The sequence below is a fragment of the Cynocephalus volans genome, chromosome 2 (genome assembly GCF_027409185.1).
Source record: "Cynocephalus volans isolate mCynVol1 chromosome 2, mCynVol1.pri, whole genome shotgun sequence".
Lineage (NCBI taxonomy): Eukaryota > Metazoa > Chordata > Mammalia > Dermoptera > Cynocephalidae > Cynocephalus > Cynocephalus volans.
In genome coordinates, this window is record NC_084461.1 from 206,911,462 (window position 1) to 206,983,550 (window position 72,089).

Consider the following 72,089-nt stretch of genomic DNA (forward strand, 5'->3'; position numbering starts at 1 on the left):
GTGAGACCCTGAGCCAGAACAACCCAGCTGAGCTACACCTGGGTTCTTGATGCTCAGAAAATGTGTGAGATAATAAATGTTTAAACTGTTTTTTTGTGTGTGTGGTAATTTGTTATACAGCAATAGATATCTAATACACCCCCTCTCTTTCCTGTTGTATTCAAGAAGCACACAATCACACTCATCAAAAAACATGGAAAATGGCATACCGGCCAGCAGCCAAAAAACCCCAACACAGAAAATGGTATTGAGACTTTTTTTGACATGTGTGTTCACACACACACATATACACATCCTTCGGGTATTTCCTGTTTTGTCATTTTCTGGACATTTGTCTCTTTCTACTGCTTTGGACTCTTTATCACTGGATAGGATGAAGGAATTATAGCCCTATCAAATTCACATCCAAAGCTCTTGCAAGTCACTAGTACCCACATGCAGAAATACAAGAGAGGGTTCAGATGAGTCTAAGTCATAACTCATAACCTAGAACAGAGGTCAGAAGACTTTTTTCTGTAAAGTGCCAAGTAGTAAATACTTTAGGATATGCAGGGCACATATGAGACTCTGGCTGTCTTTTTTTTTTTTTTTTTTTAATAATGCTTTAGAACTTTAAATTCTTAGCCTATAGGCCATAGTTTGCCAATACTTCTCCTAAAGCTAAGAAAGATTCTTCTGTCCTGGTAGCAGTCTTGACACATTTTGACAATTGTTCTCATTTCAATCTCATAACCAGGAAGGAAAAAATCTAAGAGAGCTACCCACTGAAATGGAATCTACTTTTGTTCTTTTATTTATATGATGAATACTTTTTAAAGGTAAAATAAATCAATTATATAAAATATATAGAAAAAAATAAGCACTTAAGTAAACTCAATTGCATTTAGTATTTTTCATAGTTATTTACCATGCGTAACTGTTATTGCAAAGTACAACTTTGTATGTTGCTTTCTCATTCTGTATTATAGCCAAATAAAATTTTATGCTGCCATAGTTCCTAAAGTCATTACTTGCGATAACTAATATGTTTATAGTGGGTATACATTTTATTGTTTCTTTTATCTTTAGTTTGGTTTCCAAGTATTGTAACTAGGAACTACTCTCAAGTGAATATTTTCATATCTTTACCTTTTATACCATATTCATTTTGGAGGGATAAACTTCTATAATTAAAACGTACAGGATTGTTAACTACAGGAAAGAAAAGAACAAAATAATTGAAAAAAATTTTTCATATTTTTACTGAACAAAATAATTGAAAAAAATTTTTCATATTTTTACCAACCAAAACTAACTCTTTTTAATAATCCATGCAATAATTTGAAAAGGATGTTTATGTTAATAGACATGACAGTATACACACACACATACCCTCAAAGCTTCAAGGAAAACTCAATGTTCAGCCTGCAATATTCTGAATCTTTGCAATTAACTTACCCCTCCAAAATAATGAGAATAAAAACTTTAATAAAAATTAAAATATGCATCAAAATATTTGCAATTCAGACAAAGCTATAAACAGAGGTAGTCTTAAATCCTTTACTAGAAAAGAAACAAAGCTTTGAAAATAAAAGGTCATAAAAAAAGACAATGCTTAAAGAAAGCAGAAGGGACATAATGAATAAAGATAAAAATAGGGAACAACAAAAACAAAACTAGTTGGGATAATAAATCAAATCAGAGATTGCTTCTTAGAAAAAGTAAATCAGAAACATTAATAAAACTGTGACAAATCTAATAAAAGAGAAAATATACCTTAATATTAGAAATAAGAAAGAGAATTGGTTCTGAGTAGTGAAAATAATATTCTACCCCAAGTGGAGCTATGTTTACTTCAGGAAAGGGAGGTTTCTACCAGGAAAATTGTGAATGCAGCCAAATAAAACTTTGGGTTAGTAGAGAAAAAGTACATGATTGTCTCAACAGATGTTGTAAACTAGCCAATAAAACCAAACAATAATTCTCTTTAAAGATTCTAAAAATGAAAATAGAAATTCTTCAAGTAACATACTCATTACTTTTAATGGTAAATCATTTCTCATTTAAAACCAAGAACAAGAAAGCCCATTAACTCCATCATACATATCATTGTTTAGAAGTTCTGGCCAATGCAATAAAACTAAAAATAAATCCTTTGCAAGAAGGCAAAGAGTTTACATAATAGTACTAAATAAAAATTAAATAAAACTAAAAACATCGTGTTATTGATATAAAGACAACATAGCAAAAATATTTTTTCACAAAACATTTTATTACTATAATTGCTATTTTACTTACAATTTTTGGCAACATTAACAAAAAAATAAATTTCATCTGAATGAATAAGCAAGCAAAATAGACAAGGAAATTCACAAAGGGCAATAACAAAATAGTAATCTTGACAGATATTCAATATATTTGTAAACAAAACAAAGTGACATTGCCATAAAAAAAATAGAAGTATCGATAGAAAAAGCAGAGAAAGCTCCTGAAAGAACTCTACTCACTATACTAATTTTCTTTTGGTTACAGGCACATAAATTGACTCAAGCTAGCTCAATGCTAAAAGAGAAGCAAAGCCCTTGATGATGATCTCTTCCCAGTTTTTTAATGAAAACCTAGGAAATTTTACTAGATTGGAGAGGGAAGAAAGGGGTAGGGAGAAGTAAAGTGCCTTTCAAGAGGAGAAGAAAGTAAGTTTTTTTAAAAAAAAAAAAAGGTGGGGGGAAAGGGAGAGTTCAGTGTCATTCTAAGAACCTTGATGAAATTCAATGAACCAAAGGAAAGTGTAAATTAGTGAGGTAGCAAGCTATGAAAGCCTAGGGTAAGAGCATTCTAAGAAAGCGAATAGCATGTGCAAAGTCTTTGGATTAGGAAAAAATGTGATTTGCTTAAGGAAAAGCAAGGCCAGTGTGTCAAAAATAGTGCATCAGTGGGGAACATGGTAGAGAATGGAAGAGAGAAGGTAGGCAGAGGCCAGATTACTGGAACCTGTGGTTGGCAATAAATGACAATCTGTATTTCTTAGGAGCATGCTTTAGTGAAATGGCAAACATTAACAGTGTTGATAATATTAAGCAATCACAAAAACATAGAACTAAAACATTTCATATTTTTACCATAAAAACAGAATAAAGGAGGTAAGTATGCAAAAGACTACAGATCTGTACACAGCAGGATTTTCCACCTGAGATCAGAACAAGTGGGATACAAACACACACACACACACACACACACACTCTTTCTATGCCTAAAGAAAAAGTTCAGACTGAAATTTTAGTAAAGTACCTTGGCCCAAGAAAACTAATTGAAAAGGCCTAGTAAAATGTTCAAGGTGCAAATCAATCAAGCATCAAGCAAATAAATACAACAGAATCAATGAATCTACAGTCAGGAAATTATCTAAAATGTGCACAATATACTCACAACTTCTGTGTTATCTGCAGTCCCCCCCCCTTTTTTTTTGGATGGCTGGCCAGTACAGGAATATCAAACCCTGGACCTTGATGTTATCAGCACCATGCTGTAACTGAGCTAACCAGCCAGCCCCATCCTCCCCAAGCCTTTGATGATAATCTCTTTTCAGCTTTTTGTGAAAGCTTAGGAAATTTAACTAGATTGAGGAAGGGAGAAAGAAGTGGGGAAAGATAAGTACCTTTACGAAAAAAGCAAGGAAAAAAGTAGAGATTTCTCCAGACCTATGTCATCTATAGCCAGGATGTCAGACTCCTTGACTGGTGAACAGAGGCTGCTGGGCACCTGGGTCAGGGTGGAGAAACAAGAGATGGCACTATAACATGCCCAGGAAGACAACCCTGGGAACCCACAGAAGCAGTCAAAGCTGCTGATGTTCAGGAACCAATACTTAAAAGGGTATTCCACAGTTCTGTGAAATTATCCCTGGGGAGGGCAAGGAAAAAAGATACCCCCATACTACAGGTTAGAAAATAGGATAGATTAGATAAAGGATATTAACTCTAAGACTTAACACTTATTAAAATAAATGGGACATTTCTGGCACACTAATGTGTCAAGTAAGACCCGAACAGTATTGGTGTGATAAATTAGGAAATGATACATACAAGAAAAGAGTAACTGTTAACCATAATACACTCATGCCCAAGGCAAGACAGAAAACTGAAAGCTTCACATTTTCAATTAGGGTAAGACACATGTGCACAGAAAAATATAAGAAAAAGCCCCGTATGGGTTTAATACTAGTCAGTCACCCTGGGCTATTTTTGTCCACTGTACCTAATGTTCTCAGACAAGCCCTCATTCCAGCTTAATAGTGGGAGAACTAAATTTAGTTCAGTCCATGAACTGAACAGATACCATTTGTTTGGCCCTTTTCAGTTAAAACTATGGGTCCAGTACAGTTCAAATTATGGATGTCAGGGTTCCTTTCCCTTGAGACATTTAACTTGCTTTACTGCTGTGACTGAGAGGAATACAGCAAGTTCATTCTCCACTAGCAGCTTGTCAGAAGGGAGAGGGGAGCGAATCTAATTTCCCTTCAAATCACTCAACAGAAGTCTCCTAGCACCAGGCCCCAATCATCTGAAGCCAATGATACACAGCAGCTGTTTGATGTCTGCAGGGGTCCCTCACCAAACTCAGGCATTTTACTTTTAATGGTTTTGCTTCCTTGAATGTTCATGGATTAGGTAAAGGCACTCCAAGACAGTGTTCCTTCTGCTTTGGCTCCAAGACCGCAGTGAATAAATGTGTGCCTATCCCTCAACTGGGACAAGGAGCCGCTGCTCTCCCTTGACTCACCTCCATCTTCCTGATATCAATTCCTGGTATAGCTTCTCCCTCAACTACACACCCAGGCTTTCAAAACCAGGTTATTTTATACCAGCACAACAGAGGCACTTCTGGGACTTCAGCAGCAAATGGGCCAGGCCATAACAAAGCCATTCCAGTCTGACTAGAGTTAATAGCAAAATCTTTAAAACATGGAAAAAATTGAAAATAAAATTAAGTACTTCAAAAACTACAAATTCTATATAGAAAAGAGCTTTCACACTTAAGAGTAACATAAAACACCAAAAAAAATAAATAGGTTTCCTTTCTTTCTCTCCCTCTCTCTCTCTCTCTCTCTCTCTCTCTCTCTCTCTCTCTCTCTCTCTCATACAAACACCTTTCATGTGTTAAGTTAGATAGTTAACATGAAAACCAGGTAATTTAAAATAACACCTCAAAGTTCAGATCAAACAATATTGCATATTATGAGGTTTTAAAAACTTATAATTCATTCATTTTGCTATTTTTGGTACTATTAAATAATGTATGGTATGTATTTTTTATACTTATGGGGATTTTGATTTAAATTGATTGGTTTTGACTTGCTTCAGATTTACTGAAACTAAAATTAATGAGGGTTTTCTAAAGTCCCACTTTTAGTCCTGGGGGGTGATGGTTCCGAGTCAGATGTGCTCACAGTAATGGATGCTACTTCCACTGATCCTGGTTGAAGAGGTCCCACTGATACTTGAATAACAACTTTTGTTTCAGGAGGCAATCCTTCTAGTTGTGTAGGCTTCTTAAACATTTGATGACACAGGGTCTTGTGCTCCATTTTCTCCTTGAAAGTTAAAAACTGTAGCCGGCATTTAGAACACTGGTGAACACTCTTTTCCCAGTGCCTCCTATAATGACTCATGTACGGTGTTGCAGTTTTGAAAATTTTGAGACAAAATGGACAAAGCAAATTCTTAGTGTTTTCATGGCACGTTCTAAAATGTGTTTCCACATCAGAAAAGGCTGACGATCTGTAACTGCAAGCCTGGCACACATAGGGCATTTCCCCAGGTTTATGATTGTCCTTCATGTGTTGTAAGAGAACCTGATCTGTTTCAAATGACAATTCACAGATTTTACAGACTGCAGAGGGCTCCTGGGTAGTGTGTACACTTTCAATGTGACATTGCAGCTGGAAAGGATTTGGAAACTGTCGGTGGCAGTGCTGGCAAGTGGTGTGGTTTTCCCAGCTGTCATTCTTCTGCTTCTCAAGTTCCAAGTGGTGCTTCATATGATTCATAAACTTAACATTTTTTAGAACTTTCAAGCAGCTGAGGCATTTAAAGGTTGTGTGAGTCTTCTGTTCTGGGTGCCCATCTCCTTTATGCTGTCCATAGTAGAAGTCACTAAGTGACACAATAAGATTTCCTTTCTTGGGAGCAAAGGTCTTGCTCTGACTTGCTACACTCAAAAAATCTGTTTTTGCCACTCCATTTTCCCTATTAAGATTTACAGGCTTAAAATGGACACTGTCCTTTGGAAAAGCTGTTGGAAAAGAGGCTCCATTCTGAACATGGCTTAATGAGGTATGAACATCACTTGAGGGTGTATTTTGCTGAGTATTCACTATATGAAAGGTATCTGAGGGGGACAAAGCTGGAGAATATCCCCCTATGATTCCATCACTGAGTTTAGGCTTTTTGGAATTTATGCTATTCACTTCAGAAGTGGAAAGTTGCTTTGATAAACAAGGACTTTCATTCATACCTCCTACTGAAAGTGCTGCTCTTACTGGATGATGCAATGAACTTTTGAATGTAACCAAAGGAGAACATAACTCAGAAGAGCTGTTAGGCACGACTTGTGGTGAATTGCTTTTATAATCAGGTTTAGACAAAGGCTCAATAATAATAGGACTATCTCTTGACCTCAATTCAGATTGAGAAGCTGGCAAGACGGTCACTGCTTCTGATGTATGACTTGCAGGCTGCGATTTGGGAGCATTATCTTTTCTACGGTGACGATACTTATTTCTCCTTGAACATGAACCTGGGGTGACTCTGTTCAAAATGTTTGAAACAACTGGTTTTGAATTTGAGGTCACCCCAACAAAAATAAGCTCAGCATCTTCATTTACATGTTCCACTCCAACAAAGATCAGTTCAGCATCTTCATCATCTACTTGTTTGGCTTCTTTTACATTCTTCTGTGGTTCTGGCTCTCTTTCTTCCTCACGTAACATTTGTGGTTGTTCCATTTTCTAACTTTTTTATTCTTGAAGGGTGTGACCACAAGTTCCAGTGCTTACTTGATATAAACTGCCACCTAAATACAAACACACTATTAGTAAGTACAAAAAAATGCACTATTTTATGTAATTCTCCTCCAAAACTCTAAGATAGTTATAAATATCCTTCTTTTACAGATAAAGACACTGGGACTCAAAGAGGATAAATGACATCTTAAAACCTATGACACAAGATCAGGTCTCTGTGACCCCATAATTATTACTTTGCCCTATATTGATTATGATGTCTTCCATTTAAAAAAACAAAAACAAAACCAAAAAACCCTTCAGCAACTAATCACTAGGTAAAATCATATGGAAGGAAAGGAATTTTTACAAAGGCACCACTGTACAGTGTTTAGAAGCGTGGGCTTTGGAATTGGAGAAAATTAAGCTGGAATCCTCAGTCTGCCACACACCAGCTGCATCTTATTTAGTAAATATTTTATTTTAAATGACTTTTGGTTCCTTGAAGGCAAAAATTCTTATTTCTTAGACTTAAGGTAACAGCTATTTTTTAAAAGCATCAACTACTTAATGGCATCTTACTTTGTAGTAGAACTAAAATAAATTTATATTAAATGCACATGTCAATTGATTCATACATGCTAATTTCATAAATATTAATATAGAAAAGAGGTGTCAAATTTATAGAGTAAGAGCATCTAGCCAACAAATAGCATAGGCCGATGTCAAGTTCTTAACACATACCAGGCAGACAAACTAGGAATGAACACTCTTGATAAACTTTCTAACTCATGGCCTTAATTAAAATCCATTCACTGATCTCTCCTAAATTTCTCCCTCCAGTCCTGACTTCCCCACTGCACTTAAATACAACAGTGCTTCCTCCCTCAGCCCACCTCAATCTCTTCTCCACATGGCAGGCAGAGTGATTCTGTTAACAAGTCAAATCATATCACTAGTCAGTTCAAAATCCTCCAATGCTTTTTGATTCACTCAGAGTAAAAGGCTAAGTCCTTCCAATGCCTGTAAGACCAAGCTTCCAACGTTGCATGCTGCCTACCAGATATCTCTTACTCTTCTCCCCAACCCACTTCACTCTAGCCACATAACCTCCTTGCTATTTTTTTTTTTTTTTTTTTTTTGGCAGCTGGCCAGTACAGAGATCAAACCCTGGACCTTGGTGTTACCAGCATCATACTCTAACAAACGGAGATCCCTCTTTGCTATTTCTTGAATGCATTAGACTCTTTACCTTGCTCAGGGCCCTTGTATATGATACTCCCTCTAATATGATTGCTCTTCATCCAGATACCTGTATGGCTGACTCCTCACCACCTTCAGGGCTCTGTTCCAAGTACCCTTCTCAGTGAGGTTCTCAAACATTCCGACCAACCTCTAACTCATACTCCCAATCTCTCTTCTCTTTTCTTTTCACTTTCAAGCCCTATTATAACTTTACTTATTTATCTTGATTATTTTCTACTGTCTATCCACTGGAACATAAACTCCAAAGGGCAAGGATTGCATCTTTTGTTGACTATTTTATCCCCATCACTAAGAACAGTGCCTGGCACAGCACAGGTACTCAACAAGTACAGAATTTGTTAAATGAAGCAATAAAAAGTAATATCTCAATAAGATCCTTTATTTGTAGAGCAGATTGTGCTCCACTGATTCCACGTTTTCTACAAATTTACTCTGAGAACCTTGTCCAAGTTGGAAATTCTGTAGGCTAATAAAGGATTTAAAGCTGCTAGCTTTTTACAAACATTTTTGACCACACCCAATAGTAAAAAAAAAAAAAAAAAAGGTTATATGGAGTCCCGCTATATAAGCACAAACACATATAATAATTGTCTTTACTACACAGAATGCATTCTAATATTTTCTATTTCATTTCTATGACCCATAAAATCAATTAAGACAAATCAATCGGTAACTACTAGTGGTTTGAAAAACATTGGTCTAAAGCTAGCAAAATGTAGGTGCTTTAAACCATGGTTCATAACTCACCAATTTCTGAACATGTCAGGATTGACTGTAGCCAGATGTGGACCCCTCAAACCAACATAGTCCAATGTATAAAAATTAAATTGGCATCCAATATGTGCCATGCTTGTTGCATTAACTTTAATTAGGATATCAGCATCAATTTTGGAACTATTCATAATATTTATTCCTGCAAATATGTGCATCAACTTGGAAGTGAATTTTAAAAGAAATACAATATTGGGCCGGCCCGTGGCTCACTCGGGAGAGTGCGGTGCTGAGAACACCAAGGCCCCGGGTTCGGATCCCATATACGGATGGCCGGTTCACTCACTGGCTGAGCGTGGTGCTCACAACACCAAGTCAAGGGTTAAGATCCCCTTACCGGTCAAAAAAAAAAAAAAAAATACAATATTAACCATAATAAAAATTATGTATCCTTTTCCTCACTTATTCCAAAACTGTATTTTGTTTGCCCAATGCCAGTTAGATACTGTGCTAAGCACTGAGTAAATAGACAGTAATGAATCGATGAAGCTTACACCTGGTGTGTCATGAATAGTGATTTACAAGTTCAAAACTAAGATCAAGTAGGTAATTAAATAAACCAAATAGATAGGAAATGCCAGAAAAAATATGAGGCAGATTCGAAAACATCTCTTTGGAGTTAACTGAAACTGGTTTGGTCTGTCTGTGTAAGGCTTCAAGACCTTAAGTCCAGGATGATGCCACCTAGCCCAGTGTTTCTCAACCTAACACTATTGACATTTTTTACCAGATAATTCTTTGTTGTGGGGTGCTGCTGGGTGCACTGCAGGATGTTTAGCAGCATCCCTAGCCTCTACCCTCTAGATGCCAGTTGCAATCCCCCAGTTGTGACAAACAAAAATGGCTCCAGGCATTACCAAATGTTCTGTGGGAGAAATGCCCAAATCTAACCTTCTTATTAGGATCACTTCTACATTTCCAGTAACTACCTTCTGGGTAATTCTACGCATATGCCCTAACATCCTTTATAAAGAAAAAATTCTAAATCAGAATTATTAATATTTTCCCTGATATCATAAAAATCAGAAGATAATTTGACAACTAATATGGACATCAGATTTATATGAGGATGGATTTTTAAAGCCCCCAAAAGTTTATGATTTACCTAGTTATATGGAGGGTTTGTAGACAGAATTAGCACCAAAATGCATGACTTCTAAATTCTAGTTCTGTGTTCTTTCCACTAGAACTCTGACTTAACATATGCTTATTTCTGATAATGGTGCTATTAACTGCTTAGTCTCTAAGAATTAAAGTGTCTCACTGGATTCGTTTCCTCTTTTTTTTTTTTTTCCTACTTACTTAATAAGCATCTCCGTCTATTTTTTAAAACCTGTTCAAACCTCCCCAACCTCCCATCAAATTAGTCATAGAACCTTATAAGTTCAAATTAGTAACAGAACCTTATAATTCTAAATAACTTTTAGAGCATTGCTAATTCTAACTACCTTTCATTTCCATTCCTATTAATGCCCCCCACAGTCCCAACTTCTAGGTGCAGGTCTACTGGTTATCTCATGTTTGTACACTTGTACTAGATTCCAAATTGTTCTGTCTCTTCTCTCTGACCTTCAAATTATACAGCACACCACCACTAGATGGATCTTAAAAGACCACTAAGCTGTCCAGTTGGCTCAGTTGGTTAGAGCATAGTGCCAATAACACCAAGGTCCAGGGTTCAATCCCTGCACCGGCCACCAAAAAAAAAAAAAAAAATTTAAATGTTAAATAAAGAGAATACATTTTAGATTATGCTATGGACTGAACTATGTCCCCCCCCCCAATTTATATGCTGAAGCCATAAACCCCAATGTGATGATATTTGGAGATGGGGCCTTTAGGAGGTAATTATGTTTAGATGAGGTCTTGAAGGCAGGCCCTTATAAGAAGTGACGCCAAAGACCTTGCTTTCTCTCTGTCTGCCTGCCACGTGAGGACACAGGAAGAAGCAATCCTCTACCAGCTAGGAAGAGAGCCTCACTAGGGAACCATATTGGCCAGCACCTTAATCTTGGACTTCCCACTCTCTAAAACTGAGAAATAAGTTCTTGTATAAACAAACAAACAAACTGGCTTCCAATAACACTGGACTTTCATCTAGCTGATCTTTGGCTATTGTCTACATTGACCAACTCTCCAACCAACCATTCAAGTTGAAAAAAGAGAAGTAGAGCAAGAACCAGGAATAAAGCTAAGAAGCTAATGGATGAGTTCATTCAGAACAAGAGTTGCAGTAGACCATAGGAGTTTTCTTATTAATTCTCTCTAGGTGTCCAGAGAACATTCTCCACAAACGTCCATCAATGAATGAATGGATAAATCCTTATTTTCCAATTTACCAGAATCTTCAAATATTGGGGTGGGGAGGTGCAAAGACCTATTAGATCTAAGAGATTTGTCCTCAAAACTCAATTCATACTCCAACTAAGGAAGCCGCTAAGGGCCACGGGAGGAGCCAATGGGAGGGTTCCATTCCAAAGGCAGCTGAGAGGCTGATGGGTGATGACCTACCTTTCAGGTTATTCCTCTACATTCAAACAATGGCACTTCTAATGGGTCTTTGTTACAGCCACACACCAGCTGTTTTCAAGCATCAGTGCTTCTTGAGTAACTTCTGAGATTAGATCTTAGGCCACCAAGACTCCTCTGGTACCTATCTCCGCCATCTTCCCTCATGGATAAGTCTCTTCACCCCACTGCTGCTCCTCAAAACTCCTGCCTCACCCACCCTCTATCCACAGCACTCTTATCCCTCCCCCACCAAAAACTATGCAAATTTGCTGTCTTAGAATTTAATGCCCAGGCCGGCCTCGGGAGAGTGTGGTGTTGATAACACCAAGGCCCCGGGTTCGGATTCCATATAGGGATGGTTGGTTCGCTCACTGGCTGAGTGTGGTGCTGACAACACCAAGTCAAGGGTTAAGATCCCCTTACCGGTCATCTTTAAAAAAAAAAAACAGAATTTAATGCCCATTAAACACAGGTCCTTGGAGGAAATGGGAACTACATAAGATCCTTAAAACTGCAGGAAACATTTCCATTCTATCCTAGGGCAACTAATAAAATAAAAAAATGTTTTTCATAAATATTTTAAAATAAGTATTTCTTCATAAATAAGCTTAGAATGGTAGAGGAGTATAGAATAGGGTTTAAACTAGCCTGGGAATGTAGGAGGGGTGCAACTATTAAACCAAGGTTGTACCTTATCAAAAGACATTACAATTTCTATAGACTACACTGAGAGAAAAATCAAGAATTTACAATCCTCATCATTTCCACTCTTGTTACCTCCTTGACCTCTTTTCCCACTAGTCTAACCTTCATTCACTCCAATCCAGCCACAGTGGCTTCCTTGCTACTCCTTCACGGTCTCCACCTGACACTGTTGTCCCCACGGCTAACATCTTCTTTAAGTACATATCCAAATTTATTTTCTCCATGAGACTTAACCTGACTACCCTATCTAAAACTACAATACTACTTACTATCTCCCCAACTTCCAATCCTCTAACCCTGCTCTATTATTTTTTTCCTAATTCTATAATATCACCTTTCATTTCACCAGAGAATTTATGTATTTATTATGTTTACTATCTTCTTCCACTGGACTGTCAGTTTCTTCTGTTACAGTAGTTTTGGTTTTTTTGTTGTTGTTGTTCATTTTTTGTCTGCTTTGTTCACTGATCGCTCTCAAGTGCCTAGAGCTGTGCCTGGTACACAATAAGCACTCAAATATTCACTAAAGAAAAATCGTTATCTAGAAGGAGTTAGAAATAAATTCAATGAAAAAAATGTGGACTGAGGGATGAGATAGGAAATGTTAAAACTTGGAAAAGAGCCAATTTTCTTCAAGTCTGGGAGCCACTGAGGTGTACTGTTATATAGCAAATGTGAGAACCCTGCAATCCTGGGGTTCAGAAGAAGAATGCCTATGGCCAGACCTCATCATGGGGACCAATAGTTTGGGGAAGCCTTTTCTCAGAACAGTATGGTTAGAATCCTGCATGGGATCTTTTCCCAAGCAACAGAATCAGCCATTTTCCCTTTTATTTTCCTTCTTCCAAAGAGAAGAATCTTGGTCAGAATAATCTACAAAGGAGATATGAGCAGGGTGGCAGTTCAATCTAAAAGTGGTCTGTTACTTCACAGCTAAGTTCTTTTACTAAGGTTGAGTGTTTAGAAAGGGTTTGGAATTGTCAGGTGAGCGAAGAATGGTATAAAGAGGGGTTGTGGAAGACCATAAAAAAGACAACTGAAAAGAAAAGCATGACAATTCCAGTTTGTTAAATGACTGGCAACAGAGTGAGGTCAGCAAGATTGGTGGGAAAAGGTGCTGCTCTTTCATAAAAGCAAAGAGGACACAAGCAAAAAATGTAAAATCAAGTATTTCAGGTCCTGAATATTAACCAAAGACTTGCAAAATTTGGAGGATTTTTGTGTTAAATAGTTTGGTAGTTCCTCAAAAAGTTAAACATAGAATTATCACATGACCCCACAAGTCTACTTCTAAGTACATACCCCAAAGAACTGAAAACAGGTACTCAAACAAGTATATGTACTCACTTTTATAGCAGCTATTCATAAAAACCAAAAGGTAGAAACAACACAAATGTCCATCAATGGATGAACAGATAAAACAAATTATGGTATATACACACAACGGAATATTATTATGCCATAAAAGGAATGAAGTACTGATACATGTTATAACATGGACGAACCCTGAAAACATGCAAAGTGAAAGAAGCCAGGCACAAAAGATCACATATTGTATGTTTCATTTATAGGAAATATACAGAATAGATAAAGCCACAGACTAAACAGAGATTGGTGGTTGCCAGGTGATGGGAAATGTGAAATAGAAGAGAAACTGCTTAATGGGTAAGGGGTTTTACTTTGGAATGATGTAAATGTATTGGAGCTAGGTAGAGGTGGCAGATGTACAATATCATGAATGTACTTTAATGTCACTGAATGTTCACTAATTTATTTTTTAAATGAAGAATATGTATTTCCTTTTTTAAAAAATTTATTTTTTCATTGTACCTGTTTATGGGGTACAGTTTGTTGTTTCAATATATGCATATATTGTATTATTATCTAATCATAATAGTCAGCGTACCTATCACCTAAACACATTATCATTTCTTTGTGGTTATAACATTTAAGATCCTCTTTTCTGGCTATCTTGAAATACACAATACAATATTATTAGCTATTGTCACCTTATGCACCAGAACTTCTTCCTATCTAACTCTAACTTTGTAACTTTGTACCAGTGTATGAACCTTCCCCCCACCCACTCCCTCCTCCCTTTCCCTGCCTCTGATAACCACTATTCCACTATTTCTATGAACTGTTCAAACTGGCGATTTTATGTTATGTCACTTTCACTTCAATAAATTATTTTTTAAATAAATATGAATATTAGTTTACCACACAGAAATAATTACAAGGAAATACTATGAACAATTCTACACCAACAAATTAGATAACCTAGATGAAATTAACAAGTTCCTAAAAAGACACAAACTACTGACCTGACTCAAGAATAAAGAGAAAATATGAATAGATCCAAAACAAGGGAAGAGATTGAGTTGATAATCACAAGACTTCCCCAAATAAAAGCCCAAGATCAGACGGCTACATCGGTGAAATCTATCAAATGTTTAAAAAAATAATTAACACCAATCCTTCATAAACTCTTCCACAAATTACGAGAGGAGAGAAAACTTTGCAACTCATTCTATGAGGCCAGTAGCACTGATAAGAGAAAGGGTACTGATATAAATAAACTAACCCCATGTAACGAATACAGATTTACCCTGAATGAGCCACTTAAATACATTTGCTGAAACTTAGGGTAGTATGTGTATCAATCTACTCTAGCCTCATAAAATGATAAAAGAAGTCAGCTTTACATAACTTAACATCTAACAGTATGGTGATCTTAGTTACTTTTTTTCCCTTCAAGGGATCAAGTGAAAGAATATCACCACCACCCTCTACCTTTTTAAGGAAGCAATTTGAGGGCTCCAGAATTATCTAAATCAACAATTGGCCTCGATTTATCATACATATTCAGGTTCCCTCAGGAAACACTAAGTAACAATGTGTTAGCCCATGAGAGAAGAAACAAAAACTGAAGTATAAAAGATAGAACCTTGCACCTTATTATAGAGACCTCTCTCCTCTTACCTCAAGTATACACCGAAACTTTTAAGAACTTGAGAAATTCCAGGCAGAAGGTCACATCCTTGAGGTAACCACAAAGAAGGATTAGGGTTACTTATATGTCACAAGAATATTTTAGGACTGCCTACCTGACATTGCCATTTGGATGTTTATCAAGCATCTCACGCTTAACTAGTACACAGAATTGAACTCCTCTCCCCCAAATCTGCTCCTCCAATCTACCCTACCTCGCTAAAGAAAACCCCCCACTGGCAAACTGCCCAAATCAGGGGGCCTTCATTAGGGTCCGGGGGCTTCATTACAGTTCAGGCAGACACACAGTAAACAAGAGAAACAAACCATGCACTGCGACAGGGAAGAGAGGCTAATAAATGAATTTTCAAATGCTTTAAACGCTTAAGGGGTCTGGGTCTGAAGATCTCCAGAATAGGGACGGGGCAGGGTTTACAAAACTGGTTTGACTGTTAAACGCACTAACCGCCACAACGAACCTCCGCGGGGGGTGGGGGAGGGGAGGGCATGAGGAGCTTCGAGGCACGACAAGACCTTCTCCAGGAGCCCAGGGCTGGCGACGCCTCCCGCGGAGGAGGGGAGGCTGACTGAAAGTGGCGCCTTCTGAGATTAGCGACGGGGATGTGCGTAAGGGGGTCCTGGGACCCACTGGGGGCCGTCTCCCTGACACTCCTTTCAGAAGGCCGCGCCACTGGAAAGGCTGCTCGGGCAGCAGAGGGCCAGGCGCGGTGTCGCGGGACCTGCGGAACTGCGGCTGTAGAATCCCTCCCATCTCTCAGGAAATGCTCGAGCCGAGCCACTCCCCCCGTCCTCACCAGTCCCTGTCTGCAGCGGTCCCCGATACGCCGGCGACTTACCAGCCCCGGAGGCTCTCCTTGGGCGAAGCCCGCAGCGACAACGCCTCCTCAGGCCCCAGGCGCCGCAGACGCCGCCGTCGCCCTCGCACGCGCGCCCGTGCAACCTGTGATTGGCTGCCAGGTGCGGGCGCGCGATTGGCGCTATCGGATTGGCCATGAGGCCCAGGCGGGCTGGGCGCATGCGCGCGCTCTGGCGCCCCTAGTGGCGACCATTGGGTGCTGGGTCAGGCTGAGAGGGGAAAGGGCCCCTGCAATGCCCCTGAGCCCCTGGAAGGATCTTGGGCCTTGGGCCATCAAGGTTCCAGAGCCTGCTCTGGGTCTGGGTGGGCTCTCGGTCCATCAGGGGCTACGTTAGTTCACCAGGAGTCCAGCTGTCTTAATCCTCAAGTGTGGACCTTTTTCCATAAAAGCACTACCTGACTGCCCCATGCTTAAAGAACTTGACCAAGCAACTGAGACTTGACACACATCCTCTTGAAGTTGCATCTGGGGTCAGTCCAATCCAACCTGCCACCTGTTTTTGTACAGCTTGCAAGTAAGCTAAGAACAGGTTTTACATTTTTTTAATAGATGGAAAAAATCAAAAGTAGAATATTTTGTGACATGTGAAAATAATATGATATTCAAATTTTAGTGTCCATAAGTAAAGTTGTATTGGAACATAGACATGCCCATTCTTTTAGGTATTGTATATGTCTGTTATCCTGCTACAGTAACAAAGTAGATTAACTGCCAGAGACCATATTCAAAAAGCCTAAAATAGGTACTGTCTGGCCCTTTAAAGAAATGTTTGCCCACTCTAGATTTATTTGCAGCTTTAAAGAATTTTTTTACTTGATCAGTCCTGCCAGAAGTCTATTTAAGTAATCTTTTAAAGAAATAAAGATAAAAAGTTTTTGTTTTTTAAATCTATGTTATATTCATCTCTGTTTCATTTATTTCTTCCACTCTTCATTGTTTCCTTCCTTCCCATCTCTGTAGGTTTGCTCTGTTGCTTCTCTTTATTAATTTTTGAGATAAATGCCTAGCTCATTTCTTTCTAAATTCTCTTTTATTTATCTTGTATTTTTAACGCTATAAATTTATCTCAAGTACCAGTTTTAACAGTTTAAGTTCCCACAGTTTTTGTTTGGGAGTATGTTCCAAGTATGTCCTAATATTCCTAGTCATTCTCTTTTTAACTCAAGAGTTATATAGTAATATATGTTCTTTCTTTTCCAAGTCTATTTGTAAAGCTATTTCTTTATCAGTTTCTAATTTGGTTGCATTATGATCAGATTACATAGTCTAAATATTGATCTCCTACATTTGAAGATTTCTGTTCGGTGAAGTATCCCATACTTAAAATTAAGAGATTGTAGATGTACAGAAGATATTTGCAAAGTGTTAAATGTATATAAGACAGTACTTCAAAAAGCTTGTGGGAAAATATAATTAAATGATAATGTAAATCTTCCCATTAACTTTTTGAAGTACTCTTGTATGTGAAATGACTGCCTTTTGTTCTCACAGTAATTTAATATCCATCAATAAGTTACGATTAACTAAGCTCCAGGCCTTTCTTTTTTTCTTTGTATTTCTTTTTTTTTTTAATTTAATTTTATTTTGTCAATGTACAATGTGGTTGATTATTGTGGCCAATTACCGAAACCTGACTCCCTCCTCTCTCTCCCCCCTCCATCCCAACAACCTCCTATCTGTTCACTTGTCCTATCAACTTCAGGGAATTGTAATTGTTGTGTCTTCTTCCCTCCCTCCCCACCCCAGGTTATTTGTGCATTTATTTATTTATATTTAGCTCCCACAAATAAGTGAGAACGTGATGTTTCTCTCTCTCTGCATGACTCGTTTCACTTAATATAATTCTCTCTAGGTCCAACCACGTTGTTGCAAATGGCAGTATTTCATTCCTGTTTATAGCAGAGTAGTAGTCCATTGTGTAGATATTCCACATATTCTGAATCCACTCATCTGATGATGGACATTTGGGCTTGTTCCAACCCTTAGCTATTGTAAACCATGCTGCAATGAACATTGGAGACAGGTATACCTTTGACTTGATGATTTCCATTCCTCTGGGTATATTCCCAGCAGTGGGATAGCTGGGTCATATGATAGATCTATCTGCAATTGTTTGAGAAACCTCCAGGCCATTTTCCATAGAGGCTGCACCATTTTGTAGTCCCACCAACAATGTATGAGAGTTCCTTTTTCTCCACAACCTCGCCAGCATTTATCATTCAGTCTCTGGATATTAGCCATCCTAATTGGGGTGAGATGGTATCTCAATGTGGTTTTAACTTGCATTTCCCAAATACTGAGTGATGCTGAGCATTTTTTCATGTGTCTGTCGGCCATTCGTATATCTTCCTTTGAGAAATGCCTATTTGGCTCTTCTGCCCATTTTTTAATTGGGTTACTGGCTTTTTTCTTGTAAAGTTGTTTGAGTTCCTTGTATATTCTGGATATTAATCCTTTGTCAGATGTATATTTTGCAAATATTTTCTCCCACTTTGTTGGTTTTCTTTTAACTCTGTTAATTGTTTGTTTTGCTGTGCAGAAGCTTTTTAGTTTGATATAATCCCATTTATTTATTTTTCCTTTGATAGCCCATGCTTTTGAGGTTGTATTCATGAAGTCTGTGTCCAGTCCTACTTCCTGAAGTGTTTCTCCTATGTTTTCTTTAAAAAGTTTTATTGTTTCAGGGTGTATATTTAAATCCTTAATCCATTTTGAGTTGATTTTAGTATACGGTGAGAGGTATGGGTCTAGTTTCATTCTCCTGCATATGGATATCCAGTTATCCCAGCACCATTTGGTGAAGAGGCAGTCTCTTCCCCAGTGTATAGGCTTGGTGCCTTTGTCAAAGATCAGATGGCTATAGGTGTGTGGGTTGATTTCTGGATTCTCTATTCTATGCCATTGATCAGTGTGTCTGTTTTTATGCCAGTACCATCCTGTTTTGGTTATTATATCTTTGTAGTATAGTGTAAAGTCAGGTAGTGTTATGCCTCCAGCTTGATTTTTTTTGCTCAGCATTGCTTTGGCTATGCGTGGTGTTTTGTTATTCCATAGAAATGTCTGGATAGTTCTTTCCATTTCTGAGAAAAATGTCATTGGAATTTTGATGGGGATTGTATTGAATCTGTATATCACTTTGGGTAGTATGGACATTTTCACTATGTTGATTCTTCCAATCCAAGAGCATGGGATATCTTTCCATTTTCTTGTGTCCTCTTTAATTTCTCTCAGCAGTGGTTTATAGTTCTCATTATAGAGATTGTACACATCCTTGGTTAACTCTATTCCTAAGTACTTTATTATTATTTTTTTTTTTGGTGGCTACTGTAAATGGGCAAGCTTTCTTGATTTCTCTTTCTGCATGTTCACTATTAGAGAATAGAAATGCTACTGATTTTTTCTGTGTTGATTTTGTATCCTGCTACTTTGCTGAAATCATTTATCAACTCCAAGAGCTTTTTGTAGAGGCTTTAGGCTGTTGGATATATAGGATCATGTCATCTGCAAACAGGGACAGTTTGGCTTCATCTTTTCCAGTCAAGATTCTCTCTATTTCCTTCTCTTCTCTGATTGCTCTGGCTAGTACTTCCAACACTATGCTGAATAGGAGTGGTGAGAGTGGGGATCCTTGTCTAGTTCCTGTTCTTAAAGAAAAAGCTTTCAGTTTTTCCCCATTCAGGATGCTATTGGCAGAGGGTTTATCATATATGGCTTTAATTGTGTTGAAATACTTTCCATCTGTACCTAACTGGTAGAGAGTCTTTATAAAGAATGAGTGTTCAATGTTATCAAATGCTTTTTCAGCATCTGTAGAGATGATCATATGCTCCTTCTGTCTGATTTATTGATGTGGTGTATCACATTTATTGATTTGCGTATGTTGAACCAACCGTGCATCACTGGGATGAATTCCACTTGATAATGGTGTATAATTTTCTGCATGTGTTGCTGTATTCTGTTAGCTAGTATTTTATTGAGGATTTTTGTGTCTATATTCATCAAGGATATTGGCCGGTAGTTTTCTTTTTTAGTTGTATCTTACCTGCTTTTGGTATCAGGGTGATGTTTGCTGCATAGAATGAGTTTGGGAGATTTGTGTCTGTTTCAATCTTTTGGAATAGCTTGTAGAGCATTGGTGTCAATTCCTCTTTGAATGTTTGATAGAATTCTGCTGTGAATCCATCTGGTTCTGGGCTTTTCTTTGTTGGGAGCCTTCTGATAACAGCTTCAATCTCTTCTATTGTTATTGGTCTGTTCAGATTTTCTACATCTTCTTGGCTCAGTTTTGGTAGCTTGTGTGTGTCCAGAAACTTATCCATTTCCTCCAGATTTTCAAATTTGTTGGCATATAGTTGTTTACAGTAGTCTCGAATGATTCCTTGTATTTCAGTTGTAATATCACCTTTTTCATTTCTAATTTTTATTTGAATCTTCTCTCTTCTTTTTTTAGTTAGCCATGCTAATGGTTTGTCAATTTTATTTATCTTTTCAAAAAGCCAACTTTTTGATTTGTTGATCTTTTGTATTGTTTTTTGAGTTTCAATTTCATTAAGTTCTGCTCTGTGCTTAATGATTTCTTTCTGTCTGCTAACTTTGGGTTTGGATTGTTCTTGTTTTTCTAGTTCTTTAAGGTGAAAAGTTGTCAATTGCCATCTTCCCATTCTTCTGAAGTAAGCATTTAATGTGATAAATTTCCCCCTTAGTACTGCTTTTGCAGTATCCCACAGGTTTTGGTATGATGTATCATTATTTTCATTAGTTTCAATAAATTTTTTGATTTCCTGTTTGATTTCTTCTTGGACCCATATGTCATTAAGTAGAATGCTGTTTAATTTCCATGTGTTTGTATAGTTTCCAGAGTCTCATTTGTTATTGATTTCTAATTTTAATTCATTGTGGTCTGAAAAAATACATGGGATAATTCCAATTTTTTTGAATTTGTTAAGATTTGATTTGTGACCTAACATGTGATCTATCCTGCAGAATGATCGATGTGCTGATGAGATGAATGAATATTCTGAGGTTGTTGGATGGAATATTCTGTAGATATCTGCCAATTCCAATTGGTCTAGAGTTTTGTTTAGATGTTGTGTTTCTCTGCTGATTCATTGCCTAGATGATCTGTCCAATATTGATAGTGGGGTGTTCAGGTCTCCTGCTATTATGGTATTAGTGTCTATTTCCTTCTTTAGGTCTCATAGAGTTTGCTTTATAAATCTAGCTGCTCCAGTTCCTCAAACAATTGCAGATAGATCTGCCATATGACCCAGCTATCCCACTGCTGGGAATATACCCAGAGGAATGGAAATCATCAAGTCGAAGGTATACCTGTTCCCCAATGTTCATCGCAGCACTCTTTACAATAGCCAAGAGCTGGAGCCAGCCCAAATGTCCATCATCAGATGAGTGGATACGGAAAATGTGGTATATCTACACAATGGAATACTACTCAGCTATAAAAACGAATGAAATACTGCTATTTGCAAGAACATGGATGGACCTTGAGAGAATTATATTAAGTGAAACAAGTCAGGCACAGAAAGAGAAATACCACATGTTCTCACTTACTGGTGGGAGCTAAAAATAAATAAATAAACTCACACACACAAAAAAAAAAAAACTGGGGGGGGGGAAGAAGACATAACAACTACAATTCCTTGAAGTTGATATGACAAGCAAACAGAAAGGACATTGTTGGGTGGGAGCGGGAGAGGGAGGAGGGAGGGAGGTTTCGGTAATGGGCCACAATAATCAATCACATTGTATTAATCAATCACCATGATTGATTAATCGACAAAATAATAAATAAAATAAAATAAATAAATAAACCTAGCTGCTCCAACATTGGGTGCATATATATTTATGATTGTTATGTCTTCTTGATGGATCAATCCTTTTATCATTATGTAGTGGCCCTCATTATATCTTTTTATGGTTTTTAGTTTAAAGTCTATTTTATCAGATATAAGAATAGCTACTCCAGCTAGTTTTTCATTTCTGTTTGCATGGTAAATCTTTTTCCATCCTTTCACTCTTAGTCTGTTGTGTCTTTATACTTGAGGTGAGTCTCTTGTAGGCAGCATATAGTTGGGTCCTCCTTTTTAATCCAGTCAGCCAGTCTGTGTCTTTTGATTGGGAGATTTAATTCTTTTACATTGAGTTGTTATTGAAAGGTGTTGATTTACTCCTAGCATTTTATTGATTTTTGTTTGGATGTCTTAAGTGTCTTTTGTTCTGTTCTTTCTGATTTACTGTTTATCTTCTGTATTTGTTGGTTCCTTGGGTTGTAGATAAACTTTTTTTTTCTCTTCATTGTTGCCATTTTTATTTTACCAGTGTGTTTTGATTTTTCTTGAGTTTTATGGCAGTGGTAGTTATTTTTCAGGAACCAAACCCAGTACTCCCTTGAGGATTTCTTGTAAGGGTGGTCATTTGGTAGTCAACACCACAGTTTTTGTTTGTCTGAGAAATATGCTATTTGCCATTCATTTCGAAAGGATAGCCTTGAGGGCTAGAGTATTCTTGGCTGGCAATCTCTGTCTTTTAGTATTTTGAATATATCATCCCATTCCTTTCTGGCTTTTAGGGTTTGTGATGAAAAGTCTGATGTTAGTCTGATTGGGGCTCCCTTATAGGTGATTTGATGCTTCTCTCTTGCAGCTTTTAAGATTCTCCCTTTGTCTTTGAGTTTTGCCAATTTGACTCTAACATGTCTTGGAGAGGCCCTTCTTGGGTGGAATACAGTTGGGGATCTTTGAGCTTCCTGAGTCTGAAGATCTGTGTCTTTGCCTATACCTGGGAATTTTTCTGCCACTGTTTTGTTGAATATATTTTCAATGCAATCTCCTTTTTCCTCCCCTTCTGGAATACCCATGACTCGGATATTTGAGCACTTAAGGTTGTCTGATATCTCTCTTAGATTTTTTTTGATGTTTTAAATTCTTTTTTCTTTTTTTCTGTCTGCCTGTGTTATTTCAAACAGCCCATCTTCAAGGTCAGAAGTTCTCTCTTCTGCTTCTGCAAGCCTGCTGGTTAAACTCTCTGTTATGTTTTTTATTTCATTGAATGAATTCTTCAGTTTGGCAAGGTCTGCTACATTCTTTCTCGGGGCATTGATTTCCTTGTACATTTCTTCTTTCAGGTCCTGTATACTTTTCCTCATTTCATCATGTTGTCTAGCTGAATTTTCTTGTATCATGTTTAGTTTCCTTAGAATTATCACTTGAAATTCCTTGTCAGATTTTCAAGGGCTTCTTGTTGTATAGGGTCTAGAGCTTGAGAGTTATTACCCTTTGGTCGTGTACTTTCTTGATTTTTCATATTTCTGGTATCTTTCCTTTGATGTTTAGTCATTGTGGCAAGGGATTTTACGGTCCACTGGTTCGACACTATTGTCTGGCTACAATGCTGTTGGGGCTGCCAGTTTGGCATGGCTGCCTCAGTGTCTGCTCTGTCACCCACTGGTGCCTCAGGTGCGTGGCCACCTCGGGTCTTGGGCATCTCCAGGGAGGCACCTCTCTGGTTGGCACACACTCGGCCGGGCTGGGGATGGAGTCCGGTGGTAGTGAGGCCTATGTGCTCAGTTGTGTGCTGGCACTGCAAGGCACGTGGTCTCCGTGGATCTAGGGCCTCTCTGGTGTGGCGCCTCTCTGGTTGGTGTGCACTCAGCTGGGCTGGGCCTAAGCTCCAGACTTTATTCAAATTTCACTAGTTTTTCCATTAACATCCTTTCTCTGTTCCAGATTCCATCCAGGATACTGAACTGCATTTCATCATCATGTCTCCTTAGCCTACTCTGGTCTGTGACAGTTTCCTAAACTTTTTTTTTACCTTTCATGATCTTGACAGCTTTAAAAAATAAGGGTCATGTATTTTGCATAATGTCCTTCAATTTGGGTTTGATGTTTTATCATGTTTACACTGGGGGTATGAGTTTCTGGAAGAATATCACAGACTTGACGTGTCCTTCTTATCACTTCTCATAAGGGATATTTGCTATCAATATGACTAATTACTCGTTTCTCCACTGTAAACTTACTTTTTTCCCTTTTTATGCTGTATTCTTTGGAAGCAAGTCACTAAATCCTGCCTGCACTCAGGAAGAAGCATGATGTCTCGTTGAGAAAAGAGTATCTACACAAATTGTCGAGAGCCATCCTGCTATAGGGAATGGCATGGGAGCCTGAGGAGTGATACCCCTTGTTCAGCAGGCTGTGTGTGTGCCATGGCTCCGTGGAATTTACTGTTTGTTCACCTTTGGTTGCTTGACAAGCCTTCCCAGAATTAAACAGCCTACCCTTTTGGCTTAGTATGGCTTTGGGAAATTCCGAGGGCCCTGGAGTTTCTCGAGGGACATGTTAAATATATATCAGAATTAATTGGTTTATTTAAAGAGCATTGTCAGTACTAAAGGTGTTTTTGATGCATGTTCCCAGTATGGGTTGGCTTGATTCCATTTTGTTGTTGATTTTTCCTGTTAGTGGTGTGTGCATTGACCCATAATTTTAGAATAACTAGCTCTATAGTTGTGATCATGCTCTTGTGCGTGTGGAATGAAGTTATTGTGTTAAATTTTTATAAATCCATGTCTCTTAGGGAGATGGTGGGACTGAGTGCAGTGGTGTTTACAACTAATTGATCACAACCAGATACAGATTTCTTTGTTCCTTCTCCACTCCCACTGCTTCATTTGACTCACCAAGAATATATCATTCCATAGTAATAACAAGAATGACGAAGTGTACTTTTATAAACTTGAGAAGCGTCATTTAACTTTTCACCTTGTCCCCTGTGCTGTTCCTGGAGTCTATTGACAGGGAAATTAAAGTTATAAAGATAAATAAGTTAGATAGTAGAAAAACACAAACAAATTTTTATATTAACAGGTTTTGCTTAAATCCACTTGTAATACAGAATTTTTTAACAATAACATAGAAATTTAATAGAGATTTATAGTTAAATTTTATTATAATAAAAATCATGTTATAAAGATTGTGATTTTGATTATGAATCAGAATGATCCATGCAAAGTATGAACAATATTAAATTGTTAAACATAACCAATCAATGTTATTAAAATTAAATGTAGTAAATATAAGTAAGATTAAAAGGGAGTTTAAAATATAGGTTAAAATGCAAGCTAAAAAGGTAAAGATTTATGACTCAGACCGAAAGTCTGACGTTTTAAAGCCAAGCATGCTGCTATTGTATAGTTTCCTGGCCACAAGCCACAGGCTTTGCGGTGAACTATTGATGCATGAGTAGATGTTTTTGTCAGAGCATGAGTGCTTTGGAACATTTTGACCTTTCTTTTTCAATAGAAATGAAATAAGAAATGTTTTGATTAAAAGATAAATCATTATGTAAAAGATTAAGTAAAAAATATAAATAAAGCAAGATTCACGTGGTTGTTGTCCACACTTGCTCTAGATGTTTGTGGTCCATGTCTTTCTTTCTACGCCAATTCCACACCACCTATTCAGGTCCAAAGAATCCCGTGGAGCTGGACTCTGGCAACAAATCACTTGAAATTCTTTTGTAAGAAAGATTTGTTTCTTCTGCCTTTAATTTTAAATTAATCAAAAATAAATAAAATTAAAAATTTAGTACCTCAGTCACACTAGTCACATTTCAACAGCTCAGTAGTCTCATGTAGCATATTGGACAGAGCAGATGAGGAACATTTCCATTATTGCAGAAAGTTCTATGGACAGCACTGGCTTAGAAAATTAATTTCTCAACTCTTTTTTTGTTTTTTTGAAAATATATGCATTTAGAGATATAAATTTCTAAGAACTGTTTTAGCTTTATCCCATAAATTTTGTGGTCATTTTCAATATCACTCAACTCAACATTTTCCTTTTTCCACTGTGATTTCTTAGAAGAACTATGGATTATTATTTGCAAGAACAACCAGGACTAGGACTAGGTAAGCAAGGATCCTAGAGCACATTAAGGAGACACTCACTTCCAGGTTCATGAAAGCACAGAGATAGCACTTTTGTACCTTAGGCTCTTTGCTTGCTTCACCATAGTCCCAGCCCTGTTTAGAACTATATTATTTAATTTCCAAACTTGTAGGGTTTTTTTAAATGATCTTTCTGTTCTTAATTTGTAGATAGAGAACTGGAAAAATGGAATGGAATAGAGCCCAGAAACATATACACAGTCATACCTGATGCATACAAAGTTTCCACCACAATACGGTGGGGAAGAAAATAGCCTTTTTAGTAAATGCTGCTGGTTGATTTGGATATGCGTATGAAAAAATTAACCTGATGCCTTGATTTATCACCCCGTAAATGAAAAATCAATTTGAGATGGCTCATAGATCTCCATGTGAAAGGCTAAGCAGTAAATCTTCTACAAGAAAACTTAGGAGGAATATCTTTACGTCCTTGGTAGATAAATAATTTCTTAAATAAGACACATGAAGGACCAACCTTAATGTACATATGTAGACCATGGAATTACCATCCAGATCAAGATACGGGAGTTTTTCAGTGTGCCAACAGTCCCCTCATACCCTTCCCAGTTGACAGTCAGCCCAGTTTTTAAAAGGGGAGAGAGGACAAGACATGAATAGACACTTAATAAAAAGAGGATAATATCCAAATGGCCAGTTACCATATGAAAAAGATATTCTCAAGATCATTACTCATCAGAAAAATGCAAATTAAAACCACGATGTGATACTACTTCAACTTCAAGAGACAGGCACTAATTAAAAGGACTGACAGTATGAATTTTGGATCTGTAGCAATGGAATTCTCAATATTGGTGGTCAGAATGTAAATTGTTCCAATCACTTTGAAAAAGTATTTAGCAGTATCTATATTAAAAAGCTAAATATGTGCAGTTCCAGCACTTCTCATAGCTGTGCATGTCCAGGAGAAATGACTACATATATCTACCAAAAGACATGCACAAACTCATAGCAGCTTTATTCAAAATAGCCAAAGAATTAGCCTCAAAGTTCATCTACTGTAAAATGGATATATAAAACTGTGCAATATTCATTCAATGGAATTTTACCCTGCAAAGAAAAAGTATGTGCTACTGCTACCCACAGAAAGAATGCATCTCACTTATTTGAAAGAAACAAAAGACAAGAATCTGTTGTGTGATTCCATTTATTTAAAGTTCAAAAACAGGAAAAACTAAACCTATGGTAGTAAAGGTCAGAATAGTGGTTACATTGTAAGGAAGGGTTTTCCCAGGAAGGGACAAAAAGACTTCTGAGCTAACAGAAGGGAGCTAAAGAGATGTCACTGTAAAACCTTACAATTCACTTGTGAGAGCATGGTGCTGATAACACCAAGGTCAAGGGCTCAGATCCCCATACTGGCCAGCTGTCAAAAAAAAAAATAATTATATATATATATATATATATATATATATATATATATGAAAACCTGATAGTCGATGACATTGCTTATTAGCATCTATAGATGTGATGTACAGATGGTGAACTAACCTCATTTCTACCTTTTAGAATTCCTATAGTTGGGTAGAACATGTTTTTAGCCAGAACCTTTGCTGCAAGAGAGTCTACAATATTTAGTGTTCATAGGCATCCACTTTTTAGTTTTTACGGGTGACAGCCAAGGGGCAGTATTTCTCACAATAATGGATGCTGCATCTCTTGCTACTGGTTAAACTGAAGTTTGAATAATAACTTTTGTTTGAGGAGGCAACCCTTCCAGTTGCTCTGGCTTTTTAAATGTTTGATGATTCTTGGTTTTGTGCTCTATTTCTTCCTTCAAAGTCGAAAACTGTAAGCGGCACATGGAACATCGAAAGACTTTCTTGCTCCAATGCCTCCAACAATGATTAATGTATGGTACTGCAGTTTTGAAATTTTTGAAACAAAACAAAGCAAATTCTTAGTGTTTTCATGGCCTGTTCTAAAGTGTGTTTCCACATCAGCAAAAGTTGAGGATCTGTAACTGCAGACCTGGCACACATAGGGCATTTCCCCAGGCTTATCATTGTCCTTCATGTGTTGGAAGAGAACCTGATCTGTTTCAAACAATAACTCACAGATTTTACAAACTGCAGAGGGCTCCTGGGTAGTGTGCACACTGTCAATGTGACATTGCAGCTGGAAAGGAGTGGGAAACTGTTGATGGCAGTGCTGGCAAGTGGTGTGGTTTTCCCAACTGTCGTTCTGCTTCTCAAGTTCCAAATGGTGCTTCATGTGATTCATAAACTTAACATTTTTTAGAATTTTCAAGCAGCTGAAGCATTTAAAGGTTGTGTGAGTCTTCTGTTCTGGCTTCCCATCTCCTTCATGCTGTCCATAGTAAAAGACACTAAGTGACATGATCAGATTTCCTTTCTTGGGATCAAATGTCTTGTTTCAACTTACTACATTTCAAAAGTCTGTTTTTACCAGTCCTTCAGAACTATTTGCTCCATCTGGATTCATAAGATTGAAATGTGCCTTTTCATTAGCATAGGCCCAAGGTAATGATGCTCCATTCTGAACATGGCCTGCTGAGAGGCAGACACTTTTTGAGGGTGTACTTGTGTTCCTTATGGGAGAGATATCCGAAGGGGCTACAGCTGAAGAATGTGCCCCTGGAATTGCATCTGTGAGTTTAGGCCTTTTGGGATTTCTACGGTTTGTATCCAACATGGAAAGTCGCTTTGCATCACGAGGATTCTCATCTTTGCCTCTTACAGAAAGCACAGCTCCAGCTAAACACTGAGTCTTTGGAGAGAGCAAATCTGAGGAAATGTGAGGACCAACTTGTGGTGAGCTCATTTTATTTATTTACTTATTTTTAAGATGACTGATAAGGGGATCTTAACCCTTGGCTTGGTGGTGTCAGTACCACACTCAACCAGTGAGCAGACCGGCCATCCCTATATAGGGATCCAAATCTGTGGACTTGGTGTTATCAGCACCGCACTCTCCCGAGCCAGCCACGGGCCGGCCCTGTGAGTTCATTTTATAACCACATTTAGATGAAGACTCAAAAGTAATAGGACTACCTATTGATCTCCATTCAGACTGAGAAACTGGTGTGATGGCCACTGCTTTTGCTGTAGGGGACACATGATTTGCAGGCTGAGAAACGTGAGCAAGGTCTTGACTGAAGTGGCCTTTCATTCTTTTTGAATATAAGCCTGGGGTGACTCTGTTCAAAATGTTTGAAATGACTGGTTTTGAATTTAAAATCATCCTGACAAAGAGAATTTCAGCATCTTTGTTTATGTGTCCCACCCCAGCAATTATCAGCTCAACGTCTTCATCTTCCTTGTCCCTCTGTTTGGATTCTCTTACATGCTTCTTTGGTGGTTCTGGTTTTTGTTCATCCTCAAACATATCTGCCATTTTTAAATTACTTTTTCTTGCAGCAAGTGGTCCCTTCAACTTCCAGAGCTGTCTTTTAATAAATTTCCACCTAAGTGCGACTGCGTGACAACAGTCAGTACTTATTTCAAAAGACAAAATCAACACTTTATTTAATCTTCCCTTAAAACACTGAGATAGCTATTAAAATCACCATTGTACTTATGGGAAAACAGGCTTGAACCATATAAGTGATATGATAGCTCCAAATTTACCTCTCCCTCTTCCCCCAAGTCTTCTGCAATTGTAAGGCAGGTGAAGCCTTTAGGATTTCAGGATGCCCAGGCTGAACATCTCAGAGGCCTGCCTCCTTAAATTCTGCACCCCAGGGGCCTCTCACCTCCTCCTAGCTCCAGGTATACCCTCTTGGATATCTAAGATTTCTAACCAACAGCTACAAAAGGTAGCTCTCAAAAAACTTGCTATTCCAGTAAACCCAGTTGCTCAGTCCACAAACTTTGGAGTCACCCTCTGCCAGACTTTCCCTCATACCCTACAGTCAATCAATTAGCAAACCCTGTCTGCTGAGTCTCCTAAAGGCATCCTGAATCTGATCACTTCTTTCTCTCTGTGGGGCCGCTTCCCTGATGGGAAGCACCGTGTTTTTTCCCTGGATTGTTGCAGAAGTTGCTAGTCTTAAATCTTTTATCAGAGCTCCCCATGGTGGCTCCAATGCTCCTGTTAAAATTTACAGAAGAGCTGACATTCACTCTTTTGCTAAGTCTCCAGTGACTTTCCATATCATTCTTAAGAAATACCAGTTAACTTAAAATGCTGAATAGAACCCTAGAGCCCTTGCCCACTGAGGTCCTTATCTTTTCTGCCCCCCTCTGGCTCCACTGCATCCACCCTGAGCTCTGTGAGTGTGGAACACACCAGGCCCTTTATTTTCTCAGGACTTTTGTTGTACCACCTGTCTTGGATGCTCTTTTCTCAGATTGATCCCTTGTGGGCTCCTGGCCTGCTTCAGGTCCATGCCTCCTTCTCAGCAGGCCTACCCTGACCACACTATCAAAAATCACAACCTCCCACAACTCACATGCCCTATTCTCCCCCCAATGCTATATTTTTCAACTCAGCATTTATCGCTGCCTACCACGAAATAAATAAAATATATCTTAACTCTCTTCTATCTCTACCCATAGATTATAAGCTACATGAGGGTAGGGACTTGTGTTTTGTTTACTGCTGTATCCTCAGCCTCTAGGGCAATCTCTGTCGTATTGTATATGCTAAGTCTCTGTTATATAAATAAACAGTGGCTGTTATTAATATCATTTATGTGAACAACACATTTCATTGATTCTTTTTCATTTTCTTTTTCTTTTCTGTAAGAATTAAGGGGGACTGTAGAGCTATAGATCAGCATATTCTCTATGACCATATTCTTTTCCTTTCCTTTCTTTTCCTTTTCTTTTTGTTTTTTGGCAGCTGAATGGTTCACAGATCACAACTCTTGGCCCTGGTGTTATGAGCACCATGCTCTAACCAACTGAGCTAAGTGGCTACATTTCATTGATTCTAAGGGGTATGCCTATATTTTTCATTTTAACATCTGTGAAATCAGATTGCATCTCATCATACCTTCTCATCAATACGAAATAAGTTTTATAATTTGTTTTTCAAGATATGTTGTTTCATGTTGTAGTGGTATCAAAAATAATGTATCTTAAAATCAATGCTTTCTTAGCATCAGTGAAAAACCTTTTTCTTTTTGTAAGCTGACTACAGCCTACTAAATTCATTTTACAGTCTACTAATGGGATGCCAGCTGCATTTTGGCTAACAATGGTTTAAGACAGGGATTAACAAATTGGCCCTACACTGTTTTTGTACTGCCAGCAAGCCTAAGAATGTGTAATTCTCGGCTGGCCAGTACTGGGATCCCAACACTGCGCTCTAACCAACTGAGCAAACTGGCAAGCCCAAATGATTTTTCATTTTTTAAGGATTTTTTTAAATTTTACATTTTTTAATTTTGGGGAATAAAAAACCAAAGGAATATTTTGTTACACCTGAAAATTATATAACATTCAAAATTTCAGTGTCCACAATAAAATTTTGTTGGAACACAGCCATGATCATTTGTTTAGTGCTGTTCTTCATGGCTGCTTTCCCACTATTATGACAGAGTTGAGTACAGTAGTCCCCCATTATCCTCAGGGGCTACCTTCTTATACCCCCAGTGGATGTCTGAAACCATGGATAATACTGAAACCTATATACACTATTTTTTTCCTATACATACATAGCTATGATAAACTTTAATTTATAAATTAGGCACAGTAAGAGATTAACAACAATAACTAATAATAAGATAGAACAATTATAACAATGTATTATAATAAAAGTTATGTGAATGTGGTCTCTCTGTCTCAAAATATCTTATTGTACTGCAGATCTTAGCAACCTCAGCATACGATTTCTTTGTTTCCTTATTAAATTGAGAACTTTCACCTATTCACTTAAAGGAACCACTTTATTATTTTTTTAAAGATGACCGGTAAGGGGATCTTAACCCTTGACTTGGTGTTGTCAGCACCACGCTCAGCCAGTGAGCTAACCAGCCATCCCTATATAAGGATCCGAACCCGTGGCCTTGGTGTTATCAGTACCACACTCTCCTGAGTGAGCCACAGGCCGGCCCTAAAGGAAGCACTTTAGAGCTTCTCTTTGGCATATCCAAATTGCCAGCATCACTACTTTTGCACTTTGGAGCCATTCTTAAGTAAAATAAGGGTTACCTGAATGCAAGCACTGTGATACTGCAACGGTTGATTTGATAACCGAGATGGCTACTAAGTGACTCATAGGTGAGTGGCCTACACAGTGTTAATACTCTGGACAAAAGGATGATTCACGTCCCAACTGGGATGGAGTGAGATGGAGCGGGATTTCATCACACATAATGGTGCATGTCAAGAGCCATCCTGCTATAGGGAATGGCTCAGAAGCCTGAGGAGCGACACCCCTTGTTCAGCTAGGCTGTGGGGGGATCCCGCGTGTGTGGCATAGCTCCGTGGAATTTCCTGTTTGTTCACCTTTGGTTACTTGACAGAGCTTTCCAAAATGAAAAAGCCCAACCTTTTGGCTTGGCATGGCTTTGGGGAATTCCAAGGGCCCTGGAGTTTCTCAAGGGACATGTTAAATATATATCAGAATTAATTGGTTTATTTAAAGAGCATTGTCAGTACTAAAGGTGTTTTTGATGCATGTTCCCAGTATGGGTTGGCTTGATTCCATTTTGTTGTTGATCTTTCCTGTTAGTGGTGTGTGCATTGACCCATAATTTTAGAATAACTAGCTCTATAGTTGTGATCATGCTCTTGTGCGTGTGGAATGAAGTTATTGTGTTAAATTTTTATAAATCCTTGTCTCCTAGGGAGACGGTGGGTCCGAGTGCAGTGGTGTTTACAACTAATTGATCACAACCAGTTACAGATTTCTTTGTTCCTTCTCCACTCCCATTGCTTCACTTGACTCACCAAGTACATATCATTCCAGGATTGAAATGACACAGTGTATTTTAACAAACTTAAGAAGGGTCATTTAACTTTTTACTTTGTCCCCTGTGCTGTTCCCGGAGTCTATTGGCAGGGAAATAAAAGGTTTCATTAAAGAGATAAATAAGTAAAATAGTACAAGAATATAAGCAAGTTTTGATATTAACAGGTTTGTTTTAGGTTAGTTTATAATTTAGAATAATTTAACAGTAGTAGAGATTTATTGTTATATTTTATTATATAGAATCATGATGTAAGTAATATGGTTTTAGTTGATTAAGAATTAGCATAGTTGGTATAAACATAAAACATTACACTGTTAAGTATAAGTATAAGTAAGACTTAATAGGAGTTTAGAATATAAGTTTATGTGTAAGTTTAAAAGGTTAAAATTGTGATTCAGAATGAAAGTCTGATGTTTTGAAATTAAGCATGCTGCTACTGTATAGTTTCCTGGCCACAAGCCACAGACTTTGGGGTGAACTATTGATGCATGAGTAGGTGTTTTTTTCAAAGCATGAATGCTTTGGAACATTTTGACCTTTCCTTTTCAATAGAAATAAAATAAGAAATGTTTTGATTAAAAGATAAATCATTATGTAAAAGATTAAGTAAAAAATATAAATAAAGAAAGATTCATGTGGTCGTTGTCCACACTTGCACTAGACATTTGTGGTCCGACTTTCTCTTTTTTCCTCGCTGACGACACACCACCTATTCAAGTCCAACGAATCCTATGGAGCTGGTCTCCAGCAGGTGCACAATTTAAAACTTATGAATTGTTTATTTCTGGAATTTCCCATTTGATATTTTCAGCTGGCAGTTTAGCACAAGTAGCCAAAACCTGAGAAAGCAAAACTTTGGATAAGGGGGGACTGCTAAAGTGGCAACAGAGACTGCATAACCCGCAATGCCTTAATTATTTACTATCTAGTCCTTCACAAAAAAAGTTTGTTGACCCTGGTTTTAGGAAAGCAAATTAAGGAGATCAAATTTCTTAGCTCACTAGTTCCTAAAGTTGTGTGTCCAGATGATTCACTGTGGCTCAATATTTTACACTCTGGGCCACAAGGAAGGGCAACAGTGGAGGGGAAATTTGTCCAGACTCCAGCAGCAATGCTCCCTGTGTCCAAGAACTCTGCTTGCCCTTCAAGGTCCTTTTTGCAATCTGATCAGTAGGTCCCACCCCTTTTAAACCCATTGTAATCCAATCTATAACATCTAAACTGAGCTCCAATCACATGCCTGAACCAGTTTATCCTGATTGGATTTTCAGCTTCTGTCCAAAGGGATTGCCAAAACCTTTCATCCAAATGGCTATTCAAAAAAAAAGGGGGGGGGACACCAGGCTTCAGGGTCAGGCCCAGGAGCTGCCTTCCATGTTGGTTTAGGTGGTGATGGGAGTCCCCTACCTCTGTTGTTCAGAACCCCTCCCCCCTCCACCTTCTTTCTAGTTTACCTGGGCCCTGAGCTATTATGGGTCAGCAGGGGTGGGGTGTGTGGTAGGCAGTCCACATAGCTGTTCCAACAGAGCTCAAGCAGAGGTAAAGGAGGTAAAAGGGCAGAAGTCTTCCCAGGTGCAGAGAAATGCACATGAATCACTCCTCCTGCAGAGAACTATAACCGGCCCTTGTCCAGGGTGCACCAGGGCCTGAGTCTCATTCCCACATTGTCTGGTGGTCTGCACTTCAAGATTCAGTTCCCATGGGGGCCGGCCTGTGGCTCACTCGGGAGAGTGCGGTGCTGATAACACCAAGGCCACGGGTTCGGATCTCATATAGGGACGGCCGGTTAGCTCACTGGCTGAGCATGGTGCTGACAACACCAAGTCAAGGGTTAAGATCCCCTTACCGGTCATCTTTAAAAAAAAAAAAAAGATTCGGTTCCCATAGGATTCCCAGGTGCTTCAACAGGGTCTCCACTGTGGGTCTTTAACAGCTTTCTCTAGGCAGCAGCCCACTCCCTTCTTAATCTGTTCCCAGGGGTTGAAGGTCATATCATGGCTCATTCAGGTCACCTCTCATTCACCCCTCCTTCCTCCCATAGTCCCTTCTTCCCTCCCTTTCCCCCATCACTAGCCTACCTGAGAACCTTCTTGATTAAATCTCAGGTCCTCCCACTACCCTTACTGCCCTTTCAATACAGATCCTGGTGGGGAAGGGAGAGCTTCAATTGTTCCCTGACGAGCAATAAATATTTGGATTTCTACCTATTCCATAACCAAGTCACAAAATTAAAACAAAAATCCAGTTTGCAAACTAAAATATTCTAAAATGCCATAACCTGAAAGGATTAATATCCAGAATATATAAGGAACTCAAACAACTTTACAAGAAGAAAACAAGCAACCCAATTAAAAAATGGGCAAAAGAGCTAAGTAGGCATTTCTCCAAGGAAGATATACAAATGGCCAACAGACATATGAAAAAATGCTCAACATCAATCAGCATCCGGGAAATGCAAATCAAAACCACATTGAGATACCATCTAACCCCAGTTAGGATGGCTAAAATCCAAAAGACTATGAACGATAAATGCTGGCGAGGTTGCGGAGAAAAGGGAACTCTCATACATTGTTGGTGGGACTGCAAAATGGTGCAGCCTCTATGGAAAATGGTATGGAGGTTCCTCAAACAATTGCAGATAGATCTACCATACTACCCAGCTATCCCACTGTTGGGAATATACCCAGAGGAATGGAAATCATCAAGTCGAAGGTATACCTATTCCCCAATGTTTATCGCAGCACTCTTTACAATAGCCAAGAGTTGGAACCAGCCCAAATGTCCATCATCAGATGAGTGGATACAGAAAATGTGGTACATCTACACAATGGAATACTACTCAGCTATAAAAACGAATGAAATACTGCCATTTGCAACAACATGGATGGACCTTGAGAGAATTATATTAAGTGAAACAAGTCAGGCACAGAAAGAGAAATACCACATGTTCTCACTTATTGGTGGGAGCTAAAAATTAATATATAAATTCACACACACACACACACACACACACACACACACACACAAACCGGGGGGGGGAGAAGATATAACAACCACAACCACTTGAAGTTGATACGACAAGCAAACAGAAAGGACATTGTTGGGGGGGAGGGGGGAGGGAGAAGGGAGGGAGGTTTTGGTGATGGAGAGCAATAATCAGCCACAATGTATATCGACAAAATAAAACTTAAAAAAAAAAAAAAGACTTATCTGAACTTCCCCCAACCTCTAGCACTTTAATACAATATGTGGATGACCTCCTCCTTTGTAGCCCCTCCTGTGAGGATTCAGAGGCCCACACAGTTGCTCTCCTTAATTTCCTGGCCTCCAGGGGAAATCGAGTGTCCCCCAGCAAGGCCCAAATGTCTTCTCCTTCAGTTCAAGAGTCTAATTTCTGAACTCCCTACTCCTACCATAAAGGGTGGAATCCTTTCTTTCTTGGAGCGTGCAGGGTATCTTTGCCTATGGACTCCTAACTTTGGTGTGCTAGCAAAGCCACTTTATGGGACAGCCAAAGGGATCCTGCCATTCCTTTAGATCCCACAAAGCCCATGCATTCTCCCTTCCAGCGATTAAAAGCCGCTCTCCTCACAGCCCCAGCTCTATCTCTCTCAAACCTATCTCATCCTTTTATCGCATTTGTCACCAAAACCCAAAGATCAGCAGTCAGGGTTTTGGGACAAAAGGCAGGAGACATTTTCTCCCCGGTTACATACCTCTCTAAATAACTAGACACCACATCTTGAGAATGGGCCCCTGTTTACAGGCCTTGGCAGCAGCCTCCCTTTTAACATAAAAAAGCTCTAAACTAATTTTTCAACAACAAACAGTCAAGACCTTCTCAGCCATAAAGCCAAGTCAATTCTCTCCCTTCCCCGCCTACAACTTACTCACCTTACTTTCATTGAAAATTCCCAGTTCTCCTTTAAGCCTTGCCCTTCCTTAAAATCCAGCCACTCTCATCCCAAAACACTCATGACCCTTAGAACACAATTGCATGGAGGCTTTAGACCTCTTTCTCAATCCCTTTCCACACAACTCCCTGCATCCCATTACGCAGTTCATAGATGGGAGTGCCACCTCCACGCTCGCCCCCCAAGCAGGTTATGCCATAGTAAATCTAACACAAGCTATTGAGGCTGCACAACTTCCAGAGGTTGGGGTTATACACTGCAGAGGACACCAAACATCCAATGACCCCATAGCCCAGGGAAACAAACTGGCTGATCTAACCACAAAACAGCCTGCTCAATCACCAGGCTCCCACTCTTCTGCTCCTGCTCTGGTCCTTCTCAAGACCCCTACACCCTTATCCCAATAAACACTCCAAGAAATACAACGCCTCCAACAGTTGGGGGCACAGAGAAAGGACAACAGGTATACTCTCTACCATTGCTATGTCCTCCCTACTACACAAGCTGAGCAAATCCTTTTAGATTTGCATAACTCAGTTCATATAGGCTATGAACCCCTACTACTTATTCCTCAGCCCTTATATTACTCTCCCCACCAAAGGACATGCTATCTTCTAACATCAGTAGATACCTTTTCTGGTTGGGTGAGGCTTTTCCCTGTACTTTAGAGGATGCTACAGCAGTAACGCATGCTCTCATCTCAAAAATCATCCCCCATTTTGGTGTACCCACCAGTCACTCACTCGCCTATGGGCTGCGCCCCGCAAGCCCACAGGCCTCAGCCCCCCTCAAACTTATGTACGGTAGGCCCTTCACTCTCACACCTCTCCCTTCCAGCTCATCAGCTTTAGGCCAGTGTCTCCGTACTCTTTCACTCATTAGGGATCTTCTTCAGGAACAGGCTAACTGTCTATTACATCATCCTTTCCCCACCACCCCTTCAGACTTTAAACTAAGCCCTGGACAGCAAATATATATTAAAACCCAAATCTCAAAGCCTCTCTTGCCATGTTTGGAAGGGCCTTATACAGTACTTCTCGCCACCCTAGGCAGTAAAAGTACTAAGAAAGGCCCCCTTGGTATCACTTATCCTTGGTAAAACTAGCACCTGAGACTTTACCCAAAGAATCTGTTAACACCAAGCCAGAGGGGTCCCTCTGCTGAACCCCCAACACAACATCTCCTCACACTTCATCCATTTTAGGACCCACAAAACTGAGAATCCCCAGGATCTCCACTCTTCCCCCAATCCCAGAAGAAGGATGACCTTTCCCCCGGCAATTATTCTCTCACTCTTGCAGACCCGCTTCACATCCCTCACACAAGAGCTACTATTATACTCTCTGTTCTAGTACTTGCTACAGGATTGGCAGCAGCTGTCCCAAAAGAGTGTAACATTATGGGAAGATTTCTCCTGGCACTTCTTTACCTCCTGTCAGTAGGATGCTTCTTAGCAATTTCATTGTGGCAATGTCCCCTGTAAATTCTTTTGACTCCCTAACCCTTCGCATCCTTCCCGTGTTTTTCCTCCTACCTCAGTGCTCCCCCTTACCTGGAACATGGAGGTTCAGGATCCGCAGGGACGATGCAGTGAATCAGCCTGGTCCCCGAGTGACTCATCTGTCTCCCACTTCATGAGAAACTTTTTGTGGCCATCCCCCTCCCTGTCGATGGAGCCCGTAACGTTTCCACAAACGTCTCTTCACTTTCCTCTAATCTCACCTCAGTGGGGACTGTCAGCGTTGTGTAGGGCCTGCCCACACTCTGCCTCACTAACGCCAAACGCTACCACTCACTTACCCCCTCCTCATCCACGCCCTAAAACAGGAATATATTTCCTTTGTAAAACTACATTATCCTGTTGCCTGCCCCCTAACGTGATTTCTTGCATATTCTTTTGGCTCATCCCTGACATCACCCTCCAGACAGATGGAGCGATGGAGACGGGACTGAGACTAACTTTGGCCCCCCTCTCAGGAAGTGCCCCCCGCTCCCGTCGGGCACTAATTGTACCTTTTAATTGGGGCAGGGATCCTTCCTGCAACTGGAACTTGCATAGCGGGCCCTGCCACTGCCTCTCAATTCTATCAAAAACTCAGAAAAACTAAGCATAGACAGCATCTCCTCTCTCCAGTGACAGGTCACCTCACCCACAACAGTCACTTTACAGAACTGTCGGGCCCTTTACTTCCTTACAGCCAAGAAGGAAGGCACCTGCCTCTTCTTGGGGTAGGAATGCTGTTATTACATAAATGAGTCCAGGGTGATCCAAAACAACTTAAACCATGTCACTGAACCCTTGGATACCCTGGCTTATGCCCCTACTAGGACCCCTAACTGTGCTGGGACTCAGCCTATTTTTTGGCCCCTGTCTCTTTTGGTGTTTCTCTAATTTCTTGCAGGAATGTATGCAGGCTTTCACCAACCAAAAGGGCGCCAAATTGTCCCTGCAAGGACGATATCAGCCCCTCAGAATCAGCGACCCTTCCCCAGAGGAATACAGCCTCCCCACATGAAACCAATATCCTGCCACCTAAATCTCTTATTTTTTCCATATCTTCACCCATCTCCAGCAGGAAGTAGCTTCAGAAGAATGAGACCTCCGCCCTTTTCCCCTTTTTCCTATACTTAAAAGGCAGGAATAATAGATCTGCAACATAACCAGCGCCACTTTAGACAAGCCCAAGTACAGAATGGTGCTGCCCACCTCCTCCCCTCACCTTCCCCCTTCCCTTTACAAGAAGCCTCCTGACTTAAACAGAAACCCCTTTTGCTTTGGCAAGGACACGGTTCTCCACCCCATCCACATTCGCATAATGACCCTCTTTAATGGTATCAGCCAGCCCTTGGCGCACTATATAAGCTCTACCACCCCACACCTGGTGCTGTCCACCATTTTCAGGGCAGCCCTGGGCCCTGTGCCACTCTGAGCACAGCCTAGCAGATTTCTTTCTTTAATAAAGCTTGAACGGTAACTGGCATCTCAGCTCACTTCTTTTCAATTACTAATTAGTTATGGTTATTGTTTGCCTCCCTTTCTGGAATTTATCATGAAGAGAGCAACTTTTTGTCTGTTTCATTCACTGATATATGCCAAGGACCTGTAACATCCTAGCCATTCAAGAATATTTGCTGAATAAATGAAATGTATGTGGATGGATTTACAAACAGATTCAGCTAAGGACTATAAGCGGGGGAGTGAGGTCAATGTATTCAAACTGGAAAATCAACAGAATCTCCCTGTTATTTGCAATTCACTGAGTTGTGTGTGGTGTGAGAGTCCCAGGAACATGGAACCAAGGAGAGGAAGGCCTCCCTTCTGACCTAGTTACACTTTGTCATCAGAAGCGTCAGCTGTGGTTAAGGGCTGTCATCAGGAAGTGTCAGCTATCGTCAGGGGCTGGCTCAGATTTAAAGCACGCCTTTCAGCTGAAATGAAAGGTTGTGGAAAAACTGCCTGTGGGAAGTGGTGAAAGTGAGGGACAGTGTCAAGTGTCTAGAAACAGCTCAAGTTGCCACCTCGTCTTATTCCCTTATGCTCAGTTTTAAAAGTCTGAAAACTAGACCTCGTCTAGCTATTCTAACCAAGCTATTTTAACCAACTAATTTAGCAATGTTAAAATCAGATGGTTCAAACAGAAATTTGCAGCAGGAGGCATGCCTTTTCCAGTAAATGAAATACTTATGTTCCCTTGCAAAATGTATCCTTTTCTGGCACTAGGTACCATGCAGGCCAAATTAGTTATGTTGCATCTAAAAATTACAGAGGGTGGTAAAACATACTCATTGTTGATTCTACTTCAGAGAGATTCTCCGTCAGTCTGGTCGGAGGTGCCTCTGCCTGCCTTCCAGAAGCTCCTACTGGACAATGCTCTATAGGACTCTTTCAGACTAGCCCCATGTTATAAACAAATAATTCTAGCGATTAGATTAATGCTTACCATAATTTTATTATTATTATTATATATTTATATATATATATATATCAAATGACTGAATGCTTGAATCACTTAGTCACTAAAGAAACAGAATAGGAAATAAATTGAGGGTCAGGAATGGGTGCAGGTCAATGATAGAACATGGCTCACACCACTTTGCTTTGTTTATGACACAAAGAGAAAGCCCAAAGTTAAATTTGGGGGATGCGCAGAGAGGTGGCCATGGGAATGGGCTCGAAGCTGGAATTGCTGCTCTTGAGACAGTTACATCCAAGGAAGAAAGACAGGAGAGAAGAAAGGTGAATTTCAGGAGAATTTTCCAGCCAGAGGAAAGGCCCAGAGGCACGGGCACTTCTTTGCCTGTAACAGAAAAGCGAGGAGGCAAGTGTGGCTCTGGCTGAAAGAGTGGGGCGAGGGGAAGATGAGGTCAGCGATATGGGGAGGGGACATAGGAGGTAAGACTTTGTTGGTCATGGTAAAGATTTGGGGATTTACATTGAATGAGATAGGAGGTCACATTACATTTTTTGAACGTGAAATTGATATGGTTTATATTTTAGTTTTCATCAAATTTGGAAAATCTTCTGCCATTATATCTTCATTTTTTTTTTCTGTTATGCCCTCTGTTATGAACTGCATATTTGTATCACCCCTGGATTCTTATGTTGAAGCCCTTACCATTCCCCATCCCCCACCCCCACCCTGACCCCAGAGTGGCTGTATTTGGAGATAGGGCCTTTAGGAGGAAATCAAGGTTAAATGAGGTCAAAATGGTGGGGCCCTAATCCCTTAGGATCAGCGGGCTTTTTTGTTTGTTTGTGTGTTTGTTTTTTGGTGGCATGTCAGTAAAGGGATTGAATCTGGACCTTGGTGTTGTCAGAACCATGCTCTAACCAACTAAGCTAACCAGCCAGCGCCCTTGGATTAGTGTCCTTATTAGAAGTGACACCAGAGAGCACACTCTCTGTGCACCCAGGAAAGACCATGTGAGGACACAGAGAGAAGGCAGCCATCTGGTAACTGGGAAGAAGACCACTACCAGAAACTAAATTAGCTGGAACCTTGATCTTGGAATTCCAGCCTCTAGAACTGCCAGAAAATAAATTTCTGTTGTTAAAGCTACCAGTCTATGGTATTTTATTATGGCAGCCCAAGCAGATTAATACATCCTCTCTCTCCTCCCCCTTAGGGACTCCAACTACACATACCTGTTTTTTGTTTGTTTATTCGTTTTGGGTTTTTTGGTTTTTTTTTTTTTTTTTTTTTTTTTTGGCCCCTAGCAGGTACAGAGATCATACTCTGGACCTTGGTGTTATTTGGTGTTACTAACACCACACTCTAACCAACTCAGTTAACTGGCCAGCCCCTACACACGTTACTGAATTTCTTGATGTTGTTTAACATTTAATGATACTCTGTTCATTTTCTTTTTTTTCAATCATCCCCCCCCCTTTCATTTTGGAGAGTTTCCTATTGCTGTCTTTCAGTTCAATAATCTTTTCCCCTGCAATGTCTAATCCTCTATTAATCCTGTCCACTATATTCTTTATCTCAGATATTGTAGTTTTCATCTGTAGAAGCTCAATTTGAGACTTTTTGCATCTCCCATGTCTCTACTTAACATTCTCAATCTGTCCTCTTACTTTAACATATAGAACATAGTTATAATAGCAGTTTGAATGTCCTTGTCTACTAATCCTGTGATCTGTGATATCATCTATGCCTGTTTCAATTGATTGATTTTTCTTCTCATTATGGATTGTATTTTCCTGCTTCTTTGCCTACCTGGTATTTTTGATTAGGTACCAGATATAATGAATTTTACCCTGGTGGTTTTGGATACTCCTCTAAATATACTTGAACTTTCTTCCAGGATGCACTTAAATTACTTCAAGCCCATGTACTCTTTTTTTTTTTTAAAGATGACCAGTAAGGGGACCTGAACCCTTGGCTTGGTGTTGTCAGCACCACACTCAGCCAGTGAGCTAACCGGCCATCCCTATATAGGATCCGAACCCATGGCCTTGGTCTTATCAGCACTGCACTCTCCCAAGGGAGCCATGAGCTGGCCCTCCACATAATCCTTTAAAGATTGCTTTTAAGATTTAATTAGGTGGGATCAGATAAACCTCATTCTAGGGCTAATTTTGCTTCACTACCAAGGCAATACCCTTCTGGGAATCTATGGTATGTCAGCCTGCAACATCTCTTTCATCTCAGCATGGCAAGTTCTCTTAGAGAATGAAAAGAAATATGTGAAAAGGACTAACTGAGCATGGAGACTCTGCAGCATGCCAGTGGTGCAAGACACACAGTCCATCTTGGCCCCTTCAAGCTCTGCAGAGTGTCCTAGCAGTTTCTTTAGTACAGGCATGGATATAAAGTTTACACAGCAGCCCCAAGTGGGAAGAATGGCAGTGAACTGGGAGCCCAAGACAAGGCCTTGTTTAAATGCAAGCTGTTGGAACTGAGCAGAGCTTTATAAAGAGCTTGGAAAGTCCTTGAAAGAGCTTGGTCAGGTCAGTTGGTACCTTCAGACTTGGGGATTTCAGGGCCATGCCTGAAGGATAGATCCATCCCCAGATTCTTAGAAATAGAAAGCCTAGTGGCCAGATTTTTTAAGTCAATATGGAGTGTAAGAACCAAAATGCCCCAAGGGATCACACAGAGGAATGTAAGAACCCAGATGCCCCAAGGGATCACACCCTGATCCTTCTTGGCCACACCCACCCCAAGCCCCATGCCGTATGCTAAGTAGGGATTGTATTTTAAGCCAATCAGCCTTCCCTTAAAGCCCTATATATATGTGTGTGTGCTGCCTAATAAACGAGCCCTCTCCGGTGGATCGGTGGATCATCAACTGGTGTCGACTCATCCTTTCATGGAGAAGTATGCAAAGATTGTCTATGGGTTACTGTCTAATCTCCTATTTGCAACTCCTAATGACAATTTTCAAATTCTAACTTTCCTTCAACATTTGTTATGCAGCATTCTTCTGTAAAGATGAGCTATCCATTTTTTCCTCTTTATCTGTGTGTCTGAGTATCGGTCTAGCATCAGAAGAATGTTTTTAAAATTTAAAATGTTTTCAACAAATATTCTTCTTATTGTTATTTTTGATGTTTTGAATGTCCTAGTCAAGACTGATTAGTGAGTCCCCCATGTCCTTTTAACATGCCCCCATTCATTTTTTTTTCTTCCTTGATTTTTGGCACTAGATGTCCTAGTACATCTTGTACTTTCACTTCTCCAGACCTAAAATTGGCCATGTTTCCTGTAGTGGGTTAGAAATCTTGATTCTCCTTTGATCTTAGAATAGGATTTTTAGGTAATGAATGAATGAGCCAAAAGGTTCTTGAGTAGGGTACAAAAGTCCACAGATAAGGTTGGCAAAAGCCATCTAATCAATTCTAATCACTGTTTAGGGATGGTATTATGTACTTTGACTGTTCTAGGTTGCTGGTTTGATTCCGGCTTGAATGACTATTGACTATTTAACCTACTGATTGTTCTTGAGATATGTTAAGGAAACTGCTTGAATGCTGTTTAAATATGCTAAGGAAATTGCTGTAGGAAGTATGCAGAAAAGAAAATGTTTACTAAGGACAAGCTGTTTGTAGGTGAATTAACCTAGCTTTTTACAAATTACATTCTGGAATATCACATTGTTAATTTACTGCTGTTACAAGTTTTACACTGCCTGTTTTCATGTCCTTCTTTGATGATTGAAACAACTGATTTTTCCTGTGAAACTTCCTTGTCTTGTCAATAAAAAGAAAGGCTGATTTTGGATCGGGGCTGCTGCTCCCCTGATGGATGGCAGTCCCTCCAGGCCTCACTGATGGTACTTTGAGTGAATTTTTTCTTTCTCTTTTTTCCATCTCGGTTACACAGAGGAAAGTGTAACAGTTTCCAAAGAGCCGTAATTCCTTTCAGTGAGAGATATGGTGCTTAAAATCCAAGATTTGTACCTATCAAAATTCCAGTGACATTTACTATGGTAATGTTTGTCCCCTCATGTTGAAATTAATCCCCAATGTAACAGTCTTAAGAGGTGAGAACTTTAAGAGATTATTGGATCATAAGGGCTCATTCATTAACGGATTAATGGGTTAAGGAATTAGTAGGTTATCACTGGAATGGATTATCATGAGAGTGAAATCTGTGTTAAAAACCAGTTTGGTTTTCTCTCATGAGCTCTCTTGCCATGTGATGCCCTGTGCCACCCAAGGTCTGCAGACTCACCACCAGCAAGAAGGTCCTCACCAGATGTGGCCCCTAGACCTTGGACTTCTCAGCTTCTAGAACAGTAAGAAATATTTTTTCTTTATAAATTATCTAATCAGGTATTCTGTTATAGTAACAGAAAATGAATTAAGGCAACATTTTTCACAGAAATAGATAAAATGTGAAAATAGAAAAAACAGAAAAATTTTCCTAAAATTTGTATGGAATCACAAAAGGCCCAAATAGCCACAGCAATCTTGGTAAAAAAAAGAACAAAGCTGGAGGCATCACATTACTTGACTTCAAAATATACTACAAAGTTATAGCAATCAAAACAGCATGGTACTGACACAAGAACAGACAAGTAAACCAATGGAACAGAATAGAAAGCCCAGAAGTACATCTATACATCTACAAACCACTGACAAGGGTTCCAGAACATACAATGGGGAAAGGATAATCTCTTCAATAAAAGGTTTTGGGGAAACTGGATATCCACATGCAGAAGAATGAAATTGGACCCTTACCTCACCCCATATACAAAAATCAATCCAAAATGAATTAAAAACTTATAGGTAAAATCTATGTTGTGGGTTGAATGTTCCCTCCAAAGTTCATGTTGGAACTTCATCCGTAGTATGGTATTTGAAAGGTGGAGCCTCTAAGAGGTGATTGGATCATGAGGGCAATGCCCTCATGAATGGATTAATCCATTCATGGATTAATCAGTTAATGGTTTAATGGGTTATCAGGGAATAGACTGGTGCTTTATAACAAGAGAAGAAGCACATTAGCGCATGCTTGCCCCCTCACTGGGTGATTTTCTGCACCTCCTCCAACTCTGCAGGGTCCCCACCATTAAGGAAGCTCTCACCAGATGTGCTCCCTCAACCTAGGACTTCCCAGTCTCCAAAACTAAAACAAATAAATCTATTTTGTTTACAAATTACTCAGTTTCATGTATTCTGTTGTAAGCAACAGAAAATAAATTAATACAACCTGAAACATGAGGAAAAGCCTTCCTAACATTGGTCTTGGCAAAGGTTCTTGGATATAACCCCAAAAGCACAGGCAACAAAAGCCAAAATAGCAAATGAGATTGCATTAAACTAAAAAGCTTCTGCACAGCAAAGGAAACAATCAACAGAGCGAAGGGACATCCTACAGAATGTGAGAAAATATTTGCAAACCATATATCTGAAAAGGAATTGATAGCCAAAACATACAAGGAACTCAAACAACTGAATAGCAAGAAAACAAATAACCTGATTTAAAAAGAAATGGGCAAAGGGATACTTACCTAGAAAAAAAAAAATGGGCAAAAGATCTGAGTAGACATTTCTCAAAAGAAGATGTACAGATGTTAGTAACACCAAGGTCAAAGGTTTATAGACCTGTACTGGTTCAGCTGTCAAAAATAAAAAGATTGTCTGATTAGCTCAGTTGGTTATAACACAGTGTTATAACATCAAGGTCAAGGGTTTGGATCCCCACACCAGCCAGCCACTCCCCCCCCAAAAAAAAGAAGAAGAAGAAGCAGACATACAAGTGGTTAACAGATATATGAAAAAATGCTTAACATCACTAATCAAGAAAATGCAAATCAAAACCCCAATAAGATATCACCTCATACCTGTAGTAATGACTTTTATAAAACACACACACACAAAAAAAATAATAATAAATGTTGTCAAAGATGTGGAGAAAAAGGAATCTTGTACACTGTTGATGGGTATGTAAGTTGGTACAGCCATTATGGAAAACAGAATGGAGTTTCCTCAGAAAACTGAAAATAGAATTGCCATATGATCCAGCAGTTCCATTTCTGGGTATATAATCAATGGAAATGAAATCAGTATGTTGAGGAGGTATCTGCACTAACATGTTCATTGCAGCATAATTCACAATAGCCAAGATACTGAATTAATTTGTCTCCATCAACAAATGAATGGATAGAGAAAATGGTATATATATGCAATGGAATACTATTAAGCCTTACAGAAGAAGGAAATCCTGTCACTTGCAACAACATGGATAAACCTGGAGGACATTATGCCCAGTGACATAAGCCAGGCACAGAAAGATGAATGCCTCATGATCTCACTTATACGTGGAATCTAAAAAAGTTGAATGCATAGAAGCAGAGAGTATGATGGTTACCAGCTTAGGCGGGAGGAGGAAGGGAGTCGGGAATAGGGAGAATAAAGTTAAAGGGCATAAAGTTTCAGTGAGACAGTAGGAATAAATTCCAGAAACTGAATGTTTAGCATGGTTGCTAAACTTAATAACAATGTAGGACGCCGCAGACCTGCAACCCGGAGCAGCTCGGAGGCGGTGAACAATAGCTCTTCAAGTCTGCAATAAAAAATGGCCTCCAATAAAACTACATTGCAAGAAACGGGAAAGAAACAGAATGGAAAATAAAAAAGTCGAAGAGGCAGAGCCTGAAGAATTTGTGATGGAAAAAGTACTGGACCGATGTGGAGTGAATGGGAAGGTGCAGTATTTCCTCAAGTGGAAGGGATTTACAGATGCTGACAATACTTGGGAACCTGAAGAAAATTTAGATTGTCCAGAGTTAATTGAAGCATTTCTTAATTCTCAAAAAGCTGGTAAAGAGAAAGACGGTACAAAAAGAAAATCTTTATCGGACAGCGAATCAGATGATAGCAAGTCAAAGAAGAAAAGAGATGCTGCTGACAAACCGAGAGGCTTTGCCAGAGGCCTTGATCCTGAACGAATAATTGGTGCCACAGACAGCAGCGGAGAACTGATGTTTCTCATGACATGGAACGATTCAGATGAGGCAGACTTGGTGCTGGCAAAAGAGGCAAATATGAAGTGTCCTCAAATTGTAATTGCTTTTTATGAAGAGAGACTAACTTGGCATTCTTGTCCAGAAGATGAAGCTCAATAATTGTTTGCATTGCTTTTTATATATATTTATATATATATATATATAAAATCTGGGTCTTAGTTTTTGATTTACTAGTGTGAAGAAATAACTACATTCTAATGAAAATCAAGTTTGATGTGTTCGTTTTGAAAGTAGTACTGGGGGAGTTGTTGAGTTCTTTTGCATCAATAGCACTGGTTACTTTGAACAAATAAATAAAAGCTTTCTGTAGTTGCCTCCTTTATCAGAAAAGGACATTTGATTCCATAGTATATTATTTCCTCTGCATTAGAGAACATCTTTTCTAAATGTTGGGGGAAATTTCCATAGTCATTACTCAGTCAGAACTTGTGTTTAACTCATATGCCTAAGGACCATTCTGGGTTTGTTTTTTTGTGTGTGTGTATACAAAAAATACATATACAAATGGCTTTTTTTGTTTATTTGCTTTTAACATTCACCAAAGCAAAAACCATGGGGTAAGCTCACATTTCTGAGATGCCCTCATTCTGAAAAACCTAAGAAATAAGTCACTTCAAGTTGAATTTTTTTCTGAAGCCATAACCTTTCAAATTAAATAGATGATTCTGTAATTAGATAATTTAAAAGCAGATCCATATCAGAATCCATATCTATATCTATAATTGTATAAGTGCAAGCATTTATTTGCAAAATTCGTCACTACCAACAACCTACCCAGATGAGGAAACTGGACAAATCCTGGTGTTTTAATCAGCTAAGCAAGACTCAGTTAAAAGGGCATTTAAAGATTCCTCTGGTGAGCCATTCCTTTAGAAAAAGTTGAAATCCCTGTGTTGTATTGACTAAAAGTTCATGACTTAATCTAAGACTTGGCTCATGAAAACATAGTCATGCTGTTAGAGATGTTGGCAGTTTAGCATCTGCTGGCATAAATGGGTAAACAAACTTGTAAACCAAACTATCAATCTGCATGGTTTTTGTTTATCCCTACTCATTCCTTACATGTAGGCTCAAATCTTGCAGTATTTGGGTTACTGGTTTAGCAGAAGCCAGGAAAACGATAACTTTGTAGTAATCAGAATGTTACCCCACTGTATATTGTTTATTGTAAATACTGGTGAGCAGTGGTCAATAAATAGTTTTATATTCCTTTTAAAAAAAAAATAAATAATTAAACTAAATTAAATTAAATTAATAACAATGTATAATATACTTGAAAATTGCTGAGAGAGTAGATTTTAAATGTTCTCATCACAGAAATGGTAATTATGTGCAGTGATGAATATGTAAATTACCTTGATCTAATCATTTCACTACGTATACACATGAGGGTACTTCGAAAAGGTTGTGGAAAAATAGGATTAAAAGATAATACAAATGTTTCCATGAACTTTTTGAAGTACCCTCATATATCAAAACATCACATTGTGCACCATAAATATATACAATTTGTTATTTGCCAATTTAAAAAATTTAGTAAGACCCCAGATCTGAGCACTAGGTGTCCTCAATTGTTATTGCTTCAGTGGACAGAGCTAGAAATGTGTTCATATTTCCAGTCCAAATTTAGTGTCTTTGGAGGAGGGATTCTTTTATATTTTTAAATCCTGCTGTGTGTTAGTTAAATGCGTACCCCAAAAGTTCATGTATTGGAAACTTGATCTCCATTTTAACAGTGCTAAGAGGGTGGGAAATCCAATTATGGTATTTAAAAGTTGGGACCTTTAAGAGCTGATTAAATTGTGAGCACTGTACACTTGTGAATGGATTGATCCATTCTCGGAGTAATGGGTGTGGCTCTGATGGCCTTACAAGGGGAGCAAGTGAGAAGTTAGTTCTCTTGCAAAGCCCCTTCTGGCCATCTGATACTCTGTGCTGAAAAAGGCTCTCACCAAACATGCCCCCTGAACCATGGACTTCCCAGCCTCCAAAACTGTACGAAATAAATTTCATTTCTTTATAAATTACCCAGTTTTAGGTATTCTGTTATAAATAACAGAAAACAGACTAATACAAATCCCGTTATTCATGTCATGAGACAAATACTAAAATCTCTTCAAAATTTCTCATTCCTGTAAGTTACTGAAGAGTTTGATCACAATTCTTAAACCCAAGAGCTTATAAAGGCCAAGCAGCAAACACATTTGCGAGGAGTAGATGAGGTGAAACAGAAAAGCAGCCCTTGGAAAACAGAAGAGCTCAGGGGCCATTCAAATGTATTTGATGCTACTTGGTTTTATTTTATTTCTTACTGGTGGCAATGCTGTTGTCACCAATCTATTTTATAAGCAACATTGAAAATTTGCATTTTTATATTTTTTCCAAATTTTAAACTACTAAAAAGTATTTTTTAAAAAATTTTAAAACGTGATAAAGCCAAATAAAGCACACGCGTGTTAATTTGGCCTCTGAATTACCAGTTAATGACATGTAAATTCTATAATTCACTAGTTTCCGAACTTATGGTTAGTGGCACATGCAGGATGATGTGATTCCTGATCATCCAGAGAAGTACCTCTAGTGATTGTAGTGGCTCAGTCAATATGATTATTGATTAAAAGTCCTCCATGGCCAAGCCTACCTGATAGAACTCCCATATACATATTCTCTGAGTCTTTTTCTTTATCGGTGAAGTGGAAAGAGGTGTGATCTTGGGATTAAGTGAGTTTATGATAAAAAAAAGTTTGGTATCTGTTATTTCACATTAATAGTTCTGGAACAAGGGAATGCTATGGTCTGAATGTGCCCTCTAAAATTCCTCTTGGAACCTAAGACCCAATGTGATATTATTATGAACTGGGGCCTTTAGGAGGTGATTAGGCCATGGGGGCTCTGCATTCATGGATGGATTAATACCCTTATAAAAGAGACTATACCCAATCTTTATCCCTTTTGGCCTTCCACCAGGTAAGGACACAGCAACAAGGTGACATCTTGGAAGCAAAGAACAGCCTTCACCAGACACTGAATCTGCTGGCACTGTGATCTTAGACTTCCGAGCCTCCAGAACTGTGAGAAATCAATTTCTGTGCTTTATAAATTACCCAGTCTCAGGTATTTTGATATAGCAGCACAAAGGGACTAAGACAGGGAGTTGTAATCTTCGACTCTCTTCTAATCTCCTGGGCCCGGCTGCATGAATTATATTTCCAGAAGTTGCCACAGGAGATTCCAGGAAACGGAAATACGTGCTGGATGACCTCGTTTTGGCCAGAGGCAGTCTATAGAAGCTTACAATCTTACTCCATGGTGTACCCTCACTGCAATCGGCTCCTGAGGCCCTTGTGTCTTCCCAAGCAGTGGGAGGGAGGCACCCATATTACCTTAAGCTGTAGGTAGGTACTCCAGCAGCTAGTGTAGGATCTAGCACGTACAAAATGATTAATAAACCTTTGTATATCTGCTATTGCATAAATGAACAAACCAGCACATCTTCCTACCCTGACTTATGTTTCAACTTCCTATAGGTTATCACCCACTGACTAGAAAGAAACCCAACTCATAGCATGAGCTCCTTGCTTGGTGAGCAAGATTTGACAGGAAATCGCAATTATATGTAAATCAGGATTCATCTCTGTCTTGATTCATTTTGACCTTTTTAAGAAACTGTATGGAGACACTTCTCTAGTCCTCAACTAAAACATTGGCAGAGCTGACCTAGGAGAAAAAAAGAAGCAAGTGAAGCTTATGAATCTTCACCCAGGAGTAAAATGGTGAAAATATAGATTCATCTCTCCAAAGGATGATATAACATTGAAGAGTCTATGGATCAGAATAAAGCTCCACAGTTGTTTCTCAGGACCATGAAAGTGGGGAGTACGCAGAGGTCTGACAGACTGTTTCCTGGCAGGGGAATTTCCACAAGGGAGTGCCCCAAACCATCTCGAAATGTGGCTGGTTGGATTCCAAAGAAAGAAACACTAAATGCCAGAGTGATCGGTACAAAGCATTTACCAGGGCAGTTTATGTACAGAGTGCTGTAGACTATCTTCATGATGGACAGTAAGGGAAAGGGATGTTCTACCTAGGTATGTCCACAGCGAAGGGGTCAGGGTATGGACTTTATAGGAGGATTTAAGTAATTTGGCTCAGGGCCAGTGCCAGTTCCTTCTAGTGTTTTGTCTGGGAATACTCATGGCCCCAGTTTGGATTCAAGCCTGCAAGGAAAAATGTGCAGCTGGCTGGGTCACAGAGCTGTCAAGGCACTCTGTGATTTTTGGTCAGAACACAGAGAGTGGGGAAACCGAGGGTCCCGTCGCAGATACAGTTTCCACTAGGAACTTGCACACTGTCCAGGGAGCCCAGCTCTGGCACTTTCAGGATTCTCACAGTGCTGACAACCTGCCTTTCCACAGTCAGCAGTTTCCTTTGACCCAGACCCGAGGGCCCATATCTCTGTTCCATGTCTCAGGATTGGAAGGAGGTTCATTGAAGAAAATTTCTAACCAGAGTTCTGAGGGCAACCCCTTTCTTTTCCAGCCTGTTGCGGCCCTGCCTCTTCATCTTATATCAAATTTTCCTTGTCCAAATACTGGCTCACTCTCCTTTTGTTCTCCATTCTTTCTCTCTAAAATATTCTCTCTCTAGCTGCAGAGCCCTCTTCGGTGCCTGGACCAGCACACCCTCCCGCTAGAAACCCGGGTTAACTCCTCATGCCAATGTTCTGCTCTGTCTGGTGTGGTGGATGAATCTAAATGAGAACTCAGCTCAGCCCGCGGGACCTCCCCCTGCCCAACTCGTTTCTCTTTTTAAGTTTCTGAGCCCAAGATACGAGATTACCATATGTGAAATTAGACAGATGATGAAAATGTGCCTCCAGCACTGACTTAATGTCAGAGCAGAATCTGGGCTATTTCTCTAAGAGCCTAGTTGGATACACCATCCTCACCCGTAGTAGTAGTAGTAGCAGGATTAATGTGGTTTCCTCACACTCATCTGAATTTTGGATCAAGTCAGCAGTCCTTTCTGGAATTTGGAAATTGTTGGGTTCTCCCTGACTTCCTTTCCTAAGACTAGTTGAAATTTCCTTTCTGCCCAGGTCTCAGACCTTCTTTCAGTCTTGTTTCTGCCTCCGAATGATTCCCTGGACATGCATTAGACCCCACTCTGTCTCTTTTCTATTCAGATTCTTCCCTCTCATATTCATATTCCCCAGCTGCTATAAATCCAGTCTACCTGTCTGCTGAACAGATGGTGCATCTTCATTCTGACTTGTTTATCCCAGGCATCCTACTGGGTGTGCCACACTCCTCCTGCTGGCTTGCTAATGACCTAGAAACCCCCTGGCCCCCAGAGCCTTCACATTCACAGCCCCCCTGACATGGGTGGTCACCACTTCCCCAGCCCCCTTGCATGACGATCCTTACTGATCAGGTCTCTCTCCAGCCAAACTCAAGTTTTCAATAACTCATGGCACTGATACCAAGCCTCTTTGAAGATTTTGATGCCAAAATCTAAATTATAAATAAATAATTTAGCTAGATTCATCTCTCAAATGAGGTCTCCAAGCAAAATAAAGTCCCATCTGTAGGGCATTCTGTTTTAGAATATATGTGTCCTTCCAAAATCCCTATGTTGGAACCTAATACAAAATGTGATACTATTAAGCAGTGGGGTGTTTCTGGAAGTGATTAAGTCATGAGCACTCTCCCCTCACAAAAGGAATTAGTGCTCTTATAAAACAGGTTGAAGGGACCAACCTAGTCTCTTACATCCCTTCTGTTATAAGGCTGCACTCTAACCAACCGAGCGAACCGGCCAACCCTCTCACATCCCCTCTGCCCTTTGGCCATGTGAGGACACAGTGTTCATCTACTCCAGAAGACACAGCAATGAGGCACCATTGTGGAAGCAGAGAAAGAGCCCTCAGCAGACACTGAAACTGTGGGTGCCTTAATCTTGGACTGCCAGCCTTCAGAGCTGTGAAACATAAATTTCTATTATGCGTAAGTTATCCAGTCTGCGGTATTTTGTTATAGCAGCAAGAATGCACAGAGACATGCAGTGTTTATATTTCTTTGTTTTTCCTTCTTGCATCAGACAGCTGGTTATCAATATGCTGTGCTGGACCATCCTTGTTCAGGGCAATCTGACATGTGCTTTATGTGAATTAGCCCCGGTGAACCCCACTGCAATGATATGAAGTGTGTATCATTCTCTCTATTTCACACTGAGGAACCTAAGCTGAAACGATACGCTGCTTTGCCTTCTCTTCCTCTCTGGAAAAACTGCCTGTTTTCTACACCTTTCCTCAAACCCCAGAGGTGTGGTTTCTCATTATGGGAAATATTCCCCGAAACTTGTGAACGGATGCTGGGACAGGGTATATAACTTGGAAAACAAGAGACTTTTATCCAGTCCCATTTTGGGTCACACCTTCGGATATATGGATTTCTGCGATTTTTCTTCTCTCAGAAATGGCAAAGTATGCCCCACAAGCTAATGGGCCCATTTCTGTTTCTTTCTTCAGGGGCTCAGGGTAGGAGACTAGAAGGGAGAACAGAAACAAGGGTTAATTGCTATGGGAGGAGAATGGAGAAAGGCCCATCTGCTGTGAGTGTCAACACTTGGAGTCGCTGATGGTCAATAATGACAGCAGCATGCACACGAGAAGCCAGCACCAAGTGAGAGGCCTCAGAAGGAGAACAAGCAGGACTGGGCTTGCTGGCACTCAGGGCAATGTGCAGATGGAGCCCTGACCCAGGGCCTTGGAGTGTAGCCTTCTTCCCACGTGCTTCTCAGGGAGGCGGTGCGGCAAGACTGGTGAGGCAGCCTAGGGCAGGACACTGTGGCATAGGAGCACTGGCAGGCAGGCAGCCCTCTTGCCGACTGCTCAGTTAACACTGGAGCCAATCTCACAGTGTGACATCTCCCTTTCTTTTGGACAGTTTGTCCTGCAGAGTGGCCCCTACCCCCTTCTCCCAAGTCTGACATTAATCTGCTTCCACCCAAGTGCACCCAAGGACTGGACATCAGTTTGTTCACTATTGGGACCCAAAATCCAAGGCATCTCACTGGCTCCAAGTTAGCTTACTACCTTCTTGATATGGAGGGAGGGGGGAATATTATAGGGAGAAAGTCATTCTTTTGTTGATAGGACCACAAACGGATGTCATATTTTTAATGAGGGATGCAAATACTAAACAAATTATGATCACAGTATCTTGCTAAAAGGAATTTAGATGTCTTTAACTGGCCATTACTAAATTAAAGAAGGGGCTGGATCTGATGGGATGGCAGGCTCCTGTTGGAGAGGCCCAGGGAGGATCACAGGCTCCAGCTCATCCACAGGGTAGACAAACCCTTCCCCTACTGGGGTCCTGACTTGTGCACTGTGAAGCCTTATACTGGCACAGCCAAAGTCCAGGGGCAGAAGCTTACAGATACCCTGGAGAACACAGAGATGTGAGTCCAGGGTCACAGTGGGGTTAGCAGTGAGGGACCTGTGAAGAACCCTTTACTCCAAAGGTGCTCACTATTGACCACTTAGTATGTACCAGGCCCTGAAGATACAACTTGAACGCTCTGAACAGCCACAGATATAAGCAAGGAAGTAACAGATACCCTGGAGAGAAGAACCAAATGGAAAGAATGATAAACAGTGCCATGAGGTCTTGGAGCTGAATCTTTTGCAGCTCACAGTGTCCAAGCACAACGGATGTTCAGTGCCTTCTGGACATTCCTGAGGTTTAAATTGGGGAAGCAGGTTACTATATCATAGGGGACACCAGACGGTTTACAATGAAGTTCCCTTTATTTGTGACCATTTTTTTACAATCATCCACGCAGGGATAATGCCCAAGACCGAAACTCCCAAGCTCAAATCACCCTCTACACATTCAGATTCATATTTCTAACTCTAATAGATGCATCTACCTAAAGATCCCATCTGCACACCAAGTCAATATCTGCCACTACCCCTAATCTTTCCTTTTCCTGCTCATGCTGAGCAGTTGTTTGAAAGTGTGGCTTCTACATTCCTTCACAACGCACTTACATCTTGGGCTTCAGTGTCCAAGTGCCCAGAATAAAGCTTCTGCTACATGTGCACAACTAAGCAGGCAAGAAACAGGGGCACAGGATGGGCTGCGGGTCAAAGAAGGTCCTATCACCACAGTACGGACGGGTTGGCGCTGAACCAGACTATATCCTGCCGTCCAAATTCGTGCAGCATCCGCTTCAGCGTGGCATGCAGCTGGGTAAGTCTCCCCAGGTGGAGGACACCATAGTCGTCATCAAAACTCTCCAGTGGGGGAGGATACAGCACGTGGGTTAGCTTGCTCATGCTGACGGTGTGGCGCACGAGGTTCTCCAAGGCAGCCATGGAGATGGGGTTCCCGCAGAACCTTAAGATCATGAGCTGGGAGCAGCGGCTCAGGACAGGCAGGATGGCACTGAATAGGGAGTCCATAATCCCACACTCATTTAAATCAAGATCCTGGAGGGTTGCAGAGGCTCTCTCCAGCAGAAGTTGGAGGGGCTCAGGATTCACAGTGGTCAGCATGACCCCACTCAGACTCAGTTCCTTCAGCTGAGTGATGTTGGGGCACTGGGACAGATGCATCAGGTCTGATTCTGAAAGTAGGGAGTTAGTTATGGAGAGGGTCTCCAAGGGACTCTTCAGGCACCTGGGGAGAGACAGAGCAGTTAGTGCCAGGGAACTGTGGTAGTGGGCAAGGTGATGGGGTGACCCAGGACTCAAGGCAGGAGAGGCCTATTTCACCAAAACCTAAAATCTTCCTGGTGATAGTCAACCCCCAGGATGCTATGCTGTAAAGGGGCATTCAAGTGAGTACAAGTTCAAGTGGAGTCCTTTCTCCATTACTTATTTACTGTGTGACTGGGTAAAGAAAACAGAATCTCAAACGACCCTTGCTCATCTGTCAAGCATAGGACAAGATATACCTCTTAGGTGTTGGGAGCATGAATTGAGATGATGACGGGACATGCTCAGAACAGAGCCTGATCCAATGTCTCAAGCACACAAGGGCATTAGTGAATTTTAGTACTTGGAAACACAACCAGATGCGCTTTCAACTCGGATTCCTTCTGGCCAGTACTTGTGTTCAGTTGCCTGTATCTCTGTGCCCGATAAGGGTACTGGGAAACATTCACAAAGGACAAACTTGGGCAAGGTCATTAACATGCGACCAGCCTGCAGGGGCCACGTTAGATCACTGTGTCATCAGCAAACCATCTATCACATTTTAAATCCCTCATTCCTGCTCCTTCCCCCTCATCTCCAGAATCACGCCTTTCCCACATATTACCTCACCTGGAATTCAAAACCACCCTTTACAGAGAGGAACTAATGAAGGAGGTTTGGATGGAGAGGCTCATGCTGGGAAAACTGGTGAGTGCAGGGCGAACAATCTGAAACCTCATGTTTGATGGTCTTTCCCTTCTTCTTCAGTGCCTTTCTTGCTTAGTTACTATTGGGCATCTTAACTTAGATATCACTTCCCAAGGAATTCGCAAAGCCACCCTCCCCAGGCCCCAACCCCATTACACAGTTTCCTGTGAAAGAGCCGCTGTTAACAGCATCTACTCTAGTTTACACCTCTAAACTTTATCTAGGCAGTTCCGTGATTCCATGCATAGGGACAGAGCAGTGAACCAGACTTGACTTCTAGTGACTTGTTCACTCTCGCACTGTTGGCAACTGGCACACAGAAGATGCACATTATCTTTCACCAAAATGAAGAAGGACTTGCTCTGGTCCACAGAGAAACCTCGCCCCCCCTCACCTGAGCATCTGGTCCAGGCGGCCATTGAGGAAGTTGATAGAGTCCAAATAGAGCTCCTGGAGGTGGTGCAGACTCAGGAACTGAGAAGCTAACTGGGCGACACACTGCTCCTCCTCCTCTGGGGATGTGTAGGAAGACGTGTTCCTGTGGGAGAGGAGGAGTTTGCGCAGACTTCCCATCTTGCCCAGGTAAGGAGCAAAATTCCCTAGGGTGGACAGTTTCCAGATACAATTCACTTCCAAGTCCTGCACAGAGTCCAGCTGCACCATTTTCAGGATCATCTTAATATGTTTCATGGGCACTGCAACAATCTCCAGCTTCGTACAGCACAGGTGTAGTAAACCTTTCCTCTGCTTGACTTTCTCAATGAGGTAGGTGAGCAATTCATCATGGGTACCTTTCCTGAGGTACAGGTCAACGAGCACCTGCAAGGGAGCCAAAGGCTGCTTTGCCCCCATGCACGAACTTTCCACTTTCTGCTTCTTACTCATGGGCTGGGTTGTCACTGGCTCCCCCAGTGAGCACATGCCAGACCTGGTTCCAGACCATACGGTCCAGAAATCCTGGTGAGCATTTCTGCGTAGATCTAGCACTCGCAGCTTCCACCTCCTGCAGGGAAAACAGGCAATTAACTCAGAATAAGAGCACAAGTCTCAGAATCGAGGCAAGGACCAGATGTCTGACGTGCACTTTTACCACACACGCCAGACATCAGTTGCTCCCTTCCTACATGTCCTCTGCATCCATCTCCTGCAATCCCTTCTCCCCTGAGATCTTCCTGGTCTCCACTTCTCATACCTTTAGGTGCCACCAGAAGGGTGCAGGTACACGTCCTTCAGTCACCTCTGTATCTTAAATGGCCCATCATGGCAGAAGCCCACTTCCAGAGTGACTCCAGCCATGGGCCCAAAACCTCGCTGAGCTTCCTCACCGGCACCATCAGAAGCCCCTGGCCACCCTTTGGTCCCCCACGCTCCCTGACCCCAGCTATGCCTGCTCAGAATCCCAGGACCCTACCAGGCTACTGGATCACCCTCACCTGGGGCGAACCTTCTGAGCAAGCAAGACATCAAGCCCACTGAGTGCAGCTTGAAAGATCTCCTTGTGAGGCTGCCATTCCCTCATGAGAGCCCCCAGAGGGAGGCAAGCGAAGGGCCAGGCCTGCACCATCGCCTTCAGGGTCTTGCTGTGTCTCCTAGCAAAGGCTGCCATGAAGAGTGGTGGGAACAGCTCCACGGGCAGCTCATCGAGGGCGGCGATGGCCAAGGCCTCATCTCTCAGCAGGCTCTGCCCTGCCAGGTCCAGGAGTCTCGGTGGGGCCCACATGTTTATCCTGATGAATCTGCTCCGAAATGAATCCTGAGGAAACATGCAGGGAATAAGGCATCCCACTCATGCCAAGCACAAGCAACTACATCTTCTCCCCACACTTCAGAGAAACCAATTTGGAGCAAAGTCACTGCTCTGGCAACAGCAGGGGAGTCCTCAATTTACCCCAATTCCATTCGTACTTGGTGGCCACAAAGCCACAGCTCTGCCTCTGCTGCCACTAGGACGAGCAAATGGCCAAGTGTGAAGGAGGGGGCCGGATGAGCACTGCCCCATGCCATAACGCCCCACTGCTCCATTTAACTGTAGCCCCCCAGGGAAGCGAGAAAGGAGGAGCCTCAAAACTGACCCCACCCTTTTCGAGGAAAAGTTTCTGATTATCACTCATGGACAATGGGAATAGGAATGTCACCTGGCCCAGCACAGCCTCCTTCTCAGTTCCAACAAATAACCCAGATGGGAAACATAAGGCCACAGTGGGGGCTGTTTTGGAGGGGTTGGAGGTAGCTGACCAGTGAGGGGATCTGCACCCTTGACCTTGGTGATATCAACATCATACTCTAACCAACTGAGCTAACCGGCCAGCCTTCAGTAAAAATTTTAAATGAGAAACCATAAAAGCAGTGTAACAGTTTTACTACGCATTTCAAAGTAAGAGACTAAGAAGACACATTCTGAGATGTACATTTTAATATATATCTCTTTTACATATATGACAATTACCACTTTTACATGGAGTTCAGGGGAACAAATACTTCATAGTAGAACAAAGCCTCCACTCATTCTTTTTCCTTCAATAGTTTTTAAATTGACAAAATAATTTTATATGTTTATGGTGTACAAAATTATGTATACATACGGCTAACTCAAGCTAACATACGCATTACCTCACATATTTATTTGTGAAGAGAACAATTAAAACCTCCTCTCTTTGCCATTTTCAAGTATACAATACAGCACATTCTTATTAACTACAGTCACCATGTTGTACTCTAGAGCTCTTGAAAAAGGCTCCACTCCTAAAAAGATTCTATGGAATATTTTCTAAGCTTCGGTTTTAAAATTAAAAGCCTAAATAGTAAAATCACAAAACATAAATGATATAAACTAAAATTAGTGGTTACACACTAAATATTTAAAATGTCATCAAGTAAAATGCCAACTATTAGATGTCTTTCATTTCAGAAAGTAAACTCTAGTTTTTTTAAGAAATTATTATTATGGGCCGAGCCCGTGGCGCACTAGGGAGAGTGCTGCGCTGGGAGCGCGGCGACGTTCCCGCCGCGGGTTCAGATCCTATATAGGAATGGCCGGTGCACTCACTGGCTGAGTGCCGGTCATGAAAAAGACCAAAAAAAAAAAAAAAAAAGAAAAGAAAAGAAATTATTATTATTATTATTATTATTATTATTTTTGGTGGCTGTTGGGTACAGAGATCTGAACCTGTGACCTTGTTATATAATACTGCACTCTAACCAACTGAGCTAACCAGCCAGCCCCAAGATATTATTTTAAATGTCCATAAAATTTAGGGGCAGTCCGTGGCTCACTTGGGAAAGTGTGGTGTTGATAACACCAAGGCCATGGGTTCAGATCCCTACATAAGGATGGCCGGTTAGCTCACTTGGGAGAGCATGGTGCTGACAACACCAAGTCAAGGGTTAAGATCCCCTTACCGGTCATCTTTTTAAATAAATAAATAAATAGATAAATAGATAGATAAATAAATAAATAAATAAATTTAAATTTTATATATATATACGTATATATATATACGTGTGTATATATATATATATATATATATATATCCATAAAATGGCATAAACCAAAGCAGAAATCAAAATGTTCGGAAGTAAGGCAAAACTACGTTTAGAGGCAAGAGTAAACCCTGCTCATTTGTGAGGAAAGAAAAAGGAAAACTATATGCGGTGATACCCTGAACGACATCATGGACGCTTGGCTGATGGGTGGAAAGACGGTGGTGTCTGTAGCCTTAAGTTCCTACCTCACCAGACCAGGAGTGGTTCAGGAAGCTGTCTGCCCTGACCTCAGAGAGGACCCCAACATTGACTCCAATGCTCCAGGTCTCTGGGTCTTCTCTTTCTCCTCAGAAGTTGCTATAGGCCTTTCTGGTTAAATCTCCCCTTTTCAGATCCAAGCTCCCATCGGAAGAGCGAAATCTGATTACATTATTGGATCCTTACACAGTGAACCCTGATTGGGGTTTTTGGCGTTCTCCAGTTTCAACTGATTCAATCGTATGTCCATTTAAGGAGGGGGTGAGGGAACCCAGAAAATAAAACAAACCTGAAAATACAATTCTTGGGGAAATTTGGGGCCACACTCAAATTGCCCAAATGTTCAAGTTAAGACAGCTTGCTGAAGAGTGTGCTAATATCCCAAACAAAATAAGGTAAAATAAGGACAAAAAAACCTTAAAAATCCCCAAGTATTAAGTTCCCACTTATACCTTATGATCTCTAACACAGCAAATCATGTGTCCATTCAGGGAAGAAAAGAGGTACAAGTGAAGAGTGGTTGGTCTTCCAGACTTTGAAGGTCAAGGCTTCCTCAAAAGAGGTGGAGTCAAAATTACAACCAGGAATTGGTCAGAAGTAAGGGTGAGGGCTGGGCACGGTAGTGTTGGGCACTTGCAGTGAGACTGAGTGGATTACCCAAGACAAGTAAAATATGGAGAAATGAAAGACTTTTCCCTGGAATGGAGCTGAGAAATTAAAAGAGGAGTGGCTAAAGAAGAGACAAGGTAGACCTGATAAATTCAAGGTAATCACTGAGGCAGGGAGGGAGATTCATTCTCCTCTCTCCCTGGATGTAAAGGGCCTTTCCTTCCAGAACGTCGGGATCCTCTCAGTAAACTGGATTGAGAAGATTAAATACAGGAACGTGGGCTGGGGAGCACCACAGGGTAGTACTGGTGGCCAAATCTGGAACAGTGATTTTCCCATCTCCACATTACTGAGGGGTGAGAGTTGTGGATTCCCTGGGATCATGGAGCCAGGGAAGAAAAGAAACGTGGGCCAAATGCAAATATCCTTGTCATCAAAGAAGCTGCCACAAGACCTTCTCTTTAGGTACAGGCGCCCTCCTCCACAAATGGATGGTTCACAGGCAGCCATCACGAGGCCAAGGCATTTTCCAGAGGCCTTTACTCTGAATGTGATCTCCAATGGCTCCTTGCCAAGCAGATGTTAATAACTGATGTTTCCTGATCTTAGGAAACAACTGATGCAAACGTACCTTCAAACAGCCCCTTCCCATTCCCTGAGCCTCTCAGGTACAAAGATTCTTATCAGAGAGACACCATCAGGCACATAAATTAAAACTTCATTTTTCTCTCTCTCCGTATTAAGCACAGTGCACAAATAGCTTTTCCCTCACAAAATATGAAACTATATTTGGCATTTAAGGACCTGCCAAGTTTAGGCATGATTCCCATCTCAGGCACGATCTCACATTGGTTCTTTTGAAGTTTCAGAACACTAAGACAGAGAGAATTTCCCCACCCAAAGAATTCTCCAGGCCATTCTCTGTGACATGCACTGTGATGCCCCCAAATTTCTTATTTTCCACTGGCAAGGAGGATGGGATTCACTGAAGGATATTCTCCATTTTGGTATATCTGCAGACTGCTTTCTCCAAATTTGTACCTCAAATTTTTATACCTCAAAAATTGAATTAAACTGCAATGTGTTCTGTACACGTTTACTTTAACTCCCAGCAATCGCCTTTGCTTGGCAGCTGCAGGAGAGGGACCTTAGTAACAAAGATGATTATCACTGTCCCTGATTACTGAGCACCCACTAGGCACAGAAAAGGTGGTGGCACTTCTCACCCGGTACCTCAAATAACCCTCACAGAAAATCTGAAGTTCACTGTTATGTTCATTTTTGGCCTGGTGAATCTGCAACTCCATAGGCAAAGAACTTGCTGAGATCCACACAGGGAGTAACTGGTAGACCTCACGGAAGGGGTTCAAATGGATCTAAGCCCCCCACTTCCACACCCCACCAGTGGGTGGATAATCTCAACATTAGACAGAGCTGACTGACAAACTTCGGGTGAACCACGGGCAAAGAGGAAAATTGCTGAAGTGCGAGCTTGGGAAGGTTCTATAAGATCCCAGCTTCCAGGAGACCCATGCAGGCAGGAGGAACCACAACGACATCTAAGCCAAGCACCATCACTGCGTGCACTCCTATGTCCACCTCCGTGGGCAGCCTGCTTGTCCAGGGGACATGCTCTGGCAGTGGAGGAAGGACACCAGGAGCACATTTGCACAAAGGTGCAGTCCTTCCTGCCTAGTAACAGGGAGAAGTAAAAATACTGGGGCCCAGCACGACTCCCAGGGTGCAGGCATGGATTTCGGGGACATTTCTGCCACATCCTGCTTGCCTATTCTCCTTATGGTCCTTCTTGGGTGCACAGGCCAGAGCAACCTCTGAACTCATTGGTGGGGGTGTCCTGTACCCTCTTCTCCAATCACAGAATCCCAGCGGGGATTACCAGAGCACCTGCCCTCGGGTTTTTGGTCTATTTCTGTGCTTCTAGTGTCCCTCTCCCAGCCTGTGCTGCTGGGGCAGCCCTCTTTCTACATCCCTGAAATGTCAGCCAGCCCCTCTTGGAGCCTGAGATGTGGCCAGGTTTCTGGGAGACACTTTTCCACTGGCATCAACAGAAGTCAAGGAATTCTCCCCAATTCTACTGAGCTATCTCAGAGAACATGACAAACCACAAGGTGTAGTGCAAAAAACCCAGCTGTTTTTCTGGATCCAAAGAGGCACCAGGAATGCTGGAAGACAACCTTCCTGGGTTCCAGAGGAAGACTCTAACTCCTCTGGCCTTCAACAAGGCATCAGACTGATGAGAGGCCTGGAGACCAGTCCCCATGCTAGTGGCTTTCCCATCTTAGGCTCTCTTACCTAGTCCTTGAGCAGAACAATATTCCACTTGGGATCCAGTAAGGCTATTCCACCTCCAGAGTGAGATCTCTTCTTACCCTAACTTCTTTGCCCTATCTGCATTGTTAGTCATCAAAGGTCTCTGTTGGCCCTCCCTATGCCCTCCACTACTCAACAGGGAGTGGTTTCACTTCAGATCCAATAATTTCTAGACCTAAACAAAGGACTGCCCCTTTCTTCCTCCACAAGAAGGTGACCTGCATGATGACCCACATCTGTCCTCACTGCATGCCCCCTCCTCTCAGGAACTTGGTCTCAGTGTACCCTGATACAGCCACTCTTGGAGTTTGGAGCTTTGGGACATAAAGTCACCATTTCCTGCTCTGGAGGCAGCAGCGACATTGGGGGTTATAGCCAGGTGTCCTGTTACTGACAGTGCCCACACATCATGCCACACTCTCAACATATGCAGTCATTCTTGGGCCTCACGTCTCAGCTTGATTGTCCAACTCCAAGCCAAGCCACATGGGCTCGATGACCTCCCCAAGTGACACAGGATGACGAGGCTGTGTGATCTTGTTGCTCACTTCCTGGGAGTGACCCTTATGCCCAGTGGTCCAAGATCACGGGGAAGTGAGACTAAAACCTCTCTGAGCTCACACTATCCCTACTTGACACGACACATAGATCTAGCCTTTGGTGTCTGATTACCTGGAACAGAGGTTCTGAATGTAACTGTGGTTTCAGAATAGGGTCCTGAACACACTAGGGTTGCTTCTTATAAAAGGCATAAGATCAAATGAAATGCTCTTTGGGGGAAATGACTTGAAAATATAAAGGCAACTCCTGCTTCTTCCTCCCTTGTGAGGGGCTTCAGGAAGCAGATTCCATTCAGCTCCTCAGTGACAAGGACAGAGAGGGCAACAGGGCTTCTGTGGGCACTGAGATAGTTCAAGGAACCACCTTACCTGATGACGTCTTCCGTCCACTCTGGTCCAACTCAGACTGGCCTCAGGGCTCCAATACGTAGCATTCCAGGTGTCCTATTGTTTCCCGTTTCCACCCAAGTCTGATAGCAGTAACTGAAATGCTCCAAAAACAAGAAGACTGTTTTAACACATGAATTTATGAAGCAACGGCCTCCTGAGAAACCTCAGCAAATACTGCTGAGGAGACTGAAAACTGGGCACTTGGTCCTGCCCTTTCAGTGGGAATCCTCCTTTTATCTCCAAACCTGAGCACCAGTTTTCCCTTAGCTGAACCAGAAGACAATGTGACTGACCCACCCTGTGCTCGGCCACAAGTGCCCCTTCCCTCGAGGACACTGACCACTGCACCGCAGGCCTATCTTTGCCCTTTATTCGCTCCTTCTCCGGACCCCACTGAGGCCTCTGGCTGAGCTGACCCCCGCCTCCCACTGCCTCCAGAAGGGCCCGATTCCCACAGACAGCAGCTACCCAATTTCAAACGTGCACCCATTCACTCTCTAATGACATCAAACCACAGACACACGCCACAGTTCGACCAATTGTTACGCCTCAGACTCATAACTGTGGCCATTTTTCTGGAACAGGAAGCCAGGGCTGACCCGACTCAAGCACATTCTTTCAACCCTATTAACACGGTTTTAGTTGGAAAATGGGGACCCGCGGGAGGGGGTGGTGGCCAGTGAGGAGTCCAAGTTCACCCTGAGAGAAAGTGGAGGAAACAGGGTTGCACTTACGTGTTTCTCCAAACCCAGCAGGTCTCCACGTGGTGTCGCCCGCACAGTCGCTGGATGGAAAGAACCAGACGCTGACTCAGCAAGTTCCCTGACCAATCCCGTTTCTCTTTTTAGGGCAAAATCTCACGAGATCCTGGGGATCACCAGTGGGGTCGACCCAGGAGTCCAGAAGGGGCTTGTTCTTAAAAGCCAGGGAGGGGGAGGCGGGCAGGGGAGTCTAGGGAGGGGAGGGAGACAGGATAGCGGCGGGTGAAGTGGCGTCTGTGGCCAGGGCCTCCAGACAGCAGGGGTGTGGGACCATCGAGGTACAAGAGTCCAGAGAGGGGGTGGGAGTGAGGGCAGGAGGTGGGAGCAGGGCGGTGTGGGGGCACGAGTGTGAGGGGAGAAGTGTGTGGTGGGTGGGATGCGAGGGTTCTGGGACGGAGAGGGAGAGGTCGAGGCGTGGACCGTCCTCAGGGCCTGTGCTTCAGGCGACCCCTTTCCGTCAGTGGGATGCGGGGTGCAGAGGCCGGCTCCTGGGTGCCCTGAGCGAGGGTCCTCACCCCGCCCGATCTCTCTGGTCTAGAAAAGACGCCCCTGCCCTTGGTGGGGCTATGCCCCCTACTCTGTGGACTTTAACCTCTTAGGCACCCCACCCCGGGCAGCAGGAAAGACCCCCGCCGGGAGTCAGTTAGGTTGCCCTCTCCCTACAGCGCGCTTTCCTCAGTCTTCCCCTCAGATGTGGATTCCCGGAGCTTTCTCCGGAGCTCCCAGATTCCCGCGTAGGTTCTACTCACTTCCCCCAGTCCTTCAGATTACCACAGAAAATGAGTGTTTACTCCCCTCCCCCAATACTTCAGAGGACTTCGGCGTTCGCTCTTCTCCTCTTCTCACCAGGAAGTGCCGTGGACGAGTCACAGCTAGGGGGCAGGTCAAGGCTGTGGAGGACGGGTGTGGAGGGCCTGGTCTTCCGGCTCTCACAGAGCTAGGCCCCTTAACCTCCAGGGGGATCTTACGTCTGTGGCCCCCAGGAGGCGCTGTGGCCTGGAATCTAGAGGGTTGTGAGGCCCAGGTCAGGTTTTGGCACCTGATTCCTCTCAGTCCCTTTTGGGGTGTGGAGGGGGCCGTTGAAAATGTGCTCCACCTCACCACAGCACAGGTCATATTTATAGCTAGAGAACAGGAAGTGACCTACAGAAACGGCATGATTGACAGCAGTAGCATTTGCCTTATAAGGTCAGGCTTTGGCAACATTCATCCTCTGATTGGCCAGAGGTTCAGTTGCTATGATTGGCCCATGAATGTGTCTTCCGGGGCTGCAGTCCTAATGATTTCTCAAATAAACCTTATTGTTTTATATCTCAACCAGGTGGTTAGTTGCATTTCTTTGACCCGCATCTCCCTATGTCCGCCCACCCCCGGCCCTTGGAAACCACACTTCTACTCCTACAAGTTCCACTTTTTTAGTTTCCACGTTGCTATGTGTTAAATGTGTCCCCCAAAAGTTCATGTATTGGAATCTTTATCTCCATTGCAACTGTATTAAGAGGGTGGGAAATCCAATTATGATAATTGAAAGGTGGAGCCTTTAAGAGGTATTTAGACTGTGAGAAGCAAATCACGTTTCTCCCCAAATTCAAGGAGAAGAGATTATGCAAGCATATGATTCACTGGAAAACATCCTATGGTACATACTCTACAGTCCATAAACAAGGAGAGTTTTTTCCCCTCTATTCAAGCCCATTTTTAAAGCCTCTTGTGAAAAAGCTCTTTTTCTCAAATTTTGCAGACAGAACAGCAAGAAATGGGAAACTTCAATTCTACTCTTTCAGTGTCCTTCCCTTCACACTACTTAATTCATGGTCATCTGAACCAGAGGATCATTTATGTGACTGACTACTGTTCTGCCCAAAGCTAGTCCTCCCATTGGATCACTGGCTGCTGTCCTGAACCAGTTCTTGTACTTTGCACATCTTTCTTAGGATTTGTTCACTACGAATGGCTCCTCTGTTCCTCCACCAAATCTCTCTGTGAGGCTGGATTTTCATTATGCATGTCCACTCAGACAACATATTGCAACAGACTGAATGCAAAAGTAGATGTGAGGATCCAACTTCCTATACTGAGGGCTAGCTACTTAGCTCAGTTGGTTAGCATGGTGCAGATAGCATCAAGGTTCAGGGTTCAATTCCTGTACCAGCCAGCTGCCAATAAAACACAACAAAACAAAAAAGAATGCCTGTATTGAGCCAGACATTAAAGAGATTTGCAGAAATTAAAAACAACCCCATGCTTCACACTAATTTTTTTAATTGTCGAAAACATGAAATGTACAATTTATGTTTACATGTAATTGGTTTAGTATTGTTATATATAATTGAATTAATCAATAAATATTTATTAATAAGTTGAACCCTCATGAATGAGGTCATACAAGTGGCCTGAGAGAGACCCCTTGCACCTTTCACGATGTGTAACCCCAGAGTACAGTGAAGAGACTGCCTGCCATCTATGAACCAGCAAGTGGGACCTAACCAGACACTGAATCTGCTGGCACCTTGATCTTAAACTTCCCAGCTTCTAAAACTGTGAGAAATAAATTTCTGTTGTTTATAAGCTGCCCAGTCTATGGTATTTTGTTACAGCAGCTCAAACAAACTAAGATACCCCCCACCCCCCTGCATTCCTGTTAGAGTCAGGTGGACGTGCATTTTCCCATTTCCTGCATGATTAAACATTCCTGTTTAGTACAGTCATGCATCACTTCACCACAGGATAAGTTCTGAGAAATGCATCATTAGGCAGTTTCGTCATGTGGACATCATCGAGTGCACTTACACAAACCTAAATGCTATAACCTACTATACAACTACGTTAGATGGCGTAGTCTATTGCTCCTAGGCTACAAACCTGTACAGCAGGTTAGTGTACTGAATACTGCAGGAAATTGTAACACATGGTAAGTATTTGTGCATCTAAACATATCTAAACATAGAAAAGGTACAGTACAAATATGGTATGATAGATAGAAAATGGTACACCTGTGTAGGGCACTGCTATGAATTTGGCTTGCAGGACTGCTTGTTGCTCTGGGTGAGTCAGTGAGTGAGTGGTGAGTGAACGTGAAGGCCTGGGACAGTACTGTGCATTGCTGTAGGCATTATAAACACTGTACTCTCAGGCTACACTAAATTTATTTATTTATTCATTATTTTTGTATTTTATTTATTCATGTTTTGTTCATTAGGTTTTATTAAAATTGGTACAAAAATAAAATTTGGTTTTCTCCTTTAAACAAGATTTTTCTGAAATATTGATAAAAGGTAGTTTAAAAAAATTTTTTCTGAGGATCAGTCAATGTAATTCACCAAATGAATAGACTAAAAAATAAAAATCACATCATCTCAGTAGATACAGAAAAGGCAAAATTTTGACAAAATTCAACATTCATTTATGATTTTAAAAACTTCAGGTAACTAGGAATAGAAGGGAACTTCCTAATTGATTTTACGTATTTTGGGGATTCAATGTTGATGTATATTGATCAAATCAATATCATTCACATATATATTATTATATATCATACTTATTCTCTATGCCCTTTATCCAATCTGTCCCCATCCCCCTTTCCTTCCCCGCCACCCACCTCTGATAACCCTAAATTTCTTCTCTCCTTCTGAAAGAGTAATGGTTACTGTATTGATTTGTTGCCAAAATGATCTGTCCAATGCTGACAGAGGTGTGTTCAGGTCCCCCACTACTATCACAGAGTAGATGCTTCTTCTATCACTCTGGAATGGGCCTTGTGGAGAGAGACGTCCTCTTCTTTTCTCCGGTCTCCACTGGTGACGTTCCTTGTGTCAATGCACTCAAGTGGCTGGCGGACTATCTGCACATTGTGGGTGGTGTCTAGCTGCTTTTGCGGCAGCCATGACTATTGTGGTGGCTATGGTAGGCCACCCACATGGAAGTGGTCTTTTTGGCATGCTCCTTGCCTGGTTGAAGGATGAGGGGTCAGATCCGACTACATGCCCCAAGACTCCAGGCAGGCTCTGTGGCAGCAGTGTGTGCCTGGTTGTAGGGGGTGAAGTAGGTCCCTGGCTCCATTTGTTTTCACATTCTAAAATGTTGTTGCAGAGCATTTCGGTGGCACTGGGAGAGAGGAAGGGAAAAGGAAACAGGGTGGGAAAAGGAGGAAGGAGAGGGGGTGTGGTTGAGGCCTGTGGCACGCCCCCCTCATTCCTGCAGGGGAGACCAGAGGGCTTCCAGAGTGGCCTGGCCATTGTTGAGCTCAGTGGAGATGACAGGAGATGTGGCCAAACCCTTGGACCCCCATTGCCTTGGCTCTGGAGTCCAGAGTGTTTTCTGCAGTGGCTCGGTGGTCATCTCTGGGCTGGATGCAGGTGTTGGGGGTGCTTTGCCAAGGCCCAAGGTCCACCCCATCTCAGTTCAGGGGCCAGGGTGCTTCCTCCAGCAGCTTGGTGGTCATTGCTGGGTTGGTTGTGGGTGTCAGGAGACATGTCTGAGGCTCCCAGCCCTCCCCCCTTCCTGGCTTGGGGGTCCAGGGGGCTTCCAGTCCTTCTAGGTTTTATAGGTGTTCTTTGGTGAAGTAAGTCCTTTACTAGTTAATATTAAACTTTGTCTCTGGTCTGTGGTTATTTTGATTTTTCTTTCAGTTCTGTGTTGGATTATTTGCTATTCACATCACTTAAATTCTCCACTGGAACTAATTTGTTGTCCTTTGCTTACTTCTAAAATGGGGGAACTTCCTGTGGGGACCAGCACTTGAGCCCTGTGGTTGAGCTAAATTATTGCTTTGCTGCTGATTCCCAAGGAAGGCTTTTTGTGCAGCTCAGGTTTTAATGGTTGCCTTTGTAGGTACTTCCAGGTCTCGTGAGATCTGGTACACTTGGAATGTGTAGAAACTCTGGTCTGGGCCTGAGTCTTCTCAGCAAACTGGCTCCTCCTGCAGTTCTGTATCCCTGTTCAGTCTCCACTGAGTGGCACTGTGCTGATTGGAGGGCACATCAGCTGTCCTTGCTGTGCTCCAATGTTTACCTGGTGGCCCATCTCCCCCACCACCTGCACTCGAAACACTTCCCATGGAATGGGCCTTGTGCCAGTCCCTTGTGATGACTCACCAGACTCCAAGTGGCTCCTTTTTATCAATTGTTATGGCTCCTTGCTCCTATGTGGGTTCACAGGAACTCTGTTAGTGGTCTTGCTGCCCTGAGGGCCACTAAGGCTCTCCACTCCCCTGCTGTCTCCAAGCAACTTTGTACGAAGGGCACAGCAGTGGTTTTTGCCAGCTGTGGCTCCATGTGCTCACCAGCTCAAGCCTTGAAGCTGTCGGATCTTGAAATGGTAGGAGTGGTCCTTTCTTTCTCTCATCGTGGCTTCTCCCACCTTCATGCACTCCGTAGGCCTCTATTTCTCTTCGCATGAGCCCTCGCGGCCCCAGCTTGGCTGTTGTTTTTATAGTTGTAAATTGGTTGATTTGTGGGAGATAGTGACATTGGGGACTGTCTATTCCACCATCTTGACTGTAAGCGCTACACTAAATTTATTTTTTTTTTAAAGTAATTTATGCTACAACATCACTACACCACAGGAATTGTTCAGTTCCATTATAATCTTATATGACCACTGTTGTATATGCAATCCATTGGGTACCGAAATGTTGTTATGCAGCTCATGACCATAGTTGGATGGCACATCTCTTAGTAGTCTGCTCAGACCAAGTCTCTGTTTCAGGATGAAAAGAGGTAAATGCAAAGTCCAGGTTCTCAGGATGTTTGGTGATCACTAACCCATAGGACAAACCCAGTGTCCTCTTCTCTGAAGACAAGGATGCCAGTCTGTGGAGAGGGTCCTGGAGAGAGAGGCTTAGGCTCTTCCTGGTGCCAGCTGCTCTTTAGTGCAACTTACATAACCCCAGAAGGAGATGCAATCCCAGCTCGATTCAGTCAGACTTCCTTCACTCCAGAGAGCACACTCTTCAGTCTTCTCCTAGGGTATTGATCTCTCAAGCCCTTTTCAAATCCAGAGTTTCTGGTCATTGCTCCAGTCCTCATTACCGTATCTAGCTTCTCAAGATATCTCATGTCTCAGGCCACTGGAGACTCTGTGTGCATAGAATGGGCTGCTGTTGAGGGGGCCCTGAAAGGAAGTTGCAAGGGGTTGGCTCCATCATGGCAAACTAAGTGGAGAGAAGGCTGGAGCATTGGGTCATGAGAGCCAGAGGCAGGGATTTGCTAATAGGAAAATACCTTCAAGAGTTTTCTAAGGACATGCAGAAAAAGAGTAACATATGATACCTTTCCTTCAGAGTTCCTCTCCTTTGACACATCAGTTAAGCAGTATTCCATGGGGGCTGAGTTGGAGAATTGTTGGGACAGACCTTGTGTTCTATACAGAATTGCCCTCCCTGAAACCCTGATCCACTGTCTTTGCAGCAATGTTTGCAT

At 41.4% G+C, this 72,089-nt stretch overlaps 3 protein-coding genes and 1 pseudogene across 4 annotated transcripts; 1 reads left to right on the forward strand and 3 right to left on the reverse strand.

The window, feature by feature from the left end:
* Positions 1–2,329: 2,329 nt before the first annotated feature.
* On the reverse strand, positions 2,330–16,163 carry ZNF280B (zinc finger protein 280B). 2 transcript variants are annotated; one of them, XM_063087489.1, is made up of 3 exons: positions 16,081–16,133; positions 15,215–15,272; positions 2,330–7,050 (listed from the first exon to the last, which is right to left on the reverse strand). In XM_063087489.1, the coding sequence occupies exon 3, from the start codon at positions 6,980–6,982 to the stop codon at positions 5,357–5,359; it is 1,626 nt and encodes a 541-aa protein (XP_062943559.1). In that variant the 5' UTR covers positions 6,983–7,050; positions 15,215–15,272; positions 16,081–16,133; the 3' UTR covers positions 2,330–5,356. The 2 variants fall into 2 exon arrangements, with proteins under 2 accessions (XP_062943559.1, XP_062943558.1); XM_063087488.1 differs by lacking the exon at positions 15,215–15,272 and having other exon boundaries at positions 16,081–16,163.
* An 11,460-nt stretch (positions 16,164–27,623) lies between these two features.
* Positions 27,624–29,443, reverse strand: LOC134370785 (zinc finger protein 280A-like). The gene is given in 3 exon segments (XM_063087752.1): positions 27,624–27,973; positions 27,976–28,875; positions 29,062–29,443. Coding segments are annotated over 3 exon segments (1,632 nt in total).
* A 17,972-nt stretch (positions 29,444–47,415) lies between these two features.
* Positions 47,416–47,792, forward strand: LOC134370376 (chromobox protein homolog 3-like; annotated as a pseudogene).
* Positions 47,793–56,033: 8,241 nt separating this feature from the next.
* PRAME (PRAME nuclear receptor transcriptional regulator) lies at positions 56,034–59,282 on the reverse strand. The gene is made up of 4 exons (XM_063087753.1): positions 59,184–59,282; positions 58,712–59,031; positions 57,673–58,281; positions 56,034–56,553 (listed from the first exon to the last, which is right to left on the reverse strand). Exons 1-4 carry the CDS (start codon positions 59,280–59,282, stop codon positions 56,034–56,036), a joined length of 1,548 nt encoding a protein of 515 aa, XP_062943823.1.
* Positions 59,283–72,089: the final 12,807 nt, after the last annotated feature.

What these genes read in the sequence shown, in the direction of transcription:
- ZNF280B (XM_063087488.1), bottom strand. Translation starts at nt 6,982, where the DNA reads ATGGAACAACCACAAATGTTACGTGAGGAAGAAAGAGAGCCAGAACCA.
- PRAME (XM_063087753.1), bottom strand. Translation starts at nt 59,282, where the DNA reads ATGGCATGGGGCAGTGCTCATCCGGCCCCCTCCTTCACACTTGGCCAT. An exon ending in TGTGGCTTTGTGGCCACCAA is followed by an intron (nt 59,032 to 59,183) that starts GTACGAATGGAA and finishes ATGTTTCCTCAG; the next exon opens with GATTCATTTCGGAGCAGATT. An exon ending in CGCCTGGACCAGATGCTCAG is followed by an intron (nt 56,554 to 57,672) that starts GTGAGGGGGGGC and finishes GTCTCTCCCCAG; the next exon opens with GTGCCTGAAGAGTCCCTTGG.